The sequence below is a fragment of the Lampetra planeri genome, chromosome 20, assembly GCF_965212315.1.
Source record: "Lampetra planeri chromosome 20, kcLamPlan1.2.h2, whole genome shotgun sequence".
Lineage (NCBI taxonomy): Eukaryota > Metazoa > Chordata > Hyperoartia > Petromyzontiformes > Petromyzontidae > Lampetra > Lampetra planeri.
The window spans coordinates 135,663-206,399 of record NC_136126.1 but is presented as its reverse complement, the minus strand read 5'-3'; the positions used below and the strand labels follow the sequence as shown (position 1 = coordinate 206,399).

Genomic DNA, 70,737 nt, shown 5'->3' with positions numbered 1-70,737 from the left:
ATTTCCGTCCTTGTGTCGGCGAGTTCCTGTATCCAGTGATGTGTTGTGCTGCTGTGTTGCTGCTATTGAGGTTGTGTCGCTATGATGTCGGGTTGTATGATATTATATTGTTGTTGTGGTGGTTATGTCGTTGTCGCGGTGTTGTGCTCTGTTGATGGTATTTGTGTAGTCGTGCTGTTGCTGTGGTGCTGTCATTTATCTGTTGATTTGCGTTCGCGTTCCCGCGACTGTTGAGCGTGAGCGCGAATGCGTGAACCTCACGCACACGTGAACCCAAACACACGTGTACACACTAACACACGTGTACACACTAACACACGTGTACACACTAACACACGTGTACACACTAACACACGTGTACACTAACACACGTGAACCCTAACACATGAAGACTAACACACGTGTACACTAACACACATGTACACTAACACACGTGTACACACTAACACACGTGTAAACACTGACACACACGTGTACACTAAACACATGAAGACTAACACACACGTGAGCCCTAACACACGTGTACACTTGTGTGTACTAACACGCATTACACAAGTCGAATTACACAGTATAGACTCGATCGGGTACGTGTGTGTGTATATTGGCTAAACACAACGCATAACTCTAAGCAACAACACATTGTACGATTGATATTTGATAAAACATAACTCCAGCATCAATCTAAACCACACGAACTCCAGCACTAACTCCAGCACGCTAACCTGTTATTATCATCGACCGATTCCAGCGCACGGGATTGAGGTTTATGGTTAGGGTGGCGGTAAGTCCGTTTTGCGCTTTGTGTAAAGGTCGTGGTCAAGGGTTGGTGTAGGATCTGGGATAAGGTATCGTGTCGGATTTCTGGTGAGTGTGTACGAGCTGGACTTGGCTTTGAGATGTGTCGCTCCGCACAGATCCTCACGTCTCGCGAACCCCCCAACCCTGTAACTCGAACCCTCACCCCGTGACACCAACCGCAGCCCACCTCCCTGACCGCTCTCGTCTCCCGCAGCCACCGACCCCCGTGTCTCCTCCCGCCGCGTCTCCCCCGTGTCTCCCTCACCTGTCTCGGGCTGTCCCCGCCCGCGGCCCGGCCCGCGAGTCTCTCGCTCTTCCAGTACATGGTGGTACACAATCACCGCGCCGCGCGGCTGCTGATGCTGCTGATGCTGCTGCTGATGGTAATGACCGTGGTAATTACGGCGCCGGTGTGGGAGATTACCATGGTACTCTTCTCGCAGCGGGTGGTGATGTGGTAGCCGTGTTCCCGTGGCACCCTCACGCCGTGGTAATGCCGCTCATGGTCAACGCGCTCTGGCGCTGAGCGAGGAGTTGGCTCCGCTTCGTGCAGCGAGCGACTCCGCGCGCCGCGCTCCGTGCCCCGACTCGGCGACTCCCGCGCCAGCGCCGAGACCCCCCCACGCGGCCGCCCCCCCCGCCTCCCCCGCCCGGATCCCCGCTCGCTTCCCCGCCGCCGCCGCCGCCACTCCCCGCCCATCGTCGCTGTTACCTGATCCGGGCAGAGTGAGGATGGGGGAGGGAGGAGGAAGGGGGAGGGAGGAGGAAGGGGGGGGAGGAGGAAGGGGGGGGGAGGGCCCTGGGTTGCGAGTCCTCAAGAAAACAGCGGCGCCCACCTCCCCCGCATCTCCCATTGCCCCCCCCCTCCATCCCCGGCCCGGATCCGTGGGTCCTCACGCCACGGGGCCGCATTAGCGCGGGCGGCATGGGGGAGAGAAAAGAGAGAAAAGTGAGAGCGGCCAGAGAGCAATAACAGGGAGAAAGGATGGGAGATGGGAGAGTGGAGCGGAGAGGGAGTGGAGATGGAGACATGAGCTACCGAACTCTGCCCCGAGGTCCGCGAGCGTGGGGATTGGGGTGAGTGGGGTGAGGTGAGCGGGGTGAGTTGGGGTGGGGGTAGATGGGCGGGGGGGGGCGCTCTCTCCTCTTTTGGAGGTGATGGGGATCCAGGGTCTCGGGTCTCCGCGCCGCGAATTGTATCCCTGATGATGAAGCGTCAACACGCAGCAGCGACTGCGGCCACCACTCCGCGGCAGTCTCCGTGACCACTCCGCGGCAGTCTCCGTGACCACTCCGCGCCAGTCTCCGTGACCACTCCGCGGCAGTCTCCGTGACCACTCCGCCTGATTGGAGTCGTTAATGAGCGCTCCTCATCAGCGCCGCGACCATCACGGAGAGCTAATGAGGCGTGACGCGACGACTCTTTCCGTGTCTCCCGCTCTGCCCGCTTCTCCATCTCCACCCTCTCTCTCCTCCCCCTCTCTCTCCTCCCCCTCTCCACGTGCCAACACGCGTCGCCCTCTCTCCCCGTGTCTCCTGCATCTCTCCTCGCCCTCTCTCTCTCTCCCCCCCCGTGTCTCCTCCATCTCCTCTCGCCGTCTGTCTCCCTCCGCATCTCCGACTCCGGCCGTTTCTCAGCGTCTCTCCCCTGTTGGTGTGCACCGATAAATGCCGCCAGCACCACGCCTGGCCGCCTTTGTCTCCCCGGTGCTGATGTTGACACTACATACGCAGGTACTTATTTTAAGGCCGAGTAGTCGCTGATGTTGAAAGTGAGCGGGGATCGAACTCAGGTCGCCGGGTTCGTAGCACAGTGCGCCAACCACTACGCCACTGCTCAACTCTCGTATACTCGACACGAACCATGGCACGCGACACAGCCTCGTGGCTCGCATTGCGCTGCACTGCGAGCCACGAGGCGACGCGAGTTCGACTCCCGCTCACGGCCAATATCAGTGACGAATATCTGAAGCACTCACGGGCTTCCCCGAGGTGGACTGGGCTTCAAGCCAATACCTGGTGCGGCGTGTCGGCATCACCACCCTCTCGTGGGTGCGCCGTGCCGGCCTCGACGAGCCGCTCGCAGTCCTTGCGCGAACAGTACACGGGTGGCCTGTCTCTATTTGTGTCATGTATGTGTGCTTGGTAACATTAACAATTGTATTTCCATACTTGATCCAGATGCGTTGATAATGTCCACGGCTCTTCCATCTGGTCCAGAGGCTTCCCCTCTTCATACTGGCCACCTCGTCACATCTGTACCTTCCTCATCGTCATCCAGAGAAGAACTCGGCGAACTTTCACGGCCGCTGACCCTGTGCCTCACTGCTGCACTCGAGGGAAGTAGCCAGGTCAATTGATGGCCGTGGGCACTCGCCGATTCGCCCTGGCCACGCGCTCACCGGCGGTCAGGCACCTCCTCGTCACTCTTCTATTGCTACGACCTGTGACCTCCTGTGACCTCCCCTCGACCTCCACCCGTGTTGAGGACTCTGGTCTACCAGACACTGACTGGAATTTCGTCTTATCCACCACAATGTGTTCAATCGCCACACTGGAACAACCCACCCACTCGCCCATCCACCCACTCACCCACTCAACTCACCTACCCACCCACAGACCCACTCAACTCACCTACTCACCCACAGACCTACCCACCCTCTCTATTCTGATTGATATCTGTTTGTATCTGCTCTGATTGCTATCTAGGTGTATCTGCTCTAATAGATATATGGGTGTATCTGCTATAATAGATATATGGGTGTATCTGCTATAATTGATATATGGGTGTATCTGCTCTAATAGATATATGGGTGTATCTGCTATAATAGATATATGGGTGTATCTGCTATAATAGATATATGGGTGTATCTGCTCTAATAGATATATGGGTGTATCTGCTATAATTGATATCCGGTTGTATCTGCTCTGATTGCCATCTGGTTGTATCTGCTCTCATTTATATTGGCCGTATTGCTGTACTTGTTTTTACGTTATATTTTGTCATTTTGGTGATTAAGGTCACTCCTGCAAATGATATTTATATCCTGGGCGCTTGAATAGTTCTCACCTGTTTGAAGGAAATCAACTTAAAAGCAATAGACACTCATCCTTGCTCTGCCAATTCTGTAACTTCACAGCAAGACTTGCGTTGTGATGCCGCGCGGTTCGGGCTCTCGTGGACGCTGCTCGCTCCACGGTCGGTCCACGGCTCCTCGCAGGGGCAGCAAACTCTCGCAGGGGCAACAAACTCTCCCAGGGGCAGCAAACTCTCCCAGGGGCAGCAAACTCTCCCAGGGGCAGCAAACTCTCCCAGGGGCAGCAAACTCTCCCAGGGGCAGCAAACTCTCCCAGGGGCAGCAAACTCTCCCAGGGGCAGCAAACTCTCCCAGGGGCAGCAAACTCTCCCAGGGGCAGCAAACTCTCCCAGGGGCAGCAAACTCTCCCAGGGGCAGCAGACTCTCCCAGGGGCAGCAGACTCTCCCAGGGGCAACAGACTCTCCCAGGGGCAGCAAACTCTCCCGTTGCCTTCGTCGCTTGCAAGTCGCTGCTTGGGGCGGCAGAGCGAGCGGCTACCGATTGGAAGTTTGCAAGTTCAGCTCATGGTGGGGGGGGGGGGGGCTGAAGTTCCGTTTTGTGGTTGTTGAACGCTGCAGACGAGAGTGGTGCACCGCCTCGATGTATATTTTATCGACCCCTGATGGATGATGGGCTAAGTCAGCCGCCAGCCATTATTTGACACAAACATACTCCCAAGTAAATACGTAAACTACAATAGACAGATTCACAGTGCACATACACACGTGGTATATACAGTGAGGGAAAAAAGTATTTGATCCACTGCTGATTTTGTACGTTTGCCCACTGACAAAGAAATGATCAGTCTATAACTTTAATGGTAGGTTTATTTGAACAGTGAGAGACAGAATAGCAACAACAAAATCCAGAAAAACGCATGCCAACAATGTTATAAATTGATTTGCATTTTAATGAGGGAAATAAGTATTTGACCCCTTTGCAAAACATGACTTAGTACCCTTGTTGGCAATCACAGAGGTCAGACGTGTCTTGTAGTTGGCCACCAGGTGTGCACACATCTCAGGAGGGATTTTGTCCCACTCCTCTTTGCAGATCTTCTCCAAGTCATTAAGGTTTCGAGGCTGACGTTTGGCAACTCGAACCTTCAGCTCCCTCCACATATTTTCTATGGGATTAAGGTCTGGAGACTGGCTAGGCCACTCCAGGACCTTAATGTGCTTCTTCTTGAGCCACTTTTTTGTTGCCTTGGCCGTGTGTTTTGGGTCATTGTTATGCTTGAATACCCATCCACGACCCATTTTCAATGCCCTGGCTGAGGGGGAAGGAGGTTCTCACCCAAGATTTGACGGTACATGGCCCCGTCCATCGTCCCTTTGATGCGGTGAGGTTAGCAGAAAAAACACCCCCAAAGCATAATGTTTCCACCTCCATGTTTGACGGTGGGGATGATATTCTTGGAGTCATAGGCAGCATTCCTCCTCCTCCAAACACGGCGAGTTGAGATGATGCCAAAGAGCTCCATTTTGGTCTCATCGTACCACAACACTTTCACCCAGTTGTCCTCTGAATCATTCAGATGTTCATTGGCAAACTTCAGACGGGCATGTATATGTGCTTTCTTGAGCAGGGGGACCTTTCGGGCGCTGCAGGATTTCAGTACTTCACGGCGTAGTGTGTTACCAATTGTTTTCTTGGTGACTATGGTCCCAGCTGCCTTGAGATAATTGACAAGATCCTCCCGTGTAGTTCTGGGCTGATTCCTCACCATTCTCATGATCATTGCAACTCCACGAGGTGAGATCTTGCATGGAGCCCCAGGCCGAGGGAGATTGACAGTTTTTTTGTGTTTCTTCCATTTGCGAATAATCGCACCAACTGTTGTCACCTTCTCACCAAGCTGCTTGGCGATGGTCTTGTAGCCCATCCCAGCCTTGTGTAGGTCTACAATCTTGTCCCTGACATCCTTGGAGAGCTCTTTGGTCTTGGCCATGGTGGAGAGTTTGGAATCTGATTGATTGATTTCTTCTGTGAACAGGTGTCTTTTATACAGGTAACAAGATGAGATTAGGAGCCATTCCTTTAAGAGTGTGCTCCTAATCTCAGCTCGTTACCTGTATAAAAGACACATGGGAGCCATAAATCTTTCTAATTGAGAGGGGATCAAATACTTATTTCCCTCATTAACATGCAAATCAATTTATAACATTTTTGACATGCGTTTTCTGGATTTTGTTGTTGTTATTCTGTCTCTCACTGTTCAAATAAACCTACCATTAAAATTATTGACTGATCATTTCTTTGTCAGTGGGCAAACGTACAAAATCAGCAAGGGATCAAATACTTTTTTCCCTCGCTGTATATAGATTGCACGAACGTATATACACGACGGTACATATACACCCTAAACACGCCACACATACACCACACGTATACATGTACACTACACACACGATCGGTACATGCAATGCACACTACACACACACAAACTCTACACGCCACATATACACACCACGCACTCCCGACATAGCACACCATGTATATACATTGTACTGGAGTTTTCAGAATAGTAACCACTTGAAAAAAACGGTTACCGGTTTGCGGCACACACGTGAATGTCGAGAGCCATCATTGCCACGCGTTTCGTCGCTTTCACTGAGACATGAAGAGGCAATTGCCACAGCGGGGAGGTCTCCTGTCGTGCGGCTGCTGAAGTTGCAAAGCAACAACTCCGATTGCACGTGCAGCTGGGCAGGTCAGGAGCAGCGGATTGGAATCGCTGTGACGATGTCTCCTTCGTCTTTGTGGATCGGGCATCGCGTCGTCGTGGGTCGTACGGTCTCTGCTCTGGGTGACCGCAGTCACAGTGCGGTGATGGCTGCACACTCCACTTGCAACCCGGAGGTTCGAGTCCATCCTGCCGGGGCAGTCGGAGCAGTGGGGTCGGTTTCAATCGGTGCATGTGTCACTCGCATTCTACTGGAATCGGTAACCGTTTTAGAAGACGGTTACCGGTTATCGTTTAACAAACCCGGACTACACGCACTACCAGCACGTATACACGAAACATACATTGCACAATACCACCGCAGATACACACATACACCCCACAGATACACACACACACCCCACAGACACACATACACCCCGCAGATACACACACACCCCACAAATACACCCACACACCCCACAGATACACACATACACCCCGCAGATACACACACACACACCCCACAGATACACACACATACACCCCACAGATACACACACATACACCCCACAGATACACACATACACCCCACAGATACACACATACACCCCGCAGATACACACACACACCCCGCAGATACAGACACCCCGCAGACACACACACACACACACCCCACAGATACACACACATACACCCCACAGATACACAAAATACGCGCAGACAACACAGAACACAACAGTTCACCGTTGCACTCGGCAATTGCGCGGATTTACGGGGAGGGGAGCGTAGGAATGGAGTTTTAAATCGCCTGTAAGTCTGATGCTGAACGTAATTCTACAACCATACAGCATCAGTGGACCGAGGAGTTCGCCTGCTGTTGAGTGTGACGCTGAAGCAGATATAAAGCGAGTTGCTCGTACAAAGCCAAAGATCCTCCGTACAGCTCCTAATAGACAAGCGCTGTTAGCGAACACCTATTAAGACGGGGATGGATGGCCAGCACCACGCCCAGCCGACACATCTATCCAATGATGATGTTTATACACCGCATAATTCGAGGCAGTCGCCCTCCAGCAACAACGGAGCGCCGAGTGGCTACATCGCAGAAAGTTGGAACAGTGGGGAGCACAGTTGGCGCATCTTCCAGTCATCTGAGTAAGTCAACCGATGCCACCAGGGTCTGTTTCGCGACCTCATCCCAGTGGGCATTCAACATTTCCACATGGCCTCACAGTGCACCTAGCATGGCACACGCGCCGTGGTGATGTCACCACCACTTAGTGGTGAACGGCGGTTGTTTGTTTGGTGGTAGTGGTGTAGTAACGGTGAGTGGCACTGCACTTGTAACCCAGAGGGCGCGGGTTGTGCACCATCTCCCAGGGCGGCAAGTGAAACAAACAATGGTGCACATTTCAATCGGTAGCATTCATGACCAAGTTTAACTAGAGATGAGTTACCAACTCTGAAATCTAATTTCTTTAGAACTGATTTTTGTATTTAGTTTGTCCTTCCCCCGATTCATCAGGGTTGGCTACGTACGGTGCAAAAGAAGTTCAATATACAACCTGTTTTTAGATTCTAAATGGTAACAGGTTTACGGGTTACCATTTTAACGACCCGAATTCACACAAACACAATATACACAACATACACAATATACACAACATACACAATATGTATACAGTATATACAATATACACTATATATACGGAAGGAACGACACGTACTGTACACACTGCACATTTATAAACAAAACAAAAACACCTTGGCATATCATTCTTCCGGGGTCAATAAAATAAGTACCTCTTTGTGGGGGAAGTCAACAGCGCTTGTCCTAAAGATAAGCTAGATCCCGCCATAGGAATGTGGAATGTCTACCACTGGCTCTGGAGGGCTGTAAATGGCGGATGAGCACCAACGATGCAATGCTCGGAAAGCAGAAAATAACTTTGTGTACACACACGTGATAAACTACGAAGACACACACACACGTGATTAAACGACACACTGCACGCACTGTGTGTTTCATTTTGTCCAGACACCTTGAGTCGTCTTGTTGCTACGATTCTGTTGCTCGTCCGTGCGATGTTGGAGAAGGCCGCGTTGTGAACGGTCTGAGACTTTATCGTATCATTGCGAGCCGTGGTTGTGAGAATTGTATTTAAACTCGCCGGTTGAGTGAGTAAAACTATCATAATTTGTTTTGGCTATGTCGGGTGGTGGAGGTTCTTGCCGGCACAAATTTGACCCGATTTCATTATTTGGCGCAATCTTAAGTAACCTAACATCCATCATTACGACCTGGGGCTCTCGGGCACGATATTTTATCTTGCAGGTTTTGTCACAGATGGTATACAGATGTAGTGGGTTCTATGGAGACACACACTTGAACTTGGAGGCAACACGTTTAGTCTCACACCCAAACAGGGTAACTACATACACGTACTACAGGTTAACTAGACCACAACGGGGTAACTACATGATCGGGTCAGTCTGTAACACACTGCCTGACCCACGATGCCGAGCGCAAAGACCGAAGACCGAGGATCGAACAGACGAAGCACCGACGGGTTCCATTCCAACAGACAGCCTCGATCGGCTCTCGGGACCTCCCTTTCATGCCCCTGAGAATGGCCTGGCTCCGCCCTCGGCCACGCCCCCTTCTCGATCTTACTAGAAGGTTCTGGGCTATACATCACGCGTCCCTCTCGCCACCTTTTGGCCCTCCTCATTATCCTGTCCTGGTCACGTGTCGTCTCGGGTTCACCCAGACTGTCACGTCCTCAACTGCCCTCTCTCTGACAGTCACCAGAACCATGCCCCCTAGTGCCCCCTTCTATGCCACACGTACCCTGGTGCCAGAGAGGGGCTCTAACACGCACAGTTCCACTCTTCTCTCAGCCGGCGATAAACGCCGTAGTGACTCAATATACGTCACTCCACATATAATTTGGATCGCAGATGCCCGCGCCCTTGCACAGCTGCACATGAGCAGAACAACAACGGTGGTGGTGATGGTAGTGGTGAGTGATGGGCTGAGTTGACACACGAGAAGTAGTGATTTTGGCTATGTTGCAAGTGGTTGTGGTGGTGATGGTGGTGTGATGTGATGCTAAATTAGAAGTCAGTGATCGGAAACTGTGATTTTGGCGATGTTGGTAATGTAAGTAGTTGTGGTGGTGGTGGTGGTGATGGTGGGGTTCATGGTGGTGAGTGATGTGATACTGAATTGGCAGTAAGCGATGGGAAGCTGCCTTCTAATTGCGTCGCTCATTTTCTCATCTCGTGAAACGCGACCCGCGCCGGCGAGACGCGTGCACAGGAAGTGTGTGCGCGTGTGTGTACGTCATTGTGTATGTGTGTGTATGTGTATGTATGTGTGTGAGTGTGTTTGAGTGTGTGTGTGTGAGTGTGCGTGAGTGTGCGTGATTGTGAATTAGTGTGTGGGCGCCGCAGAGTGTGTCCTGGCTTATGGGGAGTGGTGGTGCAGCAGTTAGCACGCTGCGCTACGAACCCGGAGGAGACTCCCGTTCGATTCGAACCCGTTCATGGTCACCACCGGTGGCGATGTTCTGAACCAGTCCTGGGCCTCCCCTTCTACTAGAGCGACAAAGGCGGCCGGGCGTGGGGCTGGCCGCCTACCCCCTCGGGTTCCGTGCCGGCCTTCAGAGGTGCTCGCTAACAGCACTTGATCATCCAGTCTCTCAAAGCATTAGGGGGGTGATCTTTGTTGTAAGAGAGCGGGTGTGCGCGAGTGTGTGTCTGTCTGTGGGGAGCGGTAGTGCAGTGGTTACCGCACTGACAACAAAACACATACCAGCATAACACATGCTAGCACAACAGCATCACACATGCCAATGCATTACAAATGCTAATATATAACACCAGCATAAACATGCAAATACATAATACATTACAGCACAACACATTCCAATATACAACACGCGCCAATAACACGCTCCAACACAACGGCACACAGCACATTCCAATACATAACACTTAATACAGAACACATGCCAAAGCATACCACATACGAGTACAACACACGTACCAACAACACATGCCATTACATAACACCACATAGCAATCCATGCCAACACATAACAAGACAGCACTTGCGGACACATACCAACATGACGCAACACGTGACAAGACGTGGCAGCACAAGACACGAGGTGACATCTACGCATGGCAAGACATCACCACACAGCAATAACACACGTGGCAACACGTAACACATGCCAAAAGATAGCCTACGCCAACACAAGGCAGCGCTACCCCTGGAGTTAGCCTTGTGCGTGTAGCCCTGATGGGGTTAACCTGTGGCGTTAACCCTGCGTGTTAAAGCAGTTAACCCCTTCTCTGTGGGGGCTGTGTTGGGTTAACCCGGCCCGGGTTCTTCTGTCGCGCTGCCGGGTCTGGGTTTAAACAAACACGCGACTCGAGAAGGGGGCGGGCAGGAGAGAGCCAAACTTCGCGTGCCAGTCCACGTCGACATACGCACACACGGAGGGGGGGGGGGAAATCAAGGTTTGTTGAGCACAGACCCTAAGACCCCCCCCCACCCAAAAACGCCAAGCGTCCCGCAACAAACGGCACTGTTACATTGTAATGAAGACGCGTTCACGTGTTTCTTAAGTTGAGCAAGATTGTGTAAGCAATTGGGGGGGGCAGAACGATCATAGGAGATCGGAATTCCAGAGTGGAGCAGTGCGAGGGAAGGAGCAAAAAGAGGAGTGAGAGGTGACCTGCAGAGTGGTGGTGAATAGATCAGCAGGTGAGTGTGTTGTGACCTGCAGAGTGGTGGTGAATAGATCAGCAGGTGAGTGTGTTGTGACCTGCAGAGTGGTGGTGAATAGATCAGCAGGTGAGTGTGTTGTGACCTGCAGAGTGGTGGTGAATAGATCAGCAGGTGAGTGTGTTGTGACCTGCAGAGTGGTGGTGAATAGATCAGCAGGTGAGTGTGTTGTGACCTGCAGAGTGGTGGTGAATAGATCAGCAGGTGAGTGTGTTGTGACCTGCAGTGTGGTGGTGAATAGATCAGCAGGTGAGTGTGTTGTGACCTGCAGAGTGGTGGTGAATAGATCAGCAGGTGAGTGTGTTGTGACCTGCAGAGTGGTGGTGAATAGATCAGCAGGTGAGTGTGTTGTGACCTGCAGTGTGGTGGTGAATAGATCAGCAGGTGAGTGTGTTGTGACCTGCAGAGTGGTGGTGAATAGATCAGCAGGTGAGTGTGTTGTGACCTGCAGAGTGGTGGTGAATAGATCAGCAGGTGAGTGTGTTGTGACCTGCAGAGTGGTGGTGAATAGATCAGCAGGTGAGTGTGTTGTGACCTGCAGAGTGGTGGTGAATAGATCAGTAGGTGAGTGTGTTGTGACCTGCAGGGTGGTGGTGAATAGATCAGCAGGTGAGTGTGTTGTGACCTGCAGAGTGGTGGTGAATAGATCAGCAGGTGAGTGTGTTGTGACCTGCAGAGTGGTGGTGAATAGATCAGCAGGTGAGTGTGTTGTGACCTGCAGAGTGGTGGTGAATAGATCAGCAGGTGAGTGTGTTGTGACCTGCAGTGTGGTGGTGAATAGATCAGCAGGTGAGTGTGTTGTGACCTGCAGTGTGGTGGTGAATAGATCAGTAGGGGAGTGTGTTGTGACCTGCAGTGTGGTGGTGAATAGATCAGTAGGTGAGTGTGTTGTGACCTGCAGTGTGGTGGTGAATAGATCAGCAGGTGAGTGTGTTGTGACCTGCAGTGTGGTGGTGAATAGATCAGCAGGTGAGTGTGTTGTGACCTGCAGTGTGGTGGTGAATAGATCAGTAGGTGAGTGTGTTGTGACCTGCAGAGTGGTGGTGAATAGATCAGCAGGTGAGTGTGTTGTGACCTGCAGAGTGGTGGTGAATAGATCAGCAGGTGAGTGTGCTGTGACCTGCAGTGTGGTGGTGAATAGATCAGCAGGTGAGTGTGCTGTGACCTGCAGTGTGGTGGGTGAATAGATCAGCAGGTGAGTGTGTTGTGACCTGCAGTGTGGTGGTGAATAGATCAGCAGGTGAGTGTGTTGTGACCTGCAGTGTGGTGGTGAATAGATCAGCAGGTGAGTGTGTTGTGACCTGCAGTGTGGTGGTGAATAGATCAGCAGGTGAGTGTGTTGTGACCTGCAGTGTGGTGGTGAATAGATCAGTAGGTGAGTGTGTTGTGACCTGCAGTGTGGTGGTGAATAGATCAGTAGGTGAGTGTGTTGTGACCTGCAGTGTGGTGGTGAATAGATCAGTAGGTGAGTGTGTTGTGACCTGCAGAGTGGTGGTGAATAGATCAGTAGGTGAGTGTGTTGTGACCTGCAGAGTGGTGGTGAATAGATCAGTAGGTGAGTGTGTTGTGACCTGCAGAGTGGTGGTGAATAGATCAGCAGGTGAGTGTGTTGTGACCTGCAGTGTGGTGGTGAATAGATCAGTAGGTGAGTGTGTTGTGACCTGCAGTGTGGTGGTGAATAGATCAGCAGGTGAGTGTGTTGTGACCTGCAGAGTGGTGGTGAATAGATCAGCAGGTGAGTGTGTTGTGACCTGCAGTGTGGTGGTGAATAGATCAGTAGGTGAGTGTGTTGTGACCTGCAGAGTGGTGGTGAATAGATCAGCAGGTGAGTGTGTTGTGACCTGCAGTGTGGTGGTGAATAGATCAATAGGTGAGTGTGTTGTGACCTGCAGTGTGGTGGTGAATAGATCAGCAGGTGAGTGTGTTGTGACCTGCAGAGTGGTGGTGAATAGATCAGCAGGTGAGTGTGTTGTGACCTGCAGTGTGGTGGTGAATAGATCAGTAGGTGAGTGTGTTGTGACCTGCAGTGTGGTGGTGAATAGATCAGCAGGTGAGTGTGTTGTGACCTGCAGTGTGGTGGTGAATAGATCAGCAGGTGAGTGTGTTGTGACCTGCAGTGTGGTGGTGGTGAATAGATCAGTAGGTGAGTGTGTTGTGACCTGCAGTGTGGTGGTGGTGAATAGATCAGTAGGTGAGTGTGTTGTGACCTGCAGTGTGGTGGTGAATAGATCAGCAGGTGAGTGTGTTGTGACCTGCAGTGTGGTGGTGAATAGATCAGTAGGTGAGTGTGTTGTGACCTGCAGTGTGGTGGTGAATAGATCAGCAGGTGAGTGTGTTGTGACCTGCAGAGTGGTGGTGAAAAGATCAGTAGGTGAGTGTGTTGTGACCTGCAGTGTGGTGGTGAATAGATCAGCAGGTGAGTGTGTTGTGACCTGCAGAGTGGTGGTGAATAGATCAGCAGGTGAGTGTGTTGTGACCTGCAGTGTGGTGGTGAATAGATCAGCAGGTGAGTGTGTTGTGACCTGCAGTGTGGTGGTGAATAGATCAGCAGGTGAGTGTGTTGTGACCTGCAGTGTGGTGGTGAATAGATCAGTAGGTGAGTGTGTTGTGACCTGCAGTGTGGTGGTGAATAGATCAGTATGTGAGTGTGTTGTGACCTGCAGTGTGGTGGTGAATAGATCAGTAGGTGAGTGTGTTGTGACCTGCAGTGTGGTGGTGAATAGATCAGCAGGTGAGTGTGTTGTGACCTGCAGTGTGGTGGTGAATAGATCAGCAGGTGAGTGTGTTGTGACCTGCAGTGTGGTGGTGGTGAATAGATCAGTAGGTGAGTGTGTTGTGACCTGCAGTGTGGTGGTGGTGAATAGATCAGTAGGTGAGTGTGTTGTGACCTGCAGTGTGGTGGTGAATAGATCAGCAGGTGAGTGTGTTGTGACCTGCAGTGTGGTGGTGAATAGATCAGTAGGTGAGTGTGTTGTGACCTGCAGTGTGGTGGTGGTGAATAGATCAGTAGGTGAGTGTGTTGTGACCTGCAGTGTGGTGGTGAATAGATCAGCAGGTGAGTGTGTTGTGACCTGCAGAGTGGTGGTGAATAGATCAGCAGGTGAGTGTGTTGTGACCTGCAGTGTGGTGGTGAATAGATCAGTAGGTGAGTGTGTTGTGACCTGCAGTGTGGTGGTGAATAGATCAGCAGGTGAGTGTGTTGTGACCTGCAGTGTGGTGGTGAATAGATCAGTAGGTGAGTGTGTTGTGACCTGCAGTGTGGTGGTGCGTGAATAGATCAGCAGGTGAGTGTGTTGTGACCTGCAGTGTGGTGGGTGAATAGATCAGCAGGTGAGTGTGTTGTGACCTGCAGTGTGGTGGTGGGTGAATAGATCAGTAGGTGAGTGTGTTGTGACCTGCAGTGTGGTGGGTGAATAGATCAGCAGGTGAGTGTGTTGTGACCTGCAGTGTGGTGGTGGGTGAATAGATCAGCAGGTGAGTGTGTTGTGACCTGCAGTGTGGTGGGTGAATAGATCAGCAGGTGAGTGTGTTGTGACCTGCAGTGTGGTGGTGGGTGAATAGATCAGTAGGTGAGTGTGTTGTGACCTGCAGTGTGGTGGGTGAATAGATCAGCAGGTGAGTGTGTTGTGACCTGCAGTGTGGTGGTGAATAGATCAGCAGGTGAGTGTGTTGTGACCTGCAGTGTGGTGGTGAATAGATCAGTAGGTGAGTGTGTTGTGACCTGCAGTGTGGTGGTGCGTGAATAGATCAGCAGGTGAGTGTGTTGTGACCTGCAGTGTGGTGGGTGAATAGATCAGCAGGTGAGTGTGTTGTGACCTGCAGTGTGGTGGTGGGTGAATAGATCAGTAGGTGAGTGTGTTGTGACCTGCAGTGTGGTGGTGGGTGAATAGATCAGTAGGTGAGTGTGTTGTGACCTGCAGTGTGGTGGTGAATAGATCAGCAGGTGAGTGTGTTGTGACCTGCAGTGTGGTGGTGAATAGATCAGTAGGTGAGTGTGTTGTGACCTGCAGTGTGGTGGGTGAATAGATCAGCAGGTGAGTGTGTTGTGACCTGCAGTGTGGTGGTGGGTGAATAGATCAGTAGGTGAGTGTGTTGTGACCTGCAGTGTGGTGGGTGAATAGTTCAGCAGGTGAGTGTGTTGTGACCTGCAGTGTGGTGGTGGGTGAATAGATCAGCAGGTGAGTGTGTTGTGACCTGCAGTGTGGTGGGTGAATAGATCAGCATGTGAGTGTGTTGTGACCTGCAGTGTGGTGGTGGGTGAATAGATCAGTAGGTGAGTGTGTTGTGACCTGCAGTGTGGTGGGTGAATAGATCAGCAGGTGAGTGTGTTGTGACCTGCAGTGTGGTGGTGAATAGATCAGCAGGTGAGTGTGTTGTGACCTGCAGTGTGGTGGTGAATAGATCAGTAGGTGAGTGTGTTGTGACCTGCAGTGTGGTGGTGGGTGAATTGATCAGCAGGTGAGTGTGTTGTGACCTGCAGTGTGGTGGTGGGTGAATAGATCAGCAGGTGAGTGTGTTGTGACATGCAGTGTGGTGGGTGAATAGATCAGCAGGTGAGTGTGTTGTGACCTGCAGTGTGGTGGGTGAATAGATCAGCAGGTGAGTGTGTTGTGACCTGCAGTGTGGTGGGTGAATAGATCAGCAGGTGAGTGTGTTGTGACCTGCAGTGTGGTGGGTGGATAGATCAGCAGGTGAGTGTGTTGTGACCTGCAGTGTGGTGGGTGAATAGATCAGCAGGTGAGTGTGTTGTGACCTGCAGTGTGGTGGGTGAATAGATCAGCAGGTGAGTATGTTGTGACCTGCAGTGTGGTGGGTGAATAGATCAGCAGGTGAGTGTGTTGTGACCTGCAGTGTGGTGGTGAATAGATCAGCAGGTGAGTGTGTTGTGACCTGCAGTGTGGTGGGTGAATAGATCAGCAGGTGAGTGTGCTGTGACCTGCAGTGTGGTGGGTGAATAGATCAGCAGGTGAGTGTGTTGTGACCTGCAGTGTGGTGGTGAATAGATCAGCAGGTGAGTGTGTTGTGACCTGCAGTGTGGTGGGTGAATAGACCAGTAGGTGAGTGTGTTGTGACCTGCAGTGTGGTGGTGGGTGAATAGACCAGTAGGTGAGTGTGTTGTGACCTGCAGTGTGGTGGTGGGTGAATAGACCAGCAGGTGAGTGTGTTGTGACCTGCAGTGTGGTGGGTGAATAGACCAGCAGGTGAGTGTGTTGTGACCTGCAGTGTGGTGGGTGAATAGATCAGCAGGTGAGTGTGTTGTGACCTGCAGTGTGGTGGTGAATAGATCAGTAGGTGAGTGTGTTGTGACCTGCAGTGTGGTGGTGCGTGAATAGATCAGCAGGTGAGTGTGTTGTGACCTGCAGTGTGGTGGGTGAATAGATCAGCAGGTGAGTGTGTTGTGACCTGCAGTGTGGTGGTGGGTGAATAGATCAGCAGGTGAGTGTGTTGTGACCTGCAGTGTGGTGGGTGAATAGATCAGCAGGTGAGTGTGTTGTGACCTGCAGTGTGGTGGTGGGTGAATAGATCAGCAGGTGAGTGTGTTGTGACCTGCTGTGTGGTGGTGGGTGAATAGATCAGTAGGTGAGTGTGTTGTGACCTGCAGTGTGGTGGGTGAATAGATCAGCAGGTGAGTGTGTTGTGACCTGCAGTGTGGTGGGTGAATAGACCAGCAGGTGAGTGTGTTGTGACCTGCAGTGTGGTGGGTGAATAGATCAGCAGGTGAGTGTGTTGTGACCTGCAGTGTGGTGGGTGAATAGATCAGCAGGTGAGTGTGTTGTGACCTGCAGTGTGGTGGTGGGTGAATAGATCAGTAGGTGAGTGTGTTGTGACCTGCAGAGTGGTGGTGGGTGAATAGATCAGCAGGTGAGTGTGTTGTGACCTGCTGTGTGTTGGTGGGTGAATAGATCAGTAGGTGAGTGTGTTGTGACCTGCAGTGTGGTGGGTGAATAGATCAGCAGGTGAGTGTGTTGTGACCTGTAGTGTGGTGGTGGGTGAATAGATCAGTAGGTGAGTGTGTTGTGACCTGCAGTGTGGTGGGTGAATAGATCAGCAGGTGAGTGTGTTGTGACCTGTAGTGTGGTGGTGGGTGAATAGATCAGTAGGTGAGTGTGTTGTGACCTGCAGTGTGGTGGGTGAATAGATCAGTAGGTGAGTGTGTTGTGACCTGCAGTGTGGTGGGTGAATAGACCAGCAGGTGAGTGTGTTGTGACCTGCAGTTTTGTGTTGGTGGGTGAATAGATCAACAGGTGAGTGTGTTGTGACCTGCAGTGTGGTGGTGGGTGAATAGATCAGCAGGTGAGTGTGTTGTGACCTGCAGTGTGGTGGTGGGTGAATAGATCAGCAGGTGAGTGTGTTGTGACCTGCAGTGTGGTGGTGGGTGAATAGATCAGCAGGTGAGTGTGTTGTGACCTGCAGTGTGGTGGTGGGTGAATAGATCAGTAGGTGAGTGTGTTGTGACCTGCAGTGTGGTGGGTGAATAGACCAGCAGGTGAGTGTGTTGTGACCTGCAGTGTGGTGGTGGGTGAATAGATCAGCAGGTGAGTGTGTTGTGACCTGCAGTGTGGTGGGTGAATAGATCAGCAGGTGAGTGTGTTGTGACCTGCAGTGTGGTGGGTGAATAGATCAGCAGGTGAGTGTGTTGTGACCTGCAGTGTGGTGGTGGGTGAATAGACCAGTAGGTGAGTGTGTTGTGACCTGCAGTGTGGTGGTGGGTGAATAGACCAGTAGGTGAGTGTGTTGTGACCTGCAGTGTGGTGGTGGGTGAATAGATCAGTAGGTGAGTGTGTTGTGACCTGCAGTGTGGTCGGTGAATAGATCAGTAGGTGAGTGTGTTGTGACCTGCAGTGTGGTGGTGGGTGAATAGATCAGTAGGTGAGTGTGTTGTGACCTGCAGTGTGGTGGTGGGTGAATAGACCAGTAGGTGAGTGTGTTGTGACCTGCAGTGTGGTGGTGGGTGAATAGATCAGTAGGTGAGTGTGTTGTGACCTGCAGTGTGGTGGTGGGTGAATAGACCAGTAGGTGAGTGTGTTGTGACCTGCAGTGTGGTGGTGGGTGAATAGACCAGCAGGTGAGTGTGTTGTGACCTGCAGTGTGGTGGTGGGTGAATAGACCAGCAGGTGAGTGTGTTGTGACCTGCAGTGTGGTGGTGGGTGAATAGATCAGCAGGTGAGTGTGTTGTGACCTGCAGTGTGGTGGTGGGTGAATAGACCAGCAGGTGAGTGTGTTGTGACCTGCAGTGTGGTGGTGGGTGAATAGATCAGCAGGTGAGTGTGTTGTGACCTGCAGTGTGGTGGTGGGTGAATAGATCAGCAGGTGAGTGTGTTGTGACCTGCAGTGTGGTGGTGGGTGAATAGACCAGCAGGTGAGTGTGTTGTGACCTGCAGAGTGGTGGTGGGTGAATAGATCAGCAGGTGAGTGTGTTGTGACCTGCAGTGTGGTGGGTGAATAGATCAGCAGGTGAGTGTGTTGTGACCTGCAGTGTGGTGGTGGGTGAATAGATCAGTAGGTGAGTGTGTTGTGACCTGCAGTGTGGTGGGTGAATAGATCAGCAGGTGAGTGTGTTGTGACCTGCAGTGTGGTGGTGGGTGAATAGATCAGCAGGTGAGTGTGTTGTGACCTGCAGTGTGGTGGGTGAATAGATCAGCAGGTGAGTGTGTTGTGACCTGCAGTGTGGTGGTGGGTGAATAGACCAGTAGGTGAGTGTGTTGTGACCTGCAGTGTGGTGGGTGAATAGATCAACAGGTGAGTGTGTTGTGACCTGCAGTGTGGTGGTGGGTGAATAGATCAGTAGGTGAGTGTGTTGTGACCTGCAGTGTGGTGGGTGAATAGATCAGCAGGTGAGTGTGTTGTGACCTGCAGTGTGGTGGGTGAATAGATCAGTAGGTGAGTGTGTTGTGACCTGCAGTGTGGTGGTGGGTGAATTGATCAGTAGGTGAGTGTGTTGTGACCTGCAGTGTGGTCGGTGAATAGATCAGTAGGTGAGTGTGTTGTGACCTGCAGTGTGGTGGTGGGTGAATAGACCAGCAGGTGAGTGTGTTGTGACCTGCAGTGTGGTGGTGGGTGAATAGATCAGCAGGTGAGTGTGTTGTGACCTGCAGTGTGGTGGTGGTTGAATAGACCAGCAGGTGAGTGTGTTGTGACCTGCAGTGTGGTGGTGGGTGAATAGATCAGCAGGTGAGTGTGTTGTGACCTGCAGTGTGGTGGTGGGTGAATAGACCAGCAGGTGAGTGTGTTGTGACCTGCAGTGTGGTGGTGGGTGAATAGATCAGCAGGTGAGTGTGTTGTGACCTGCAGTGTGGTGGTGGGTGAATAGATCAGCAGGTGAGTGTGTTGTGACCTGCAGTGTGGTGGTGGGTGAATAGACCAGCAGGTGACTGTGTTGTGACCTGCAGTGTGGTGGTGGGTGAATAGATCAGCAGGTGAGTGTGTTGTGACCTGCAGTGTGGTGGTGGGTGAATAGATCAGTAGGTGAGTGTGTTGTGACCTGCAGTGTGGTGGTGGGTGAATAGACCAGTAGGTGAGTGTGTTGTGACCTGCAGTGTGGTGGTGGGTGAATAGACCAGCAGGTGAGTGTGTTGTGACCTGCAGTGTGGTGGTTAACGGTGTTGATGAGACTGAGCAGTCAGTCTGATGTTCTAGAAGGGCGGCAGAGCTGACATCTTGCACAAACGTAAGAGTCTTCACTTCGATAAACTTTCCTCCTCCTCCGAGGTGTGACATTCAGCGTCTCACGAGCAGCCAGTTTCGCTTGCACCATCCTGGTGAGTCGGCAGCAGGCGGTGACAGGCAGGACCTTCTGTTCGACTTGGGCCTGGTTCGACACAAACCCCTAATGCACAAGACACAATGACCATCTTTTTGAGAATATAAGTAACTAGCTTGTTTGCCCATCCTAGGGCGGAAGCTGTAATGTTTACGAAAAAATTAGCAGAGTATAATTGTATCTTGTGTAAATTTAATGGCAGTGAATATTTCACAAAACGAAGTCATAAAACACCTCACTTCATGTCACTGTAGCGCTGTATATAACTGTTTGTCTTGGTGTGTGTCTCGCTCCGTGTGTCTTTGTGTGTGTCTCTCTCTGCATGTGTGTCTGCCTATGATGTTCATTCATTCTTACCTGATGATGGAAAGAACCAAAGAGTTATTCCTGCAGTCACGAAAGCTTCGAATCTAGTTTGTATATAACTGACCTTCAATTTGTTCAAATTCACTGCTCTGATACTTTATTCTCTTCTGCTTTCGGTCGCTGGGGTTGAAATAAATTGGAATTCGATACAATATCTGGAAAATGACCGAGAAATGTTTATTTTACCGTAATGTAGAATCATAAATTAGACTTAGCTTTCGTCTGAAGAAATAAAAAAGAGACCAAATCCACTTTGTTGCTGCGTATAATTATTTATTACATTTACTTTCAATAAATAAACGTGAAACTTAAAGCGAATTTGCAAAAAAAAATATTTATATGCGCTCGACCTTCTGCGTAAGTGTAAAAATCCACCCGCTCATGAATATTAATGACGGGGGAGGGGTGCGGCATGTGGAGTGACGTCACGCGCGTTACACACAAACATACTTTCTTGGCTCATTATAGTAGTAATACACTTAACAGATAATGGCACTGTGTGTATGTGGATCTAAAGCTGAAATGGTCTATCCCTTTAAGAACTTGATCAGAATTTACATCACTGAGGATCGTCTGTGTGTGTGTATATGACAAAGAGAAAAATCAGTCGCACATACACTCACGTCTAGATATCACGATCAGCCATGGCCAATCCGCCGGATGGAGGCCTTTCCAAGCGCCACTACCTCACAATCCTTCGACGAAACAATCCACCCAGCACACGAGCTGGTTCACGGCTCCACTTCCTCAGTGAGCGTCCTTTGGGACGCGTTCCATCTCATGGCTGCCACCTCCGTTATTAGTCTCGACCATTGCATCTAACATACGCATGCATTTGTGTCAGTGATTGTTGGTGTGCACACTTTACACTCCTCTCGTGTTTTTGTATTGTTTATTGTAACGTTCTGACCCGCCCCGACTGGACATCTGTGAAATAGACCTTTTATAGCTCATCGGATTCCTCCAGTATAAATAAATAGGCTGGTGTGTCAACAAGCGTTTGTGCTACTAATTTAGTGAATACACGTGTCTGTGTTACTGCTTATGTCAACACGGGTTTGTGTTCCTGTTTGTGAACACGTTTTGTGTTTGTGATTGTGAACACGCGTTTGTGTTTCTGATTGTGTGAACATTGCGTTTTTATTTCGGAGTGTACACGTGTTTGTAGGGGCACACGAAGTGTATGCACATTGAGTCATTCGTGGTTTAATTGGTAGTTGATAGTAATTGGTCATGAAGCGGAACGCGTCTGGGGGGGGGGGGGTGAGAATTGGTGGTGGGGGCCACCTCACATTAAGCACTGCTCCAGCACACACAGGCCACGCGGACTGAAGATTCGCTGATTCGCTGATTTGCAAATGGTTTGTGGGTTAGGCCATGTGTCGTGTCTTCAAAAATGATTCACACCGACACATTGTAACAAGTCGCCTGCTTCCACTTTATTCACCTATTCTTACACTAGTTGTAGGCACTCCTGTAACTATCTATACGGTCACTTATGTTGAACTTCTCCCCACTCTTATCTACCTTCCACCTCACTTATCCTGCACTCGACAGCTCTGCCCTCAGCTTTTCTGCACACAGCATCTCCACACACAGCAACTCTACATCTCCTCCGCTGCCCAACTCCCCCTCCCGCACACACCCTTATATCCCTCTGATATTTATCCGAGACCTCTTGTGCATCTCTTAAGCTCTCGCCAGGCCGGCGCCTGTCAGCCCATCGATCAACCCTTGTCTCCCTGGCAACACCTCCGGTCTCAACGTGCACAAGCGGTCGACCCCGTTTGCACCTGCTTTTCCCCTTAACATCTGGCGGTCTGCCCGTACAAACCTCACGTTGCACATGCTCGCACCTGTTTGCCCTCAGTTCCCGTCGGTTAACTGTGTGCACCGCGTATTTCACTCCTCTACATCCCCCCCCCCAACGAATAAAAACGCAGCCGTCCCGGCTGTCAAATCTATGCAAGCGTGCATGTATGTGTTGTGACCGACCCATGAACTAACATAATCGTAAGCAGTGACCGTGGAAGCGCAACGAACAACAACAAGAAACAGTAACAAGGGGAATGTGACGGCGTGAACAAACCGTCCTATTAACGAAAAGTGACGCGTCGCGAGAACATAACAATATAACACCACCAACAACCCAAAAATGAAAACAAAACAAGGAGGGAAGACCGTCTGCCAGGAAAACACAAGACCGGACGGCCAACGTCGAAAAGTCCCTCCAAGCAGTGTCCCGTTGCGCCCGTCACACCATCGGTGCCGGCTGCTCCCCCCGCAAGCAGCAGGCCCCCCGTTCAGTGGTGGTGTGCTTGGATGCCGAGGGTTACCCGCAGAGAAGCCAGGTCGTCTTCCTCTGCCACCGCGAGAGTGACCCCCAAGTCCCGAGCCAAGGAGAGAAGCCGTTCCAAGGCGACTCTGTCCATGCTAGGGAAGGCCGCATGCCCCAAGGCGAGGGGAGCACTGCGATATGCCAGCGGCGTCTCGTTCTCGCCCCGTCACCGCAGGCTGAATCTTCTCCGAACATTAGACAGGGGATCAAAAATAGCGGCCATCACGGTGTAGGCGAAGGTCGCTCTAGCCGACTCGGGGATGGAAAAAAAAGCGGCTAACGAGTCGTCGTCGAGGGCCGTGGGAAGAGTTTGAAGCGCCTCCTGGGATGTCCATCCCACCGAGATCTAGGCGGCCTCGAATCGACGACGAAAAGCCGTCCAATCTGCTCCTGCAGCAGTGAACTGATGCACCGGCGGCAGCCGTCGGAACTTGGGAACGACTTCCTCCGTGGAAGCCAGCGGCTGCTGCTGTGGCGCGGGACAATCGCCCGAAATGGCAGACGAGTGGAGCATGGCTCCAGCCCCCGAAATGGCGGGAAGGTCCAGCGCTCCAGTCGCCTCGGGAAAGCCGAAGAGGTAGCTGAGAATAGGGCTCGAAGAAGTCTGTGAGAATCGGCTGAGAGTGAGTGGGGTTCGTCTCTCCTCGGCCGAGCGGTGTTGGATTAACCCCCGTCCCGGCCCGAGTGAGAGAGGCCAGGGTTAGGACGAGTAGAGCTTGGGGGTCCACGGGAAGGACCGAATATAGAGAACACCTACCCCTGGTGTGAGCCGAGTGTTTAAACTGTGTTAATAAACGGCGAAAGCCCTTACAAGAAGTTACATCTCCGCGTGGTTCTACGACACAACACATGTATTGATCTGCCCATTTTTTTGTCTTACTCTCCACCACTAAACACAGCCAAACAAATGAATGTGTCACGTGTGCAAGGGTCGAACACTCGTTCGCATTGTTGGTGTTGTCAGGTCACTGCTGAGTTGGAATACCGTTTAGGCCAGATCATTCAATACGTGGTCAATCCCAAAAATCAATCATGAATCTTATAACACTAGCAGTTTGCCTGTCCAAGGACGGGTGTATTGCAATAAATCTGAAACTTGCAAGCGAAAAGCAGAGCGCGACGTGATAGTCATTGCATCAATTAGTGTGCAATTTGTAAGGGCGCGGTGACACAGACCTATTCCATTTTAAAGTTATAATCCCTTGTTCATCACGACGTCCTTTTTACTTAGATGTCTCAACAACAGCGTGACGGAGATCACGTGACGCGAGGGTTCTGCCTCTGTAGTGAGGGTTGTAAGTTGACGCCGAGGAAAGGGGGGAGGCGCCTCGGCCCCCCATGTGGAGTGACGTCAGCCGCTAATTATTATGAATGTGGGGGAGAAGGTGTCCATTTGGAGGACGTCACCTGCTCATGATTATTAATGAGGGGGGCTGTTCGATGTGGAGTGACGTCACGAGCGTTAAGGACATTACTGGGTGATTATCGTCGGCATTGCTTGCGCATCCCCGCGTCGCGCCTGTGCGTGTGTGCCGCACGGACAGCAACAACAACGCGCATCGATCGCTGGCTCTTTGCCACATTCATCATTTGTTACACCGCAGCTGGTGAAATATATGTGCAGTATACTGTATATTCGTATATCATGTATACATATTCATATGTACAATATATCATACTTTATATATTGAATTGGACACGAAAAGACTACATTTATATACAGTATATATTCATGTGTAGAGTGAATGATTTCATTGCCTGCGCCGTGTGCCCGCATTGTTCCTGTAACTCCGTTACCGCGCGCCGCTTTTCGCCTGGACGACGAAAGGGGCCACCCGAGTTCTATCCCGAGTTCTATTCCCAGTTCTATTCCCAGTTCTATTCCCAGTTCTATCCCGAGTTCTATTCCCAGTTCTATTCCCAGTTCTATCCCGAGTTCTATTCCCAGTTCTATTCCCAGTTCTATTCCCAGTTCTATCCCGAGTTCTATTCCCAGTTCTATTCCCAGTTCTATTCCCAGTTCTATTCCCAGTTCTATCCCGAGTTCTATTCCCAGTTCTATTCCCAGTTCTATTCCCAGTTCTATTCCCAGTTCTATTCCCAGTTATATTCCCAGTTCTATTCCCAGTTCTATCCCGAGTTCTATCCCGAGTTCTATTCCCAGTTCTATTCCCAGTTCTATTCCCAGTTCTATCCCGAGTTCTATTCCCAGTTCTATTCCCAGTTCTATTCCCAGTTCTATTCCCAGTTCTATCCCGAGTTCTATTCCCAGTTCTATTCCCAGTTCTATTCCCAGTTCTATTCCCAGTTATATTCCCAGTTCTATTCCCAGTTCTATCCCGAGTTCTATCCCGAGTTCTATTCCCAGTTCTATTCCCAGTTCTATTCCCAGTTCTATTCCCAGTTCTATTCCCAGTTCTATCCCGAGTTCTATTCCCAGTTCTATTCCCAGTTCTATTCCCAGTTCTATTCCCAGTTCTATTCCCAGTTCTATTCCCAGTTCTATTCCCAGTTCTATCCCGAGTTCTATTCCCAGTTCTATTCCCAGTTCTATTCCCAGTTCTATTCCCAGTTCTATTCCCAGTTCTATTCCCAGTTATATTCCGAGTTATATTCCGAGTTCTCTCCCGAGTTCTCTCCCGAGTGAGTTCTATTCCCAGTTCTATTCCCAGTTCTATCCCGAGTTCTATCCCGAGTTCTATTCCCAGTTCTATTCCCAGTTCTATTCCCAGTTCTATTCCCAGTTCTATCCCGAGTTCTATTCCCAGTTCTATTCCCAGTTCTATTCCCAGTTCTATTCCCAGTTATATTCCGAGTTATATTCCGAGTTCTCTCCCGAGTTCTCTCACGAGTGAGTTCTATTCCCAGTTCTATTCCCAGTTCTATTCCGTGCCACGGCCATCATCGGTGGCGAACGACATCTGAGCTGGTCCCGGGCGCACCCTCGTCACCAACCCGCACAGAGCCGCGTGGTGACGTTAAACAGCGCCAACAAGCACCAATGACTGACAGGGCTTGCGGGGAGATCTTTATCCAGCAGTGGATTGAGAAAGACCTCTAAATATAATACAATACTGTCATCTGTCGAGTATACGTAAATGTATAACCATAGGTCATTTATCTTCTACACAGTTTATAATCTACGTTTGATATGACTCTGCAGCATGAGTTGATGCAATCCTGACTGCTAATCACCTCCGATTAAAACGGTTGGCTACGTACGAAGCGAAATAAGTTCAACATACATGCGGACGCAACGCCGAAAGTCGAACCTGGTACAGAGTTTGCTTCTGTCGAACCAATGCTGCTGAAAGTATTCACTCCCCGAAGGTCACGTGGCTGGTGGGATTGTGTAAAATATAAATATATTGTTTGTGGAGGGGCAGACACGGGGAGGAGGCGGATAGTCTCTTTGTCTATTCTCTTTTATCCTCTACAAGGACGCAAATTATCATTTCACATTCTATATCTGGAACCGGCAAAATTGATACCGGCTATAATGGGCACGAGCGTCACTCTATTTAATTTAAGAACCCTAACATTTTAGTTTTTAAATATTTGGTTGTAAATTTTACCACCATTTAAAACCTTAAGTTACCGATTTTCCCAAACAAAAAGTTGAACGAGCATTATCCACAGTATGGGAGTGTGCAGAGCATGTACTGTGTGTGCGTGAACCCGGTGTGTTGCGACTGCGTAATGTGTCGCATGCCTCTTATTAATTCCTTGCTGGGGGCAGGTAATCCTTCACCGATGAATATGTAGTTATGAATGTGTATTGACATATACTGGACTTGCTTTATCTACTTAAAATGCGACCCGAGTTCGATTCCCACTCACGGTGACAATTATCTGAACCAGTCCTAGGCATTCGTCTAGGTCGATTCGACCTAAAATGAGTACTGTATCTGGTGTGGTGTGTAAACATCGCCACTGGGGAGACAAAGGCGACCGAGTGTGGTCTTGCTAGCGACGCCACCCCCTCGTGTGCTGTGCCGGCTTTTATAGGTGCTCACTAACAACACTTGCCCCAACAGTCTGTTAAGGCTATACGGGAGACCTTTATCATTGCTTCATACACTTACCCACACTCACCCCGTGACGAGTGAGTGTCCTCCCTTCTTCACCCTCCCCCACTGGCCTCCCCCCGCCCCTCCCCCCGCCCCTCACTAATGTTACCGGGCGGACCCGTGATTCCTAATTTAGCGCCGGGCGATGATGACTTCCATTAGGCGACCAAACCTCGAACCCCGCGGACCCCGCCACACCCCCCTGTTACCCCCCCCTCCACCCACCCCCCTGTTACCCCCCCTCCACCCACCCCCCTGTTACCCCCCTCCACCCACCCCCCTGTTGCCCCCTTCCACCCACCCCCCTGTTACCCCCCTCCACCCACCCGCGGGGTCTATTGAGAGGTGAGGACCCGGGCAGCTTGGGGCAGCCTCCTGCCCTCACCTCGTCCCACTCCTGGACGCGCCAACAGAGATTCCCAGCTACTGGAAGGTAAAGTCGCAGCCCTGCAATGGTCGCTCCTGGTGGAAAGGCCTCCCAATAGAGACATCTCTCGAGTCTAACTTGTACACGCTGGCCAGACGAATTGGAATGAGAAGTGGGAGTTACTCGCACCTCGCCCCACCACACACCACTTGCTTCATTGTTTCAGCTGCCGCTCCGGGAGATGGAATCGAACGAGCGGTCTCTCGATTGCAAGTCCAACGCTCTGGCCATAGCTACGAATATATGTTCCTTGGGTGTACACGGTCCACTATCCATGCACTATTACACATATAATCACGTCTACAAATTCTCCTATACAGTATATAGTTCCCGAGAATACTGTGTAATTTATTATAATCTTAGGCGATGAAATGTGCAGGTGCTGTGTGGATCATGAATAACGTCGCTCGATTGTTAGAGGTGTCGGCGACTTGGCGTGGCCTTCATTCAGCGGTGGATTGACCATGGCTGATGATGCACGCTCAATATAGACCGCTAAAGATAGACTCGCCTACATTTACATTCCCGTTGACGTACTCCTAAAAATAGCTCGATCTATACGGAGACTCAACTATAAACGCTTAAAAATAGACTGTCGATGCGCTTTCCACAACCACATTGTGTGTATGTGTATCTTTAGCGATTCCTCGCTGTTTTAATCTTGACACGTGTCCGCAGTCGGGGGGAGTGGTGGCGCAGTGGTTAGCGCACTGCGCTTTGAATCCAACCGCTTGAGATGGACTTCGGGCCACGGCGAACACCGGCGGCGGCGGCGAGTAATCTCGAGATCAACTTCATCAACCCGCACTCACCAGCGTGGTGAAGTCGGGTCAAACAACCCCCACGTTGTGGGGAGGAGGCCTTCATCCAGAAGCGGGATGACAAAGAACTGAACGTTAGTGGTATTACATGACATGGAGGGCACGTGCACATCTACAGACGCGAATGCTGTACAAGTAGGTCGGGCAACATGTATGTTCGGGTTCTTAAAACCGTTTTTTTGCATTACCGGTAACCACGTGAACAAACCCGGTAAAACCGGTTAGCAGCTTGCCGCACACGCGCACACGCGCGTGTTGATAACTGAGACATGAGAAAGTGGAATCAGCAGGTGCTGGGTGATTGTTGCGTCGCATGATCGGCAGCGGCTTGGCAAGGTCTTCATGCAGCAGTGGATTGACCATGGTGGATGATGACTTACACGATGTAACACCGTTCTTGCTCCTCGGTACTAAGTGTTAGTTTTTTATGCCTAAAAAGTATAGAAAATGGATATTATTACCCACAAACTTTGATTTTGTGACACTTAATACACAGGATTTGTTTTTTGTTCCACAGTGTTAGTATGTATTATAAGTGTGTGTGTATTCAACTTGTAGTTAGTGTTTAATATAAGCACCAGGCACACCCCGTTGTGTTAAGAAACTAACTTGTTGCCTCCAAGATCGAGTGTGCGCGTCTGTGCGACCCACGACAAGTCGGTGCTCGCGAATGGCACGTGCCTGGTGGGGTTTAAAGTGCACGGCGGCGGCGAGAAAGAGGAGCAGGAGAACGAATGAATCCTGTGTGTGAAAGAATTGTCGACTGAGAATGAATTAATGGAATAAGGGATTGAATGAAAAGTATATGAGCGCTGGCGAGTGAGTACTTGTGAGTGCGTGTGCCATGTGGACATAGACACGGAGCCTCTCTGTTCGATATGGTTCGACGCAAAACCCTGTAATACAGAACAACAACAACAACAACAATAATTAATTAGCGTTCTCTGGTTCGCGTCTCTCTCCTGCACGGAGCATGACCACTTAACCCCCCCCCCCCCTGACACCCCCCCCCCCCCTGACACCCCCCCCCCCTGACACCCCCCCCTGACACCCCCCAGTTTTTACCCCCCCCGTCTCCCCCGCCGCCCCCCCTGACACCCCCCAGTTTATACCCCCCCTCCCCCCCCCCGGTTTGCCCCCCCCCGCCTCCCCCTTCCTGTGCGTCAGGCTCAGCCCCAGCCAGGAGCCTTGGACCACGGCCCGCGGTGTCTAAATGCGCGCATTGTTAGAGGGCCCAGGGGGGCCACTCACTCGCAGGGGACACTCACTACCAGATGCACGAGACACTAGCTCAGGGGCAATGCTTCACGCGTGTTCATTAGCCCGTCCCTGGCTGGTGAGATGCACGGCACGACGGGGCTACGATTCTCTCGGCGTTGGCAGTGGTCGTGCGTCAACGCATTTGCTCGTGCACTGTGGCCATGATTGGAAAATAAAGAGAACAAGCGACGTTTCGGGCAATGGCCCTTCTGTGAAGGACGTTCCAGAAACGTCCATATCCTTTTAGAGAAATTCCATTTACGACATTGAAGTGTTGTAACTGTCACTGTGTCCGACTGTTTCGTTACTTACAAACACACTTCAACCTCCACACTCAATGTCACAAAAACTCACCCAACCCACTCAGCCACCACACTGCAGGCCACCTCTCTTCTGCTCCTTCCCTCGCACTTAGCTCCCCTGTGGCATTCCCTCCTCCCAACATCATCGTCTCCTTTACCCCTAGGGTCTTACAAAAATTACCTTGCTTAATGAAATAAATATATTAACTCGTATCGATTGCAACTTTGATAATGCTGTTTGTTTCTGGCCGCTTGACATGTTGGGCTATTGTGCCCTATATTCAGCAATATTTCGATGTAAAGCTTCTTTCGTGACTGCAGGAGTCATCTTCTTGGTTCTTTCGATAAAGTCACGTAGAAGGAAAATTAAAAATTAAAAAATAATAAAATACAATTCTCACGACGCTTCGGCCACAACGCAAGCAGCCGTCCTCAGGTGAAGAACAGGGCTGTCGGAAAGACAGCGTCTGAATGAACACCACCAAGCTGGACAGCGTATATTTAAGCTGGGTTAGAGGAGAGAGCCTTGACAAAGGAATTTGCATATCAAGAGAGGAATTTTGCATGTTTATGGAAAATGCAGATATGCGATTAGTCACTACTTGTGGAATGTGTGTGGGGGGGGGGGTCAAAGTCCTATTATGCTCGTGTATTATGTAGGATTAGCAGTAATAAAGGAAGGAAGTAGAATTAGCAGTAATAAAGGGAAGGAATTTTTATAGTAAATAGTAGTGTATAGCAGATTGTATAATAATACATAGTATAAAAGTGTAATGTTTGTATAAGGTAATATATAGTATCGTAATATTACAATGTATAGTCTAAGGTATAGGGTGGTGTATAGTAATGCAGTGTATAGTTTAATGTTGGGTTTGTCTATTGCAGTGTATAGTACGGGGTAGATCCATGTGATGTAAAAAAAAAGTTTAGCTGGGGGCATATTATATTTTTTGCGACAGAATTGTAATGTATGACGTACTGTTAGTAGCTCAGCTTATTGGAGAGTATATTTAGTATATTGATGATATTGATGTAGTTTATATTTTAGTTTTTTACGTGGTGGTTTGGCTGCTGCAGCTCCTTACTATAAAATTCCTTCCCTTTATTACTGCTAATTCTACATAATACACGAGCATAATATGACTTTGAGACCCCCCCCCCCACACATTCCACAAGTAGTGACTAATCCCATATCTGCATTTTCCATATGTTAAATTCCTCTGTTGATATGCAAATTCATTTGTCAAGGCTCTCTCCTCCTCTAACCCAGCTTAAATATAGTGAGGGAAAAAAGTATTTGATCCCCTGCTGATTTTGTACGTTTGCCCACTGACAAAGAAATTATCAGTCTATAATTTTAATGGTAGGTTTATTTGAACAGTGAGAGACAGAATAACAACAACAAAATCCAGAAAAACGCACGTCAAAAATGTTATATATTTGATTTGCATTTTAATGAGGGAAATAAGTATTTGACCCTCTGCAAAACATGACTTAGTACTTGGTGGTAAAACCCTTGTTGGCAATCACAGAGGTCAGACGTTTCTTGTAGTTGGTCACCAGGTTTGCACACATCTCAGGAGGGATTTTGTCCCACTCCTCTTTGCAGATCTTCTCCAAGTCATTAAGGTTTCGAGGCTGACGTTTGGCAACTCGAACCTTCAACTCCCTCCACAGATTTTCTATGGGATGAAGGTGTGGAGACTGGCTAGGCCACTCCAGGACCTTAATGTGCTTCTTCTTGAGCCAGTCCTTTGTTGCCTTGGCCGTGTGTTTTGGGTCATTGTCATGCTGGAATACCCATCCACGACCCATTTTCAATGCCCTGGCTGAGGGAAGGAGGTTCTCACCAAAGATTTGACGGTACATGGCCCCGTCCCTTTGATGCGGTGAAGTTGTCCTGTCCCCTTAGCAGAAAAACACCCCCAAAGCATAATGTTTCCACCTCCTTGTTTGACGGTGGAGATGGTGTTCTTGGGGTCATAGGCAGCATTCCTCCTCCTCCAAACACGGCGAGTTGAGTTGATGCCAAAGAGCTCCATTTTGGTCTCATCTGACCACAACACTTTCACCCAGTTGTCCTCTGAATCATTCAGATGTTCATTGGCAAACTTCAGACGGGCATGTATATGTGCTTTCTTGAGCAGGGGGACCTTGCGGGCGCTGCAGGATTTCAGTCCTTCACGGCATAGTGTGTTACCAACTGTTTTCTTGGTGACTATGGTCCCAGCTGCCTTGAGATCATTGACAAGATCCTCCCGTGTAGTTCTGTGCTGATTCCTCACCGTTCTCATGATCATTGCAACTCCACGAGGTGAGATCTTGCATGGAGCCCCAGGCTGAGGCAGATTGACAGTTCTTTTGTGTTTCTTTCATTTGCGAATAATCGCACCAATTGTTGTCACACTCACACTACACTACACACTTTATACACATTATACACTATACACTCACACTACACACACTACACTACACACTTTATACACACTATACACTATACACTCACACTACACACACTACACTACACACTTTATACACACTACACACTATACACACATTATACATTATACACACACTATACACTACACACTCACACTACACTACACACTTTATACACATTATACACTACACACTCACACTACACACTTTATACGCACCAATTGTTGTCACCTTCTCACCAAGCTGCTTGGCGATGGTCTTGTAGCCCATCCCAGCCTTGTGTAAATCTACAACCTTGTCCCTGACATCCTCGGAGAGCTCTTTGGTCTTGGCCATGGTGGAGAGTTTGTAATCTGATTGATTGATTGCTTCTGTTAACAGGTGTCTTTTACACAGGTAACAAGCTGAAATTAGGAGCACTCCCTTTAAGAGTGTGCTCCTAATCTCAGCTCGTTACCTATATTAAAGACACCTGGGAGCCAGAAATCTTTCTGATTGAGAGGGGGTCAAATACTTATTTCCCTCATTAAAATGCAAATCAATTTATAACATTTTTGACATGCGTTTTCTGGATTTTGTTGTTGTTATTCTGTCTCTCACTGTTCAAATAAACCTACCATTAAAATTATAGACTGATCATATCTTTGTCAGTGGGCAAACGTACAAAATCAGCAGGGGATGAAATACTTTTTTCCCTCACTGTACGCTGCCAAGCTTGGTGGTGTTCATTCAGACGATGTCTTTCCGACAGCCCTGTTCTTCACCTGTGGACGGCTGCTTGCGTTGTGGCCGAAACGTCGTGAGAATTTTATTTAATTATGTTTTATTTTTATTATTTTATTATTTCCCTTCTACGTGACTTTACCTTCAGCAATATTGTTTAAAACAAACACATTATACACGCACTATATACACACGTGTGTATATAGTGTGTGTGTGTTTAAAACAAACACACACACACATTATACACACACACACTATACACACGTGTGTGTATAGTGTGTGTGTGTAGTGTGTGTATAGTGTATAGTGCGTGTAGTGTGTGTAGTGTGTAATGTGTGTGTAGTGTGTAGTGTGTGTATAGTGTATAATGTGTGTATAGTGTATGTGTATAGTGTGTGTGTAGCGTGAGTGTATAGTGTATAGTGCGTGTAGTGTGTGTAGTGTGTGTATAGTGTGTGTAGTGTGTGTATAGTGTATAATGTGTGTATAGTGTATGTGTATAGTGTGTATAATGTGTGTGTGTATATAATGTATAATGTGTGTATAGTGTATAGTGTGTATAAAGTGTGTAGTGTAGTGTGAATGTGTAGTGTATAGTGTGTGTGTGTATAATGTGTGTATAGTGTATAGTGTGTATAAAGTGTGTAGTGTAGTGTGAGTGTATAGTGTGTGTAGTGTGTGTAGTGTGAGTGTATAGTGTGTATAATGTGTGTATAGTGTATAATGTGTATAGAGTGTGTAGTGTAGTGTGAGTGTATAGTGTGTATAAAGTGTGTAGTGTAGTGTGAGTGTGTAGTGTATAGTATGTGTATAATGTATAATGTGTGTATAGTGTATAGTGTGTATAAAGTGTGTAGTGTAGTGTGTGTAGTGTGAGTGTATAGTGTATAGTGTGTATAAAGTGTGTAGTGTAGTGTGTGTATAATGTACAATGTGTGTATAGTGTATAATGTGTATAAAGTGTGTAGTGTAGTGTGAGTGTATAGTGTATAGTGTGTATAAAGTGTGTAGTGTGTGTATAGTGTATGTGTGTATAGTGTATAGTGTGTATAAAGTGTGTAGTGTAGTGTGAGTGTATAGTGTATAATGTGTATAAAGTGTGTAGTGTGAGTGTGTAGTGTATAATGTGTATAAAGTGTGTAGTATAGTGTGAGTGTGTAGTGTATAGTGTGTGTATAATGTATAATGTGTGTATAGTGTGTAGTGTGTATAAAGTGTGTAGTGTAGTGTGTGTAGTGTGAGTGTATAGTGTGTATAAAGTGTGTAGTGTAGTGTGAGTGTGTAGTGTATAGTGTGTGTATGATGTATAATGTGTGTATAGTGTGTAGTGTGTATAAAGTGTGTAGTGTAGTGTGTGTAGTGTGAGTGTATAGTGTGTAGTGTGTATAAAGTGTGTAGTGTAGTGTGTGTATAATGTATAATGTGTGTATAGTGTGTAGTGTGTATAAAGTGTGTAGTGTAGTGTGAGTGTATAGTGTATAGTGTGTATAAAGTGTGTAGTGTAGTGTGAGTGTGTAGTGTATAGTGTGTATAATGTGTGTATAGTGTGTAATGTGTATAAAGTGTGTAGTGTAGTGTGAGTGTATAGTGTGTATAAAGTGTGTAGTGTAGTGTGTGTATAATGTATAATGTGTGTATAGTGTGTATAAAGTGTGTAGTGTAGTGTGAGTGTGTAGTGTATAGTGTGTGTATAATGTATAATGTGTGTATAGTGTGTAGTGTGTGTGAGTGTGTAGTGTGTATAATGTGTGTAGTGTAGTGTGAGTGTGTAGTGTATAGTGTGTGTATAATGTATAATGTGTGTATAGTGTGTAGTGTGTATAAAGTGTGTAGTGTAGTGTGAGTGTATAGTGTATAGTGTGTATAAAGTGTGTAATGTGTGTATAGTGTATAATGTGTGTCTAGTGTGTATAAAGTGTGTAGTGTAGTGTGAGTGTATAGTGTATAAAGTGTGTAGTGTGAGTGTGTAGTGTATAATGTGTATAAAGTGTGTAGTGTAGTGTGAGTGTGTAGTGTATAGTGTGTGTATAATGTATGTGGTTATAGTGTGTAGTGTGTATAAAGTGTGTAGTGTAGTGTGTGTAGTGTGAGTGTATAGTGTATAATGTGTATAACGTGTGTAGTGTAGTGTGAGTGTGTAGTGTATAGTGTGTGTATAATGTATAATGTGTGTATAGTGTGTAGTGTGTATAAAGTGTGTAGTGTAGTGTGAGTGTGTAGTGTATAGTGTGTGTATAATGTATAATGTGTGTATAGTGTGTAATGTGTATAAAGTGTGTAGTGTAGTGTGAGTGTATAGTGTGTATAAAGTGTGTAGTGTAGTGTGTATAATGTATAATGTGTGTATAGTGTGTATAAAGTGTGTAGTGTAGTGTGAGTGTGTAGTGTATAGTGTGTGTATAATGTATAATGTGTGTATAGTGTGTAGTGTATATAAAGTGTGTAGTGTAGTGTGTGTAGTGTATAGTGTGTATATAATGTATAATGTGTGTATAGTGTGTATAAAGTGTGTAGTGTGTGTGAGTGTGTAGTGTATAGTGTGTATAAAGTGTGTAGTGTGAGTGTGTAGTGTATAGTGTGTGTATAATGTATAATGTGTGTATAGTGTGTAGTGTGTGTGTAGTGTAGTGTGTGTATAATGTATAATGTGTGTGTAGTGTATAATGTATAAAGTGTGTAGTGTGTGTGAGTGTGTAGTGTATAGTGTGTATAAAGTGTGTAGTGTAGTGTGAGTGTGTAGTGTATAGTGTGTGTATAATGTATAATGTGTGTATAGTGTGTAGTGTGTATAAAGTGTGTCGTGTAGTGTGTGTATAATGTATAATGTGTGTGTAGTGTATAATGTATAAAGTGTGTAGTGTGTGTATAATGTATAATGTGTGTGTAGTGTATAATGTATAAAGTGTGTAGTGTGTGTATAATGTATAATGTGTGTGTAGTGTATAATGTATAAAGTGTGTAGTGTGTGTATAATGTGTGTGTAGTGTATAATGTATAAAGTGTGTAGTGTGTGTATAATGCATAATGTGTGTGTAGTGTATAATGCATAAAGTGTGTAGTGTGTGTATAATGTATAATGTGTGTGTAGTGTATAATGTATAAAGTGTGTAGTGTGTGTATAATGTATAATGTGTGTGTAGTGTATAATGTATAAAGTGTGTAGTGTGTGTATAATGTATAATGTGTGTGTAGTGTATAATGTATAAAGTGTGTAGTGTAGTGTGAATGTATAATGTGTGTGTAGTGTATAATGTATAAAGTGTGTAGTGTAGTGTGTGTAGTGTATAGTGTGTATATAATGTATAATGTGTGTATAGTGTGTATAAAGTGTGTAGTGTGTGTGAGTGTGTAGTGTATAGTGTGTATAAAGTGTGTAGTGTGAGTGTGTAGTGTATAGTGTGTGTATAATGTATAATGTGTGTATAGTGTGTAGTGTGTGTGTAGTGTAGTGTGTGTATAATGTATAATGTGTGTGTAGTGTATAATGTATAAAGTGTGTAGTGTGTGTGAGTGTGTAGTGTATAGTGTATAGTGTGTATAAAGTGTGTAGTGTAGTGTGAGTGTGTAGTGTATAGTGTGTGTATAATGTATAATGTGTGTATAGTGTGTAGTGTGTATAAAGTGTGTCGTGTAGTGTGTGTATAATGTATAATGTGTGTGTAGTGTATAATATATAAAGTGTGTAGTGTGTGTATAATGTATAATGTGTGTGTAGTGTATAATGTATAAAGTGTGTAGTGTGTGTATAATGTATAATGTGTGTGTAGTGTATAATGTATAAAGTGTGTAGTGTGTGTATAATGTGTGTGTAGTGTATAATGTATAAAGTGTGTAGTGTGTGTATAATGCATAATGTGTGTGTAGTGTATAATGCATAAAGTGTGTAGTGTGTGTATAATGTATAATGTGTGTGTAGTGTATAATGTATAAAGTGTGTAGTGTGTGTATAATGTATAATGTGTGTGTAGTGTATAATGTATAAAGTGTGTAGTGTGTGTATAATGTATAATGTGTGTGTAGTGTATAATGTATAAAGTGTGTAGTGTGTGTATAATGTATAATGTGTGTGTAGTGTATAATGTATAAAGTGTGTAGTGTAGTGTGAATGTATAATGTGTGTGTAGTGTATAATGTATAAAGTGTGTAGTGTGAATGTATAATGTATAATGTGTGTGTAGTGTATAATGTATAAAGTGTGTAGTGTGTGTATAATGTATAATGTGTGTGTAGTGTATAATGTATAAAGTGTGTAGTGTGTGTATAATGTATAATGTGTGTGTAGTGTATAATGTATAACGTGTGTAGTGTGTGTATAATGTATAATGTGTGTGTAGTGTATAATGTATAAAGTGTGTAGTGTAGTGTGAATGTATAATGTATAATGTGTGTGTAGTGTATAATGTATAAAGTGTGTAGCGTAGTGTGAATGTATAATGTGTGTGTAGTGTATAATGTATAAAGTGTGTAGTGTGAATGTATAATGTATAATGTGTGTGTAGTGTATAATGTATAAAGTGTGTAGTGTAGTGTGAATGTATAATGTGTGTGTAGTGTATAATGTATAAAGTGTGTAGTGTAGTGTGAATGTATAATGTGTGTGTAGTGTATAATGTATAAAGTGTGTAGTGTAGTGTATAATGTATAAAGTGTGTAGTGTATAATGTATAAAGTGTGTAGTGTAGTGTGAATGTATAATGTGTGTGTAGTGTATAATGTATAAAGTGTGTAGTGTAGTGTGAATGTATAATGTGTGTGTAGTGTATAATGTATAAAGTGTGTAGTGTAGTGTGAATGTATAATGTGTGTGTAGTGTATAATGTATAAAGTGTGTAGTGTAGTGTGAATGTATAATGTGTGTGTAGTGTATAATGTATAAAGTGTGTAGTGTAGTGTATAATGTATAAAGTGTGTAGTGTATAATGTATAAAGTGTGTAGTGTAGTGTGAATGTATAATGTGTGTGTAGTGTATAATGTATAAAGTGTGTAGTGTAGTGTGAATGTATAATGTGTGTGTAGTGTATAATGTATAAAGTGTGTAGTGTAGTGTATAATGTATAAAGTGTGTAGTGTATAATGTATAAAGTGTGTAGTGTAGTGTGAATGTATAATGTGTGTGTAGTGTATAATGTATAAAGTGTGTAGTGTAGTGTATAATGTATAAAGTGTGTAGTGTATAATGTATAAAGTGTGTAGTGTAGTGTGAATGTATAATGTGTGTGTAGTGTATAATGTATAAAGTGTGTAGTGTAGTGTGAATGTATAATGTGTGTGTAGTGTATAATGTATAAAGTGTGTAGTGTAGTGTGAATGTATAATGTGTGTGTAGTGTATAATGTATAAAGTGTGTAGTGTAGTGTATAATGTATAAAGTGTGTAGTGTATAATGTATAAAGTGTGTAGTGTAGTGTGAATGTATAATGTGTGTGTAGTGTATAATGTATAAAGTGTGTAGTGTAGTGTGAATGTATAATGTGTGTGTAGTGTATAATGTATAAAGTGTGTAGTGTAGTGTGAATGTATAATGTGTGTGTAGTGTATAATGTATAAAGTGTGTAGTGTAGTGTATAATGTATAAAGTGTGTAGTGTATAATGTATAAAGTGTGTAGTGTAGTGTATAATGTATAAAGTGTGTAGTGTATAATGTATAAAGTGTGTAGTGTATAATGTATAAAGTGTGTAGTGTATAATGTATAAAGTGTGTAGTGTATAATGTATAAAGTGTGTAGTGTAGTGTATAATGTATAAAGTGTGTAGTGTAGTGTGAATGTATAATGTGTGTGTAGTGTATAATGTATAAAGTGTGTAGTGTAGTGTATAATGTATAAAGTGTGTAGTGTATAATGTATAAAGTGTGTAGTGTAGTGTATAATGTATAAAGTGTGTAGTGTATAATGTATAAAGTGTGTAGTGTATAATGTATAAAGTGTGTAGTGTATAATGTATAAAGTGTGTAGTGTATAATGTATAAAGTGTGTAGTGTAGTGTATAATGTATAAAGTGCGTAGTGTATAATGTATAAAGTGTGTAGTGTAGTGTATAATGTATAAAGTGTGTAGTGTATAATGTATAAAGTGTGTAGTGTAGTGTATAATGTATAAAGTGTGTAGTGTAGTGTGAATGTATAATGTGTGTGTAGTGTATAATGTATAAAGTGTGTAGTGTAGTGTATAATGTATAAAGTGTGTAGTGTATAATGTATAAAGTGTGTAGTGTAGTGTATAATGTATAAAGTGTGTAGTGTATAATGTATAAAGTGTGTAGTGTATAATGTATAAAGTGTGTAGTGTATAATGTATAAAGTGTGTAGTGTATAATGTATAAAGTGTGTAGTGTAGTGTATAATGTATAAAGTGTGTAGTGTAGTGTGAATGTATAATGTGTGTGTAGTGTATAATGTATAAAGTGTGTAGTGTAGTGTATAATGTATAAAGTGTGTAGTGTATAATCTATAAAGTGTGTAGTGTAGTGTATAATGTATAAAGTGTGTAGTGTATAATGTATAAAGTGTGTAGTGTATAATGTATAAAGTGTGTAGTGTATAATGTATAAAGTGTGTAGTGTATAATGTATAAAGTGTGTAGTGTAGTGTATAATGTATAAAGTGTGTAGTGTATAATGTATAAAGTGTGTAGTGTAGTGTATAATGTATAAAGTGTGTAGTGTATAATGTATAAAGTGTGTAGTGTATAATGTATAAAGTGTGTAGTGTATAATGTATAAAGTGTGTAGTGCAGTGTATAATGTATAAAGTGTGTAGTGTAGTGTGAATGTATAATGTGTGTGTAGTGTATAATGTATAAAGTGTGTAGTGTAGTGTATAATGTATAAAGTGTGTAGTGTATAATGTATAAAGTGTGTAGTGTAGTGTATAATGTATAAAGTGTGTAGTGTATAATGTATAAAGTGTGTAGTGTATAATGTATAAAGTGTGTAGTGTATAATGTATAAAGTGTGTAGTGTATAATGTATAAAGTGTGTAGTGTAGTGTATAATGTATAAAGTGTGTAGTGTATAATGTATAAAGTGTGTAGTGTAGTGTATAATGTATAAAGTGTGTAGTGTATAATGTATAAAGTGTGTAGTGTATAATGTATAAAGTGTGTAGTGTATAATGTATAAAGTGTGTAGTGTATAATGTATAAAGTGTGTAGTGTAGTGTATAATGTATAAAGTGTGTAGTGTATAATGTATAAAGTGTGTAGTGTAGTGTATAATGTATAAAGTGTGTAGTGTATAATGTATAAAGTGTGTAGTGTAGTGTATAATGTATAAAGTGTGTAGTGTAGTGTGAATGTATAATGTGTGTGTAGTGTATAATGTATAAAGTGTGTAGTGTAGTGTATAATGTATAAAGTGTGTAGTGTATAATGTATAAAGTGTGTAGTGTAGTGTATAATGTATAAAGTGTGTAGTGTATAATGTATAAAGTGTGTAGTGTATAATGTATAAAGTGTGTAGTGTATAATGTATAAAGTGTGTAGTGTATAATGTATAAAGTGTGTAGTGTAGTGTATAATGTATAAAGTGTGTAGTGTAGTGTGAATGTATAATGTGTGTGTAGTGTATAATGTATAAAGTGTGTAGTGTAGTGTATAATGTATAAAGTGTGTAGTGTATAATGTATAAAGTGTGTAGTGTAGTGTATAATGTATAAAGTGTGTAGTGTATAATGTATAAAGTGTGTAGTGTATAATGTATAAAGTGTGTAGTGTATAATGTATAAAGTGTGTAGTGTATAATGTATAAAGTGTGTAGTGTAGTGTATAATGTATAAAGTGTGTAGTGTATAATGTATAAAGTGTGTAGTGTAGTGTATAATGTATAAAGTGTGTAGTGTATAATGTATAAAGTGTGTAGTGTATAATGTATAAAGTGTGTAGTGTATAATGTATAAAGTGTGTAGTGTAGTGTATAATGTATAAAGTGTGTAGTGTAGTGTGAATGTATAATGTGTGTGTAGTGTATAATGTATAAAGTGTGTAGTGTAGTGTATAATGTATAAAGTGTGTAGTGTATAATGTATAAAGTGTGTAGTGTAGTGTATAATGTATAAAGTGTGTAGTGTATAATGTATAAAGTGTGTAGTGTATAATGTATAAAGTGTGTAGTGTATAATGTATAAAGTGTGTAGTGTATAATGTATAAAGTGTGTAGTGTAGTGTATAATGTATAAAGTGTGTAGTGTATAATGTATAAAGTGTGTAGTGTAGTGTATAATGTATAAAGTGTGTAGTGTATAATGTATAAAGTGTGTAGTGTATAATGTATAAAGTGTGTAGTGTATAATGTATAAAGTGTGTAGTGTAGTGTATAATGTATAAAGTGTGTAGTGTATAATGTATAAAGTGTGTAGTGTAGTGTATAATGTATAAAGTGTGTAGTGTAGTGTGAATGTATAATGTGTGTGTAGTGTATAATGTATAAAGTGTGTAGTGTAGTGTATAATGTATAAAGTGTGTAGTGTATAATGTATAAAGTGTGTAGTGTAGTGTATAATGTATAAAGTGTGTAGTGTATAATGTATAAAGTGTGTAGTGTATAATGTATAAAGTGTGTAGTGTATAATGTATAAAGTGTGTAGTGTATAATGTATAAAGTGTGTAGTGTAGTGTATAATGTATAAAGTGTGTAGTGTATAATGTATAAAGTGTGTAGTGTAGTGTATAATGTATAAAGTGTGTAGTGTATAATGTATAAAGTGTGTAGTGTATAATGTATAAAGTGTGTAGTGTATAATGTATAAAGTGTGTAGTGTAGTGTATAATGTATAAAGTGTGTAGTGTATAATGTATAAAGTGTGTAGTGTAGTGTATAATGTATAAAGTGTGTAGTGTAGTGTGAATGTATAATGTGTGTGTAGTGTATAATGTATAAAGTGTGTAGTGTAGTGTATAATGTATAAAGTGTGTAGTGTATAATGTATAAAGTGTGTAGTGTAGTGTATAATGTATAAAGTGTGTAGTGTATAATGTATAAAGTGTGTAGTGTATAATGTATAAAGTGTGTAGTGTATAATGTATAAAGTGTGTAGTGTATAATGTATAAAGTGTGTAGTGTAGTGTATAATGTATAAAGTGTGTAGTGTATAATGTATAAAGTGTGTAGTGTAGTGTATAATGTATAAAGTGTGTAGTGTATAATGTATAAAGTGTGTAGTGTATAATGTATAAAGTGTGTAGTGTATAATGTATAAAGTGTGTAGTGTAGTGTATAATGTATAAAGTGTGTAGTGTATAATGTATAAAGTGTGTAGTGTATAATGTATAAAGTGTGTAGTGTAGTGTATAATGTATAAAGTGTGTAGTGTATAATGTATAAAGTGTGTAGTGTATAATGTATAAAGTGTGTAGTGTATAATGTATAAAGTGTGTAGTGTATAATGTATAAAGTGTGTAGTGTAGTGTATAATGTATAAAATGTGTAGTGTATAATGTATAAAGTGTGTAGTGTATAATGTATAAAGTGTGTAGTGTAGTGTATAATGTATAAAGTGTGTAGTGTATAATGTATAAAGTGTGTAGTGTATAATGTATAAAGTGTGTAGTGTAGTGTATAATGTATAAAGTGTGTAGTGTAGTGTATAATGTATAAAGTGTGTAGTGTATAATGTATAAAGTGTGTAGTGTAGTGTGAATGTGTAATCGCCGTGTCGGCTCGCCGCCGCCGTGAGGAGCGGTCCGGGCGCAGACTGCAATGCCCGGTCGCCACGGCAACCGCGAGGCCGCGTGGAGTCGGACGTCATGACGCACAGTCGTAACGTCATGACGCACAGTCGCAACGTCATGACGCACAGTCGTAACGTCATGACGGACTGAGTCGTGACGTCACGACGCACGGGGAAATCACGTGGTGCGTCATGGCGGCCCCCTGAGTAACATTGAGACAGCGCGTTGACGGTGAGGCACAATCACCTGAACATCCTTCCTGTCACTACAATCATCACCGCCGCCGTCGTCATGACTACCACCATCATCACTGTCACAATCATCACCGCCGTCGTCATGACCACCACCGTGGTCACTGTCACGATATTCACCATCACCGTCGTAACCACCATCAACGTGAAAATCAACATCAGCATTGATGAACATCATCAGCGTCACCAACATCAACTCCGTCAGCGTTGATTATTTTAATGCGCTTGTTTACCCAAGAGGCTCAATTTGAGACGAGTGTTTCCAAGTTTTTGCAGCAGGGTGCGATGTTGCTGCTGTATGTGATCCCAATTGAGTAATTTGCTGGTGGTTTCTCAGCATTGGGATGTTTGGCCAATAGCAGTTGCATTGTGTGTTGGCTCTTTCTTTAGCTATGGGAGGACCCGGGAGTAAATCCGTGCAGAACAGGGGGATACCATATAAGCTCAACACATGCACTCATTCACGCTCAGCAGGGGGTAACATACAAACTACACAGTCACCCAGCCCGCGATCTAACCCAGGGGGTAACATACAAACTACACAGTCACCCAGCCCTTGATCTAACCCAGGGGGTAACATACAAACTACACAGTCACCCAGCCCTTGATCTAACCCAGGGGGTAACATACAAACTACACAGTCACCCAGCCCGCGATCTAACCCAGGGGGGTAACATACAAACTACACAGTCACCCAGCCCTTGATCTAACCCAGGGGGTAACATACAAACTACACAGTCACCCAGCCCACGATCTAACCCAGGGGGTAACATACAAACTACACAGTCACCCAGCCCACGATCTAATCCAGGGGGTAACATACAAACTACACAGTCACCCAGCCCGCGATCTAACCCAGGGGGTAACATACAAACTACACAGTCACCCAGCCCGCGATCTAACCCAGGGGGTAACATACAAACTACACAGTCACCCAGCCCACGATCTAATCCAGGGGGTAACATACAAACTACACAGTCACCCAGCCCTTGATCTAACCCAGGGGGTAACATACAAACTACACAGTCACCCAGCCCGCGATCTAACCCAGGGGGTAACATACAAACTACACAGTCACCCAGCCCGCGATCTAACCCAGGGGGTAACATACAAACTACACAGTCACCCAGCCCGCGATCTAACCCAGGGGGTAACATACAAACTACACAGTCACCCAGCCCGCGATCTAACCCAGGGGGTAGCATACAAACTACACAGTCACCCAGCCCGCGGTCTAACCCAGGGCTTACTGCTGGGAGGCACCTCAAGTGTCACCGTCCTGCCGCACCCGAAACGTAAACAATAACATCGACAGAAATGTCAACAACATCACCATCAGCGTGACTCATAACATGAAAATCATCGTTACATCCACATCCCAATCAACAATTCAACATCCTCGTCAACTTCAACAACATCAAAATAAACATCACCACCATCATCAATGTGAACATCATGGACATCACCATCAACGTGAACGTCACCCCAAGCCCCCGTGGGTCTCGCTTGCCCACGACGTCTCACAGTGAGCGCGGTCGAGTCGCGGTGTCCGCTGGGATAGGGGATGGGGGGTGCGCGCTCTGGGGGGGCCCGTGTTGGGGTTAATTGGTTCACGATGGGGGTTAATGAGCCGCACGTGCGGACTCCCCCCCCTCCCCGAGCCCCTCCCGGCGCCTCGCGGTGTAAAGTTGCGGAAAATGACAATGATTGCAGCACAGGGGAGGGGAGATGGGGGGGGGGCAGAGTTACCGGGGTCTGGGAAGGGGACCCCCCACGACGCCTCCCCCACCCACCCACCCTGGGGCTCAGGAGCCCGTGGACTGCTTGTGGATACCGTCTGATAGATTTAGTACTGCATTGACATTGTGCAATGCGTGTGTATACTGTCAATGACACTATGCATTGCTTATGTATACGGTACTGTCTTACACGATAGTACGTTATACTGTCAATGGCACGGTATTATACTTGTATATACCGTCAGTGACCGTTATGATTCGGGCTGCTGAAATTGGTTATTCCGCGATACCGGTAACTCCATGAAAAAAAGGTTTCGGCTTACCGCAAGTATAGCGACGTCTGGAGCAACGAACACGCCGCGTCAAGCTGTTAGACTGATCAATGAAAGGAGCCACCATCCATGGTGGTGGTGGTGGAGTGGTCGCACACTGGACTCGCGCTCCACGGGGTGGTAGTTGGTTCGATTTCATCTCCCGGGGTGGGATTTGAAGGTTTTTTTTCAACTTTAACTGAGAAACACGGACGACCAGCGCATTCATTTCTCGCATTCCACTGGAATCGGTTACTGGTTTCTGATATTCGTAACTGGTAACCTATTCTGAAAACGTTTACCGTAGCCCTAGCACTGGCTATGGGAGGCTGTCAAGCGTAGAGCGTTGTGCACAAAGGGGAATTGTCGAATTTACGTCTGACTTTTGGAACATGACACAGGAATTTGAGGCACGTTTAAACTGCCATGGTTGGTTGGCCTGTGTAGTCGGTAAATTGAGAGAAGGTTGCAAGCAAGGTATTTGTAAATGTCCAAAAGATAAACTAAGACAAATGACAACACCTTGAGCAATTCCCATTCCTGTAAACTTGAATTTCCAAACAGAAAAAAATCAGTGAGGCACTTTATGCAGCCTGTCTCAGGGTGAGTGTAGTGAGGGGTGATGGCTGAGGTGTCTGAGAGAGGAGGGGGGTGATGGGTGAGGTGTCTGAGAGTGGAGGGGGAGTGGGGGGGGGAGTGGATGAGGTGTCTGAGAGTGGAGGGGGAGTGGGGGGGGAGTGGGTGAGGTGTCTTGAGAGTGGAGGGGGAGTGGGGGGGTAGTGGGTGAGGTGTCTGAGAGTGGAGGGGGAGTGGGGGGGGGAGTGGGTGAGGTGTCTGAGAGTGGAGGGGGGAGTGGGGGGCGGAGTGGGTGAGGTGTCTGAGAGAGGGGGGGGGGGAGTGGGGGGGGAGTGGGTGAGATGTCTGAGAGAAGAGGGGGGGTGATGGGTGAGGTGTCTGAGAGTGGACGGGGAGTGGGGGGGGGAGTGGGTGAGGTGTCTGAGAGAGGGGGGGAGTGGGGGGGAGTGGGTGAGGTGTCTTAGAGTGGAGGGGGGAGTGGGGGGGGAGTGGGTGAGGTGTCTGAGAGAGGGGGGGGGAGTGGGGGGGTAGTGGGTGAGGTGTCTGAGAGTGGAGGGGGAGTGGGGGGGGTAGTGGGTGAGGTGTCTGAGAGTGGAGGGGGAGTGGGGGGGGAGTGGGTGAGGTGTCTGAGAGTGGAGGGGGAGTGGGGGGGTAGTGGGTGAGGTGTCTGAGAGTGGAGGGGGAGTGGGGGGGGGGAGTGGGTGAGGTGTCTGAGAGTGGAGGGGGGGAGTGGGGGGCGGAGTGGGTGAGGTGTCTGAGAGAGGGGGGGGGGAGTGGGGGGGGAGTGGGTGAGATGTCTGAGAGAAGAGGGGGGGGTGATGGGTGAGGTGTCTGAGAGTGGGGGGGGAGTGGGTGAGGTGTCTGAGAGAGGGGGGGGAGTGGGGGGGGAGTGGGTGAGGTGTCTGAGAGTGGAGGGGGAGTAAGGGGGGGAGTGGGTGAGGTGTCTGAGAGTGGAGGGGGAGTGGGGGGGGTAGTGGGTGAGGTGTCTGAGAGTGGAGGGGGAGTGGGGGGGGGGAGTGGGTGAGGTGTCTGAGAGTGGAGGGGGGAGTGGGGGGCGGAGTGGGTGAGGTGTCTGAGAGAGGGGGGGGGAGTGGGGGGGGGAGTGGGTGAGATGTCTGAGAGAAGAGGGGGGGTGATGGGTGAGGTGTCTGAGAGTGGACGGGGAGTGGGGGGGAAGTGGGTGAGGTGTCTGAGAGTGGAGGGGGAGTGGGGGGGGGAGTGGGTGAGGTGTCTGAGAGTGGAGGGGGAGTGGGGGGGGGGGAGTGGGTGAGGTGTCTGAGAGGGGGGGGGGAGTGGGTGAGGTGTCTGAGAGTGGGGGGGGAGTGGGGGGGGAGTGGGTGAGATGTCTGAGAGAAGAGGGGGGGTGATGGGTGAGGTGTCTGAGAGTGGACGGGGAGTGGGGGGGGAGTGGGTGAGGTGTCTGAGAGAGGGGGGGAGTGGGGGGGAGTGGGTGAGGTGTCTGAGAGTGGAGGGGGAGTGGGGGGGGGGAGTGGGTGAGGTGTCTGAGAGTGGAGGGGGAGTGGGGGGGGGGAGTGGGTGAGGTGTCTGAGAGGGGGGGGGAGTGGGTGAGGTGTCTGAGAGAGGGGGGGAGTGGGTGAGGTGTCTGAGAGTGGGGGGGGAGTGGGGGGGGAGTGGGTGAGGTGTCTGAGAGAGGAGGGGGAGTGGGGGGGGGGTGAGGTGTCTGAGAGTTGAGGGGGGAGTGGGGGGGGAGTGGGTGAGGTGTCTGAGAGAGGGGGGGGGAGTGGGGGGGGTAGTGGGTGAGGTGTCTGAGAGTGGAGGGGGGAGTGGGGGGGGAGTGGGTGAGGTGTCTGAGAGTGGAGGGGGAGTGGGGGGGGTAGTGGGTGAGGTGTCTGAGAGTGGAGGGGGGAGTGGGTGAGGTGTCTGAGAGAGGGGGGGAGTGGGGGGGGGAGTGGGTGAGGTGTCTGAGAGTGGAGGGGGGAGTGGGGGGGTAGTGGGTGAGGTGTCTGAGAGTGGAGGGGGAGTGGGGGGGGGAGTGGGTGAGGTGTCTGAGAGTGGAGGGGGAGTGGGGGGGGGGGGAGTGGGTGAGGTGTCTGAGAGAGGGGGGGGAGTGGGGGGGAGTGGGTGAGGTGTCTGAGAGTGGAGGGGGAGTGGGGGGGGGGGGTAGTGGGTGAGGTGTCTGAGAGTGGAGGGGGGAGTGGGGGGGGGAGTGGGTGAGGTGTCTGAGAGAGGGGGGGGGAGTGGGGGGGGAGTGGGTGAGGTGTCTGAGAGTGGAGGGGGAGTGGGGGGGGGTAGTGGGTGAGGTGTCTGAGAGTGGAGGGGGAGTGGGGGGGGGAGTGGGTGAGGTGTCTGAGAGTGGAGGGGGGAGTGGGGGGGGGGAGTGGGTGAGGTGTCTGAGAGAGGGGGGGGAGTGGGGGGGGGTGGGTGAGGTGTCTGAGAGAGGGGGGGGGGGGAGTGGGGGGGGAGTGGGTGAGGTGTTTGAGAGAAGAGGGGGGGAGTGGGTGAGGTGTCTGAGAGTGGAGGGGGGAGTGGGGGGCGGAGTGGGTGAGGTGTCTGAGAGAGGGGGGGGGGGAGTGGGGGGGGAGTGGGTGAGATGTCTGAGAGAAGAGGGGGGGGTGATGGGTGAGGTGTCTGAGAGTGGACGGGGAGTGGGGGGGGGAGTGGGTGAGGTGTCTGAGAGAGGGGGGGGAGTGGGGGGGAGTGGGTGAGGTGTCTTAGAGTGGAGGGGGGGAGTGGGGGGGGGAGTGGGTGAGGTGTCTGAGAGAGGGGGGGGAGTGGGGGGGTAGTGGGTGAGGTGTCTGAGAGTGGAGGGGGAGTGGGGGGGGTAGTGGGTGAGGTGTCTGAGAGTGGAGGGGGAGTGGGGGGGGGAGTGGGTGAGGTGTCTGAGAGTGGAGGGGGAGTGGGGGGGGTAGTGGGTGAGGTGTCTGAGAGTGGAGGGGGAGTGGGGGGGGGAGTGGGTGAGGTGTCTGAGAGTGGAGGGGGGGAGTGGGGGGCGGAGTGGGTGAGGTGTCTGAGAGAGGGGGGGGGGGAGTGGGGGGGGGAGTGGGTGAGATGTCTGAGAGAAGAGGGGGGGTGATGGGTGAGGTGTCTGAGAGTGGGGGGGGGAGTGGGTGAGGTGTCTGAGAGAGGGGGGGGAGTGGGGGGGAGTGGGTGAGGTGTCTGAGAGTGGAGGGGGAGTAAGGGGGGGGAGTGGGTGAGGTGTCTGAGAGTGGAGGGGGAGTGGGGGGGGTAGTGGGTGAGGTGTCTGAGAGTGGAGGGGGAGTGGGGGGGGGAGTGGGTGAGGTGTCTGAGAGTGGAGGGGGGAGTGGGGGGCGGAGTGGGTGAGGTGTCTGAGAGAGGGGGGGGGAGTGGGGGGGGAGTGGGTGAGATGTCTGAGAGAAGAGGGGGGGTGATGGGTGAGGTGTCTGAGAGTGGACGGGGAGTGGGGGGGAAGTGGGTGAGGTGTCTGAGAGTGGAGGGGGAGTGGGGGGGGAGTGGGTGAGGTGTCTGAGAGTGGAGGGGGAGTGGGGGGGGGGAGTGGGTGAGGTGTCTGAGAGGGGGGGGGAGTGGGTGAGGTGTCTGAGAGTGGGGGGGGGGAGTGGGGGGGGGAGTGGGTGAGATGTCTGAGAGAAGAGGGGGGGTGATGGGTGAGGTGTCTGAGAGTGGACGGGGAGTGGGGGGGGGAGTGGGTGAGGTGTCTGAGAGAGGGGGGGGAGTGGGGGGGGAGTGGGTGAGGTGTCTGAGAGTGGAGGGGGAGTGGGGGGGGGAGTGGGTGAGGTGTCTGAGAGTGGAGGGGGAGTGGGGGGGGGGAGTGGGTGAGGTGTCTGAGAGGGGGGGGGGAGTGGGTGAGGTGTCTGAGAGAGGGGGGGAGTGGGTGAGGTGTCTGAGAGTGGGGGGGGGAGTGGGGGGGGGAGTGGGTGAGGTGTCTGAGAGAGGAGGGGGAGTGGGGGGGGGGGTGAGGTGTCTGAGAGTTGAGGGGGGAGTGGGGGGGGAGTGGGTGAGGTGTCTGAGAGAGGGGGGGGGAGTGGGGGGGTAGTGGGTGAGGTGTCTGAGAGTGGAGGGGGGGAGTGGGGGGGGAGTGGGTGAGGTGTCTGAGAGTGGAGGGGGAGTGGGGGGGTAGTGGGTGAGGTGTCTGAGAGTGGAGGGGGGAGTGGGTGAGGTGTCTGAGAGAGGGGGGGAGTGGGGGGGGGAGTGGGTGAGGTGTCTGAGAGTGGAGGGGGAGTGGGGGGGTAGTGGGTGAGGTGTCTGAGAGTGGAGGGGGAGTGGGGGGGGAGTGGGTGAGGTGTCTGAGAGTGGAGGGGGAGTGGGGGGGGGGAGTGGGTGAGGTGTCTGAGAGAGGGGGGGAGTGGGGGGGAGTGGGTGAGGTGTCTGAGAGTGGAGGGGGAGTGGGGGGGGGGGGGTAGTGGGTGAGGTGTCTGAGAGTGGAGGGGGAGTGGGGGGGGAGTGGGTGAGGTGTCTGAGAGAGGGGGGGGGGAGTGGGGGGGGGAGTGGGTGAGGTGTCTGAGAGTGGAGGGGGAGTGGGGGGGGGGTAGTGGGTGAGGTGTCTGAGAGTGGAGGGGGGAGTGGGGGGGGGAGTGGGTGAGGTGTCTGAGAGTGGAGGGGGGGAGTGGGGGGGGGAGTGGGTGAGGTGTCTGAGAGAGGGGGGGGAGTGGGGGGGGGTGGGTGAGGTGTCTGAGAGAGGGGGGGGGGGGGAGTGGGGGGGAGTGGGTGAGGTGTTTGAGAGAAGAGGGGGGGAGTGGGTGAGGTGTCTGAGAGTGGAGGGGGAGTGGGGGGGTAGTGGGTGAGGTGTCTGAGAGTGGAGGGGGAGTGGGGGGGGAGTGGGTGAGGTGTCTGAGAGTGGAGGGGGAGTGGGGGGGGGGAGTGGGTGAGGTGTCTGAGAGAGGGGGGGGAGTGGGGGGGAGTGGGTGAGGTGTCTGAGAGTGGAGGGGGAGTGGGGGGGGGGGTAGTGGGTGAGGTGTCTGAGAGTGGAGTGGGGAGTGGGGGGGGGTAGTGGGTGAGGTGTCTGAGAGTGGAGGGGGAGTGGGGGGGGGGAGTAGGTGAGGTGTCTGAGAGTGGGGGGGGGGGAGTGGGTGAGGTGTCTGAGAGAGGAGGGGGAGTGGGGGGGGGGTGAGGTGTCTGAGAGTGGGGGGGGGTGATGGGTGAGGTGTCTGAGAGTGGAGGGGGAGTAGGGGGGGGAGTGCGTGAGGTGTCTGAGAGAGGGGGGGGAGTGGGGGGGGAGTGGGTGAGGTGTCTGAGAGTGGAGGGGGAGTGGGGGGGTAGTGGGTGAGGTGTCTGAGAGTGGAGGGGGAGTGGGGGGGGAGTGAGTGAGGTGTCTGAGAGTGGAGGGGTGAGTGGGGGGGGGGAGTGGGTGAGGTGTCTGAGAGTGGAGGGGGAGTGGGGGGGGGAGTGGGTGAGGTGTCTGAGAGTGGAGGGGGGAGTGGGGGGGGGAGTGGGTGAGGTGTCTGAGAGTGGAGGGGGAGTGGGGGGGGGAGTGGGTGAGGTGTCTGAGAGTGGAGGGGGGAGTGGGGGGGGGGAGTGGGTGAGGTGTCTGAGAGAGGGGGGGGGGGGAGTGGGTGAGGTGTCTGAGAGAGGGGGGGGGGGAGTGGGGGGGGAGTGGGTGAGGTGTCTGAGAGAGTGGAGGGGGGAGTGGGGGGGGGAGTGGGTGAGGTGTCTGAGAGAGGGGGGGGAGTGGGGGGGGGTGGGTGAGGTGTCTGAGAGTGGAGGGGGAGTGGGGGGGGGGGTAGTGGGTGAGGTGTCTGAGAGAGGGGGGTAGTGGGTGAGGTGTCTGAGAGTGGAGGGGGAGTGGGGGGGGGGAGTAGGTGAGGTGTCTGAGAGAGGGGGGGAGTGGGTGAGGTGTCTGAGAGTGGGGGGGGGGGGGGGGGTGGGTGAGGTGTCTGAGAGAGGAGGGGGAGTGGGGGGGGGTGAGGTGTCTGAGAGTGGGGGGGGGAGTGGGTGAGGTGTCTGAGAGAGGGGGGGGGAGTGGGGGGGGGAGTGGGTGAGGTGTCTGAGAGTGGGGGGGGGGAGTGGGTGAGGTGTCTGAGAGAGGAGGGGGAGTGGGGGGGGGGTGAGGTGTCTGAGAGTGGGGGGGGAGTGGGTGAGGTGTCTGAGAGAGGGGGGGGAGTGGGGGGGGGAGTGGGTGAGGTGTCTGAGAGGAGTGAGTGATGATGGGGTAAGTCGTCTGAAGAGGAAGTGGCAGAGGGATGAGTGGATGAGGAATCTGAGAGCGGAGCAATTGTTGAGTGAGGAATCTGTAAGAGGGGTAAGTTGGTGAGTAGTCTGTAAAAGGCAAATGGTGAGTGGTTGTTGCGTCCATTTGAGGAGCTGGCGGTGAGCGAACTTGTCCCATCACCGCCACTGCTCCTGGCTGCACCGTTGCCACAAGTGGCCAAATAATCAGACGCTTGGTTCATTCTGTGGCTCTTTAAGAATTAAGATAATTTGTGCTCAAACGCAACCCGCTATTTCTGCGTAGTTACACCATTTGTCCCATTACCCCGAGGCCAATGCTGGGTTCGGGTAGAACGCTGCCACACAACCCCATGAACCCCATGAACCGACGGTGCCCGAGAGCCCCAGAAGGGACCCGCGTGGCACGAGGCGTGGACGATGGTGCGGTGTTGTTTATTAAACAACATGAGCATCGAAGTTATGATAGTTAATGAGTGAACGCGTTCTTTTAATTTATTGAGCAAGGGTATTGTTGTAAGAGCTTTGGAAAAGAGGTGACAATGGGAGGGAATTCAAAAGTGGACCACTGCGTGGGAAAAAGCAGAAATCAAAGTGTTGTGACCTGCAGTGTTGTGAGTGGTTGGGTGAGTGGGGGAGTGTGTAAGTAGTTAAGTGAGTAGGTGGGTGGGTGGGTTTTTCTGTGACCTGCAATGTGATGGGTTAACGCAGTCTGGATGAGATGAAACCGTCAGGGAATCTGTTTGTTTAGCCAGTGAGAATTCGGTGGAGTCAGCGAGTGAAGTTAACGGAACAGTAACCATGTTTGTAGCTCTAAAAGAGTGCAAAGGAGGCGACTACCAGTGAGCGAGTGACTGCAGTGATGAATCAGTGAGTGTTGGGCCATCAATCAATGACTGCTGCTTCATTCTGTGAGGTTGGACCTGGTGCTGCACCCCAGATATGATCACAACCCATGCAGGAATCGTGTGACCCCCACGGGCTCCCTATATCACTCTCATCGCACTGCACTGCTCCGCGTTGGCACGTGCTCCTCCGCGTGCTCCTCCGCGTGCTCCTCCGCGTGCTCCTCCGCGTGCTCCTCCGCGTGCTCCTCCGCGTGCTCCTCCGCGTGCTCCTCCGCGTGCTCCTCCGCGTGCTCCTCCGCGTGCTCCTCCGCGTGCTCCTCCGCGTGCTCCTCCGCGTGCTCCTCCGCGTGCTCCTCCGCGTGCTCCTCCGCGTGCTCCTCCGCGTGCTCCTCCGCGTGCTCCTCCGCGTGCTCCTCCGCGTGCCGCCACACTTCATCCCCGACTGCCGCGGGTCGATGACAGTGGCCCCCCACCCCGAGCTGGGGGAGGTGCCCCCCCGCCCGCTCTCAGCCCGTGATTACCGTCCTGTAATTCCTGTGCAGGTGAAATCTTGAGCCCATTATGCCCATGTTTCCATTAGCTGCGTGCGTGTGTGCGTGTACGATTTTGTTCGCAGCAAATAACTGGTTTCATCAGCTGTGCTTCCGAAAAAAATATTTTTGAGTTTTAAAATGAACTGCAGACCCCGCGGGTGGCTCTGCTCCCCCATGCCCCCCATTACCTGGTTTGGACAATTGCCTGTGTGGTGTGTGTGCGCATGTGTGTTTCTGCATGTGTGCCTGCCAGTCATCACAGACAATCAACCCATAATGCCTGAGTCTGTCCTGTGACCTTCTGCCAGCAGTGATAGTCTTCCACACTTGACACGACGGCCTTAAAGTACACCTAGCATGGCACAAGCACTGTAGTGACGTCACTACCACTTAGTGGCGAATGGAGGCTGTTGTGCATGTGTTTGTCTTATGTGAGTGCATGTATGTACTTTCCCAAACAGTCTGTTGGCTGCTACAAAAGAAGGAAAGGTTTTAACCTTTCTGGAAATATTACAGGAGGTGTTAAGATGTTCAAACATGAAATGGACACCTAATGCAAGGCATCAAATCTGCATTAACCACACATTCTTGTGGTAAAAATATGCAAACAAATATGCTTTGATAATGTATGTTTTGTCCTTGAAACTGAATGGTCTACACCAGCCTCCTTTATGGCTTTGTTTCACCGGTACTATAGACCAATGAACGGCAAAATGTGAAAAGAGCACAAGGACGATGCATTCATAGCTCGGGTTAAGCAGTTTTATCTTTGTGACCCCTTTTTGAGCATGTGCGTGTGTGCTTGCGCGTGTCACGACTGCGCGTGTCACGACTGCGCGTGTCACGACTGCGCGTGTCACGACTGCGCGTGTGTGCTTGCGCGTGTGTGCTTGCGCGTGTCACGACTGCGCGTGTCACGACTGCGCGTGTCACGACTGCGCGTGTCACGACTGCGCGTGTGTGCTTGCGCGTGTGTGCTTGCGCGTGTGTGCTTGCGTGTATCACGACTGTGCGTGTCACGACTGCGCGTGTGTGCTTGCGCGTGTGTGCTTGCGTGTATCACGACTGTGCGTGTCACGACTGTGCGTGTGTGCTTGCGCGTGTGTGCTTGCGCGTGTGTGCTTGCGCGTGTGTGCTTGCGCGTGTGTGCTTGCGCGTGTGTGCTTGCGTGTATCACGACTGTGCGTGTCACGACTGTGCGTGTGTGCTTGCGCGTGTGTGCTTGCGCGTGTGTGCTTGCGCGTGTGTGCTTGCGCGTGTGTGCTTGCGCGTGTGTGCTTGCGTGTATCACGACTGTGCGTGTCACGACTGTGCGTGTGTGCTTGCGCGTGTCACGACTGTGCATGTCACGACTGTGCGTGTGTGCTTGCGCGTGTGTGCTTGCGTGTATCACGACTGTGCGTGTCACGACTGCGCGTGTGTGCTTGCGCGTGTCACGACTGCGCGTGTCACGGGTGGCGAAGTGAGGCTGCGTGTCGTTTTGCACAAGGGGTGGCGGCGGCCGCCCCCCAATGTGGAAGCGATTGAGCGAGTCACCCAGCCATCAGCCTCAACCGCACTTAGCCGCGCCAATCTGAACTGCGCCACACCGGGCGGATGTGGAGTGTTGGGCAGGCCAAAAGCCCCAATACGCCAAGTGGCCAGTAACAAGCTGCACTGTCAAAATTGCAATCGATAAGATTTATGAACATGTTTCTTTAATTGAGCGAGGTTATTAATGTAAGAGCTTGGGGAACAGACTATGACGATGGGAGGAGGGAATTCCACAGTGCAGCAGTGCGAGGGAAGGAGCAGATAGAGGCGACCTGCAGTGTGATGAGTGTGTTGTTGTAGTGTGGTGGTATTTGAACATAGTGTGGATGAGATGCAACAGTCTGGTTGTCCACGTCCTCAAAATTGGTGGAGAAATCAACGAGTGAAGTTCACGGGAACGGTAACCATTATGGTGGTAGCGATAGAGGAGCTCGTGGCGGTGGGTGGGTGAATGAGTGGTTGGGTCGGTAGGTGAGCGAAAGCGTGATAACATTGGTGATGTTTGTGTACAGGCAGGAGCATTGCTGTCCTTAGCATCGGGGGAGTTGAGCGATCTGCATGGCGACCACGATGCGTCACGTGACACGTCTGGTCCGGCTCGTCACAGCAAGCAGGAGTGGGGCCTGGCGGCCTGCGCTCGAGCCTGCCTCGCCTAAGTGGCCTCCAGGGGCCATGTGCGGGTTTCCCGGGGTTGCAGAGCGATGGATGTCCACCAAGAAGAGCAAAGGTGGGGGTGATGGTGATGGCATGGAAGGGGTGGAGAGGGGGCGACGTGAGTTTGTGTGATACCATCGTGTGGTTTGTGTGTGCCTCCAGCAAAAAGTTACATCGGGTGGCAGTGGTGGAGCTAGGGGGAGTTGTTGAGGGAGCGTGTCGGTGTGTGTGGGTGTGTGGGGAGCGGTAGTGTCGTGGCTACCATGCGATGCAATGAACCTTTCTACCCGACTTCGATTTCCGCTCACGGCCAACACCAATGACGATGATCTAAATCGGTCCTGTGCCTCCCCTAGATCGACTCGGCCTCAAATGAGTACCTGGTGCAGTGTGTCAACATTGGCAATGAGACAAAGTTGGCCAGGCGTGGTGCTGGCCACACCACCCCCTCGTGTACCTTTTTCGGCCTTCATAGGCGCTACTCGCTAATCGCACTTGCCCCAACAGTCTATTCATGCTATATTGGGGATCTTTGTCTTTGGGTGAGTGTGGTGAGCGAGTGAGTGAATGAGTGAGCGTATGCGTGTTGGTGAATGATTGAGTGAGCGAGCGTGTGTGTGTGTGCCCCTAGCAAAGGCTAAGTCGGGTGGTGGAGGTGGAGCGGCGAGGGTGAGCATGCCGCCCGAGCTGGTGGACAACGTGATCGACCTTGAAGGCGTGCGCGGGGAGATGGACGCCGCCCTCGCCTCACTCCGTGAAGACCTCCTCAAGGGCGTGTCGTTGCGCACCGCCCCAGGTGCCACACTCACCCTCCCACCCGCCTAATCACTCATAACAAACTCACCCATCCGCCCGCTCACTCGTAACTCACCCGCTCACCCAGCCACTTACTGCGTATCTCCGTGTCTGCTTGTTCATGTCTTTGTGTCTGCGTGTCTGCGTGTCTCCGTGTCTCCGTGTCTGGCTTTAATTGGGAGGTAAATTAGACGCACATGTGCACAGTGCCCGTGTCTGCGCTGCCCGCGCCGCGCCACTTGGCACGCGTTTGCGTCGTTAATTAATGCTTAATTGCTGCGGTTATGCGGAGGGACATGGCTACGTGCGTATGTGTTTGGACGTGCGAGCGTGTGCGTGTGTCCGCTGTGAGTGTTCGTGTGCCCGCTGTGCATGTGTGCGTGTGTCTGTGTTCACCAACAGCTGCCTGTCAAAGGCTATACGGAGAATCTTCGTCTTTGTTGCGTGTCGTATTGTACTGTGCGTGTGCTTGGATGTGCTGCGAGCATGGGAGCCTTGCATAGTGTGCTGCGCTGGTTTATTGGCGTGTCGCATGCGTGTGCAGTGTGTCTGCCTCGTGCGTGCGTGGCACCACCGCGGCCGCTGCGCTCCCCGTTGGCGCTGCGCTGCGGCTGCGCTGCCGCGCGGTGTCTGTTACCTCCCTCTGGCTTTCCTGTCGCGCGCTGAAATCTTAACCTCATTTCCTCACGAGGAAATTCATCACTTCCACACCCCCCCCCCACCCCCCCGAGGGTGGAGGTGGTGGTGGTGGCCTCTCTGCCTGGATGTGCGCTGCGTGCGCACGTGTGTGTGTGTGGAATGGTGGCTCAGTGGTTGTCGCACTGCGCTACAAATCCAGTGAGCTGAGTTTGGCGTCGGTGGCGAGCGATGTTGGAACCAGTCCTAGTTTGAAGTAGTTTTAAATGAGTACCTGGCGCGGTGTGTAAACATTATCATTGGGGAGACAAAGGTGGCCAGGTGTGGTACTGGCCACCCAACCCCCTCAGAGGTGCACCGTGCTGGCCTTCAGAGGTGCTTGCTAATAACAGTTACCTCGACATTGTGTGCAGCCTCTGCAGGGGATCTTGATATGACCGATTTGTGTGTGCGAGTGTGTGCGAGTGTGTGCGAGTGTGTGCGAGTGTGTGCGAGTGTGTGCGAGTGTGTGCGAGTGTGTGCGAGTGTGTGCGATAGTGCAGCGGTTAATGCGCTGTGCTACGAATCTGACGACCCAGGTTCAGTTCCCGCTCACGGTCAACACCAGTGACGATTATCTGAACCGGTCCTGGGCCTCCCCTAGGTCGACTCAGCCTCAAATGAGTAGGTGCAGTGTGTAAACATTGTCACTGGGGAGACAAAGGCGGTCGGGCGTGGTGCTTGCCACCCACCCCCTCGTGCTGTCGGCCTTCATCGGTGCTCACTAACAGCACTTGCCTCAAACGTCTACTCAAGGCTATATGGGTGAGTGTGTTTAAGCATGTGAGTGTGTGTGAGTGAGCGTGTGTGAGTGAGCGAGCGTGCGTGCGTGCATGCGTGTGTGAGTGAGCGTGCGTGCGTGTGAGTGTTTGCTTGCGTGTGTGTGTGAGTGTGCCGAATCAAGGGCGGTAATCACAGCCCGGCACGCGAACGGATCGCTACACAGCCACCCGGCGCTCTCACTCCTCATCCTCCTCCTCCTCGCACGCAGCGCGCTCCCCCTCATCACTCCACTTTATAGAAACCAAAAGTCCCCGCCCCCGTTGTGTGACACGGTAATTGTAGTGGAGGCCGTCGCTTTGTCTCCACAGCTCGGTTTTGCCGTCTGAGCCCAAGGCATTTCCACCGACTCAAGCTCCGAACGATCCTCTCTCCCTCCCTCTCTCCCGCGCTGACCCTTCCACCTCCTCCCGCTCGCGTACGCACGCTCGCGCCCGGACGAGCGCGCGTACGCTTGCTCTCGCTGGTGGGAGCGTGCGTACCCGCTCGCGTACACGATGATTATCAGAATTAATCATTTTTACTTGTGGTATTGGCGCCATCATCGTTCTTGTAGCGCCAAGCTCTCATCGCGACGGAAGGGGCTGCTGTGTTCCAGACACAGCCACAATCGATTCGCAGCAGGGGCCGGTGGTATTGGCATGCGAGATCCCGGTTGGGTTGTGTGTACACATGGGGATGGTGTGCGCACACCAGGTGCAACCGTCAGTGCCCAGGCCACCACCGCTGAGGCCTCGGTTCGGATCCGGGTTTCAGCTGCAAGTTTGGCGATGCAGTTGATGCATACTCTCACATAGACTTGCACAGTGATCCGTATATTTACATAGAGGCCTGCAGAATCACAGAAAGACCCCGAGACTCACACCAACTGAGCCGTGATTAAACTGGGTATTCAAGTACAGTTGCAAGTTGATGGTCTCAGCCCGGTCGCCAATGATTGCACAAAAAAACCCATCATGTGAAATTTGTTTTCGTTAAATTGGCTGAATTCCATCTTTTATTGTTTACATACCAGGTTGAGTGCCATTGCTGTCATTGGCAGGGCAGGAGAGAATTGTTGCCCTGTACTTAGAGGTTTCTCTGTGATGTCCACATCCGCAGGCCGTTCCTTAACACAGGGCGGTGGCACTGCTCGGCGTGCGATGCGAGCAAAGCTCACGGTGGCCGTGCCCCGTATCACCTGATGCTCACTGGTGGTGGCGTGGTACAAAAATAGTACAGCCACAACTCGGCACCGTCCCCACCCAGCACCCTCCCCACCCAGCACCCTCCCCACCCACACCCTCCCCACCCAGCACCCTCCCCACCCACACCGTCCCCACCCAGCACCCTCCCCACCCAGCACCCTCCCCACCCACACCCTCCCCACCCAGCACCGTCCCCACCCAGCACCCTCCCCACCCACACCGTCTCCACCCAGCACCCTCCCCACCCAGCACCGTCTCCACCCAGCACCCTCCCCACCCACACCGTCCCCACCCAGCACCCTCCCCACCCACACCGTCCCCACCCAGCACCCTCCCCACCCAGCACCCTCCCCACCCAGCACCGTCTCCACCCAGCACCCTCCCCACCCACACGTCCCCACCCAGCACCCTCCCCACCCACACCGTTCCCACCCAGCACCCTCCCCACCCACACCGTCCCCACCCACACCCTCCCCACCCAGCACCCTCCCCACCCAGCACCGTCTCCACCCAGCAGCCTCCCCACCCAGCACCGTCCCCACCCAGCAGCGTCCCCACCCAGCACCGTCCCCACCCAGCAGCGTCCCCACCCAGCACCGTTTCCACCCAGCACCGTCTCCACCCAGCAGCGTCCCCACCCAGCAGCGTCCCCACCCAGCACCCTCCCCACCCACACCCTCCCCACCCAGCACCCTCCCCACCCACACCCTCCCCACCCAGCACCCTCCCCACCCAGCACCGTCTCCACCCAGCACCCTCCCCACCCAGCACCGTCCCCACCCAGCAGCGTCCCCACCCAGCACCGTCCCCACCCAGCACCGTCCCCACCCAGCAGCGTCCCCACCCAGCACCGTCTCCACCCAGCACCGTCTCCACCCAGCAGCGTCTCCACCCAGCAGCGTCCCCACCCAGCACCCTCCCCACCCAGCACCCTCCCCACCCAGCACCGTCTCCACCCAGCACCGTCTCCACCCAGCACCCTCCCCACCCAGCACCGTCTCCACCCAGCACCCTCCCCACCCAGCACCGTCCCCACCCAGCAGCGTCCCCACCCAGCACTGTCCCCACCCAGCACCGTCTCCACCCAGCACCCTCCCCACCCAGCACCGTCCCCACCCAGCAGCGTCCCCACCCAGCACCCTCCCCACCCAGCACCGTCCCCACCCAGCAGCGTCCCCACCCAGCAGCGTCCCCACCCAGCACCGTCTCCACCCAGCACCGTCCCCACCCAGCACCGTCCCCACCCAGCACCCTCCCCACCCAGCACCCTCCCCACCCAGCTGCGTCCCCACCCAGCACCCTCCCCACCCACACCGTCTCCACCCAGCACCCTCCCCACCCAGCACCGTCTCCACCCAGCACCGTCTCCACCCAGCACCCTCCCCACCCAGCACCCTCCCCACCCACACCGTCCCCACCCAGCACCCTCCCCACCCACACCGTCCCCACCCAGCACCCTCCCCACCCAGCACCCTCCCCACCCAGCACCCTCCCCACCCAGCACCCTCCCCACCCAGCACCGTCCCCACCCAGCACCCTCCCCACCCAGCACCCTCCCCACCCAGCACCCTCCCCACCCAGCACCGTCCCCACCCAGCACCGTCCCCACCCAGCACCCTCCCCACCCAGCACCCTCCCCACCCAGCACCGTCTCCACCCAGCACCCTCCCCACCCACACCGTCTCCACCCAGCACCCTCCCCACCCAGCACCCTCCCCACCCAGCACCGTCTCCACCCAGCACCCTCCCCACCCACACCGTCCCCACCCAGCACCCTCCCCACCCAGCACCCTCCCCACCCAGCACCGTCTCCACCCAGCACCCTCCCCACCCAGCACCGTCTCCACCCAGCACCCTCCCCACCCAGCACCGTCCCCACCCAGCACCCTCCCCATCCAGCACCCTCCCCACCCAGCACCCTCCCCACCCAGCACCCTCCCCACCCACACCGTCCCCACCCAGCACCCTCCCCACCCAGCACCCTCCCCACCCACACCGTCCCCACCCAGCACCCTCCCCACCCAGCACCGTCCCCACCCTGCACCGTCCCCACCCAGCACCCTCCCCACCCACACCGTCCCCACCCAGCACCCTCCCCACCCACACCGTTCCCACCCAGCACCCTCCCCACCCAGCACCGTCTCCACCCAGCACCCTCCCCACCCAGCACCGTCTCCACCCAGCACCCTCCCCACCCAGCACCGTCTCCACCCTGCACCGTCCCCACCCAGCACCCTCCCCACCCACACCGTCCCCACCCAGCACCCACCCCACCCACACCGTCCCCACCCAGCACCCTCCCCACCCACACCGTCCCCACCCAGCACCCTCCCCACCCACACCGTCCCCACCCAGCACCCTCCCCACCCAGCACCGTCTCCACCCAGCACCCTCCCCACCCACACCGTCCCCACCCAGCACCCTCCCCACCCACACCCTCCCCACCCAGTACCCTCCCCACCCAGCACCGTCTCCACCCAGCACCCTCCCCACCCAGCACCGTCTCCACCCAGCACCGTCTCCACCCAGCACCCTCCCCACCCAGCACCGTCTCCACCCAGCACCGTCTCCACCCAGCACCCTCCCCACCCACACCGTTCCCACCCAGCACCCTCCCCACCCACACCGTCCCCACCCACACCCTCCCCACCCAGCACCCTCCCCACCCAGCACCATCTCCACCCAGCACCCTCCCCACCCAGCAGGGTCCCCACCCAGCACCGTCCCCACCCAGCACCGTCTCCACCCAGCACCCTCCCCACCCAGCACCGTCTCCACCCAGCACCCTCCCCACCCAGCACCCTCCCCACCCACACCATCCCCACCCAGCACCCTCCCCACCCAGCACCCTCCCCACCCAGCACCCTCCCCACCCAGCACCGTCTCCACCCAGCACCCTCCCCACCCAGCACCGTCTCCACCCAGCACCCTCCCCACCCAGCTCCGTCTCCACCCAGCACCCTCCCCACCCAGCACCGTCTCCACCCAGCACCCTCCCCACCCACACCGTCCCCACCCAGCACCGTCCCCACCCAGCAGCGTCCCCACCCAGCACCGTCCCCACCCAGCAGGGTCCCCACCCTGCACCCTCCCCACCCAGCACCGTCCCCACCCAGCACCGTCCCCACCCAGCACCCTCCCCACCCACACCGTCCCCACCCAGCACCGTCCCCACCCAGCAGCGTCCCCACCCAGCACCGTCCCCACCCAGCAGGGTCCCCACCCAGCACCCTCCCCACCCAGCACTGTCCCCACCCAGCACCGTCTCCACCCAGCACCGTCCCCACCCAGCACCGTCCCCACCCAGCAGCGTCCCCACCCAGCACCGTCCCCACCCAGCAGGGTCCCCACCCAGCACCGTCCCCACCCAGCACCGTCCCCACCCAGCACCGTCCCCACCCAGCACCGTCCCCACCCAGCACCGTCCCCACCCAGCACCGTCCCCACCCAGCACCGTCCCCACCCAGCACCCTCCCCACCCAGCACCGTCCCCACCCAGCAGCGTCCCCACCCAGCACCGTCCCCACCCAGCACCGTCCCCACCCAGCACCGTCCCCACCCAGCACCCTCCCCACCCAGCACCCTCCCCACCCAGCACCGTCCCCACCCAGCACCCTCCCCACCCAGCACCGTCCTCACCCAGCAGCGTCCCCACCCAGCACCGTCCCCACCCAGCAGGGTCCCCACCCTGCACCCTCCCCACCCAGCACCCTCCCCACCCAGCACCGTCCCCACCCAGCACCATCCCCACCCAGCACCGTCCCCACCCAGCATCGTCCCCACCCTGCACCCTCCCCACCCAGCACCCTCCCCACCCAGCACCGTCCCCACCCAGCACCCTCCCCACCCAGCACCCTCCCCACCCAGCACCCTCCCCACCCAGCACCGTCCCCACCCAGCAGCGTCCCCACCCAGCACCATCCCCACCCAGCACCGTCCCCACCCAGCACCGTCCCCACCCAGCACCCTCCCCACCCAGCACCGTCCCCACCCAGCAGCGTCCCCACCCAGCACCGTCCCCACCCAGCACCGTCCCCACCCAGCACCATCCCCACCCAGCACCGTCCCCACCCAGCATCATCCCCACCCAGCACCGTCCCCACCCAGCACCGTCCCCACCCAGCACCGTCCCCACCCAGCACCGTCCCCACCCAGCACCGTCCCCACCCAGCACCGTCCCCACCCAGCAGCGTCCCCACCCAGCACCGTCCCCACCCAGCACCGTCCCCACCCAGCACCGTCCCCACCCAGCACCGTCCCCACCCAGCAGCGTCCCCACCCAGCACCGTCCCCACCCAGCAGGGTCCCCACCCTGCACCCTCCCCACCCAGCACCCTCCCCACCCAGCACCCTCCCCACCCAGCACCGTCCCCACCCAGCAGCGTCCCCACCCAGCACCCTCCCCACCCAGCACCCTCCCCACCCAGCACCCTCCCCACCCAGCACCGTCCCCACCCAGCACCGTCCCCACCCAGCAGCGTCCCCACCCAGCACCGTCCCCACCCAGCAGGGTCCCCACCCTGCACCCTCCCCACCCAGCACCGTCCCCACCCAGCACCCTCCCCACCCAGCACCGTCCCCACCCAGCAGCGTCCCCACCCAGCACCCTCCCCACCCAGCACCCTCCCCACCCAGCACCGTCCCCACCCAGCACCGTCCCCACCCAGCAGCGTCCCCACCCAGCACCGTCCCCACCCAGCAGGGTCCCCACCCTGCACCCTCCCCACCCAGCACCGTCCCCACCCAGCAGCGTCCCCACCCAGCACCGTCCCCACCCAGCAGGGTCCCCACCCAGCACCCTCCCCACCCAGCACCCTCCCCACCCAGCACCGTCCCCACCCAGCACCGTCCCCACCCTGCACCGTCCCCACCCAGCACCGTCCCCACCCAGCACCGTCCCCACCCAGCACCGTCCCCACCCAGGACCGTCCCCACCCAGCACCGTCCCCACCCAGCACCCTCCCCACCCAGCACCGTCCCCACCCAGCACCCTCCCCACCCAGCACCGTCCCCACCCAGCACCCTCCCCACCCAGCACCGTCCCCACCCAGCACCCTCCCCACCCAGCACCGTCCCCACCCAGCACCGTCCCCACCCAGCACCGTCCCCACCCAGCACCGTCCCCACCCAGCACCCTCCCCACCCAGCACCGTCCCCACCCAGCACCCTCTCCACCCAGCACCGTCCCCACCCAGCACCCTCCCCACCCAGCACCGTCCCCACCCAGCACCCTCCCCACCCAGCACCGTCCCCACCCAGCACCGTCCCCACCCAGCACCGTCCCCACCCAGCACCGTCCCCACCCAGCACCCTCCCCACCCAGCACCGTCCCCACCCAGCACCCTCCCCACCCAGCACCGTCCCCACCCAGCACCCTCCCCACCCAGCACCGTCCCCACCCAGCACCCTCCCCACCCAGCACCGTCCCCACCCAGCACCGTCCCCACCCAGCACCGTCCCCACCCAGCACCGTCCCCACCCTGCACAGGCTGAAATGGGGGTATGGGGGGGGGGATATGGGGGTGGGGGATGGGGGTGGGGGTGGGCGGCAGTGTCTGGCCGCTGCTGCGGCCGCCGCTGCGTTGACGCGGAGCACCTGGGCTGGTGTGGAGTGCGGCGTTTATTTGTGTGAGCAGCCCTGGGGGCTCGTGGTGAGTGTTGGTGAGGGGTGATGGTGGGTGATGGTATGTGTGTGGTGAGCAATGGCACACGGTGGTGAGTGAGGGTGGTGGGTGATGGTGTGAGATGGGAGATGGTGTATGATGATGTGTGTTTGGGTGATGGTGAGCGATGATGGTGATGATGATATGTGAGTGATAGTTAGGACTTAATTGCAGCTGGGTCTGTCTGGGTCAGTGACCCAGATAATAGTTCTGCATCCAGCACACCACATCCACTATATCTCCCCTCGCTATAACCGTGGCTACGACTAAGTCACGTGCCACCCACTCCAGTCTACCAGCCACCCTGAACATATTCGGTGAGAAACTAAGCTCTGCGTGTAGTGGTGAGAGATCGTGAGTATCCTGTGCCCTCACCAGGCGCGCTGGACCACATTGCCGTGGTGACCGCAGAGGGCAGAGTTCCGCTCAAGCAGATCGGTCATGTGACTGTGCGCTCACCCAGCCTGCTCGTGGTCAACATGGCTGCCTGCCCACAGGTGTGTACATGAGGTGTGTGTACGTGTGTGTACTCGTGGGGTGTGCGTGTACTCGGGGTGTGTGTACACAGGGGGCGTTTGTGTGTGTGGTTACATGTGCATGACTGTGATGTTTACATATGTGGTGTGTACATGGGGAGTGTAATTGTATACATGTGGCGTTTGTTTTTGCCAATGGTGTGTGACAGGGTTAGTGGGGTGTGTGATATGACCCTGTGTGTGGTGTGTGTACCTGGGAGGTGTGTACCTTGGGAGGTGTTTACACGTGTGCTGTATTCACTTGTGTGGTGTGTAAATGTGCGTGTGTATAAATTGGATGTGTACCTGGGGTGTGCGCACGGGATGTGTACACTTGCATCATCATCACTCACGGTCTGTGTGAGTGAGGCATCGTCACTCACTGCCACGTGCCAGTCCTCTATAAAGTCCCCTTTGCTGCGACGTGGGCTGCGGGGAGGGGGGCTGTGTCTAGACACGGTGAGCAGGTATCCCCTTGGGGAGGGGGCACTCTCCGTGAACCCCTTCCTCACCCCCTCTCTGCCCCACCCCCACCACGCTTCCGCACTCTGAGATGCCCGGTAATTTTCTACCAATTTGTGTGCTGTAACACAGCGTGCGCGTGTGTGTGGTGCGTGTGTGTGCTCGCGTGTGTGTGCGTGCTTGTGTGTGCTAGCGCGTGTGTGTGCAAGTGTGATTGTGTGTGCGTGTGTGTGTGCCTGTGTGTGTGTGCGTGCGTGTGTATTTTTCAGTGTGATTGTGTGTGTGTGTGTGCGTGCATGTGTATTTTTCAGTGTGATTGTGTGTGTGTATTTTTCAGTGTGATTGTGTGTGTGTGTGTGCGTGCATGTGTATTTTTCAGTGTGAATGTGTGTGTGTATTTTTCAGTGTGATTGTGTGTGTGTATTTTTCAGTGTGATTGTGTGTGTGTGTGTGCGTGCATCTGTATTTTTCAGTGTGAATGTGTGTGTGTATTTTTCAGTGTGATTGTGTATTCCCACGTTTAAGTGCGCGTATGCACGCGCATGTGCGTATACATGCATAGCAGTGAGCGGTGGCACAGTGCTTAGTGCACTGCACTTCAACCCAGCAACCCGAGTTTGATTCCCACTCACGACCATCATCACTGACAAATATCTGGACCAGTTATGGGCCTCCCCTAGGTCGACTCAGCCTCCAATGAGCACGTGGTGCGATGTGTAAACATAATCACTGGAGAGACGAATGTGGCTGGGTGTGGTGCTGGCCACATCAACACCTCGTGCACCGTGCCGGCCTTAATAGACGCTGTTCGCTAACAGCACTTGCCTCAAGAGTCTCCGTGCACGGCTTGAAGAAGTTTGAGTGAAACGTCGTCGAGCGTCGGTGTTGACTTGCGTCGTGAGACGTCTCGAGCCACCATCTGTGGGGCACAGCAGGAGCCTTATTGGTCGGCGTTTGATGAATACACAGGCCACGTACAAGTATTGTCTGTGTGAACGTGACAGTCGTGTCAGGTGGTGGAGGATTAATGGTAATAATTGTCACAAAACTACGATCCCGTGACCGAATCCAAACACAAATACGGATTGTAAACGGGTGATCTTTGTCTTTGTGTGTGAGCGCGTTCATGTTGTGTGTGCGTGAGTACACGTATTCGAGTGTGTGTCCTTGTGTGTGTTATGAGTAATCATGCGAATGTGCGTGCGTGCGCGTGCGTGTCTAGTGAGCGCACAAGTGTGCGCGTGTGTTTGTGTTGTGAGTAATGGTGTAAGTGTGCGAGCGGGTGTGTAAGCGTGCGAGCGGGTGTGTATTTGTGTTGGGGCTGTGTATGCGTGTCGCGTGACTGTGCTCGCGCGTGTTTGTTGGAGTTAGCCTTGGAGTCGTGGGGGCCGTGTGCCGATGATGGATGTAGTGGCTGGTGGGTGGCGGGCGGGGGGGCGGGCAGTGGGAGTCAGTGACTCCCAAAGCAATTCAGGGGAGTCATGGGTTAAGGGGAGCAAGGGGATGAATGGAGAGGTGCCCAACCTTGTGAGTGAAAGCCAGAGCAGCGTTGTGATCGCACTTTCATCTTCACCCAACTGAGGTCCCTGTGCTGCTGTCCCTGTGCTGCTGCCCCTGTGCTGCTGCGCCTGTGCTGCTGCCCATGTGCTGCTGCCCCGGTGTTGCAGGCAACGGAAGCCGCTGTGCAGGCGATCCGCACAAGTGGCATGAACCTTAACCCGGAAGTGGATGGCGACATTATCCGTGTGCCAGTGCCCAAGTGAGTGTCCATGCTGGGATGGGTTGAATGCATTAGTGAATGGGTGGTTGAATGAGTTGAGGGGTGAGTGTCTGTGTTTTGGGGGTGAGCGTGTGTTAGGCTGTTGGTGTGTTGGACTGTGAGTGTGCGCGTGTGCAAAGTGGTTAGCGCACTCCGCTTTGAACTTGACTAGTCTGATTCACGCTCGCGGCCAACATTGGTGGCCAATATCTGAACTGGTCCTTGGCCTTCATCTTAAATAAGTATTTGGTGCGGTGTATAAACTTCAGCATTGGGGAGACAAGTGGCTGGGGGTGGTGCTGACCAGCCAGCCCCTCGTGTGCCATGCCAGCCCTTAAAAGTTGCTCAGTACCGGCATTTGCCCCAACAGCCTGTTAGAGGCCGTACAGGGGGTGTGAATGCGTCAGGGCCATTCTACGTCCGTAGGAGTCGTGGCGGTCGTGTGGAGCGAGTGTGCGGGCAGTGCTCCCCGGTAACCTGCGGCCCCCTGTGCCTCCCAGGGTGACGCGCGAGCATCGTGAGAACCTGGCGCGTGTGGCCAAGCAGCTGGGCACGCGCTGCAAGGACGCACTGCGCTCCGTGCGGAACGCGGCCGTGACTCGCGCGCGTCGAGCACGTGATTCTGTCTCCGACGACGTCATCCGGCTCGTCGAGAAGCAGGTGGGGCCGGTGGGGCCGGAGGGGCCGGAGGGGCCGGAGGGGCCGGAGGGGCCGGAGGGGCTCTCGGGAGTTTCATGTAGTGGATTTTAGGAACATTTAGAATGATTGAATTGTGTAATAGTTTCACACGTCTTCGTGCCAACGCAAGTGATGTCACCTGTGACGCCACTTTTGGTGGAAAAAGTGCGGATGTGACACCACGTGAGTGACGTCACTTCCGGCACGTCTTATTTTTGGCTCAACCCAGACAAATGTCTTTTTGGATCGTCTGGAATTTCCTGTCTAGATCTTGAATTTCCATATTTTTCATAATCTAAAAATTGGGCCTAGATAGGAAATTTCGTACTCTCCGTGTGCCCCTAATTCCACCTCTCCCCACGTGCCAACATCTCCCCGTGCATCCCCAATATACCACCCGTGGCCCTACACATGCCCTCCCATGCCTCTGTTCCCCGCGCGTCCCTTTGCGCCCCCTCCGACCCCCTTCGTCCCCCCGTACCCCCTCATGCCTCCGGCCCCAGCGTGCGTGTGAAACAGTTCTCCCTCCCCGGGTCTGTAAACCATCTGCCTTGGCTGCCCCCCCCGCCCGCCCCCACCCCCGTGCCACGGAGCGACGGCCGCTCTGCCCGTAATTGTAAACCCGAGGAAGGAAATGTTTAAGTTTGAAAAACAATAGCGGCGTTTTGGGCCTCTCGGGCGAGCGAGCGAGCGGGGGTGTGAGAGGGGACGGGGGGCGGGGCACCCTGTTTGGGTTTTGAACGCACGCACATGCTGCCCCCGCCTCGCACGGACCCCCCGGGCCTTGCGCCCGTGGGCAGCGCCGGGGAAAGGGCAGAGGCAGTGGAAGGGGCAGCGGATGGAGAAGGGGCCAATGGCGTCGATTGGCTCGCCGCTGGTGTGGCCCAACATGGGTCAGTGCCTCGGTGCAGCGACATCATCGTTGCCATCACCATCACGACTAGCATCATAATCACCAAAGGTCCCCTGTATAGTCGACACAGGTTGTTCGGGCAAGTGCTGTTAGTGAGCCCCTATCAAGTCTGGCACGACTTAAAGTGGGTGGCCAGAACCATACCCAGCCGCCTTTGTCTCCCTAGTGGCAATGTTTAAACATTGCATCAAGTACTCCTTTGAGGCTGAATCGACCTTGTGGAGGCCCAGGACTGGTTCAAAGAACCGTCCCTGTTATTGGCCGTAAGCGGGATTCAAACTCAGGTTGTCAGGTTCATAGCACAGTGCGCTAACCACTGGACCACCACTCATCACCATTATCACTAGCATTGTCCTCAACATCGCTACCATCTTCACTATCACCATCATCGCCACCACCTTCACTGTCGTCACCACCATCATTGTCATCGCTGTCATCATTATCAGAATTGTCACATTGGGTTTGTGGATTTTATGGCATCCAGCCCTAGCCTTAACCTCATGCCCCATTTGATCCCCACCACCCCCAGATTCAGCAGATGGCGGACGAGACGAGCGACGAGGTGGATCGGCTTGTCGTCGCAAAAACCAAGGAGTTGCTGGGCTGAGCCACGTGGGGAGGGGGGCCGCTCATGCCTCCACCCCGGAGTGGAACGGGGGAGGGCAGGGGCCCTCCAGCCTGAGTCTACATGGCAAGACCTCTTACGTCGGGGCCCCCTGTAGCCTGCGCTCCCACGGCAGGGCCGGGGACCCCACAAACTAATCTTTCCTATGGACTTGCTCCAGGTGTGCCCCCCACTGCCCGTGTGCCAAGATTTTATTTGCCAGGACTCTACTAGTGTGCGTGCGCGTGTACGAGTGTGTGTGCGCGCACGTGTGCGTGCGTGTGCGTCTGCCCCCTGGGCCGTGTAACCGGAGTGCCTCGTGTGGTGACGGCTCGGAACGGAATCTTGCCGTCACCGCGCGTGGCGCTCGGCACGTGCCATGCGGAGACGGAGCCGTGTTTGGATTAATCAGGGCGGAATGCGGCGCGGGGAGACGTTTGCTCACCTGGTGAGCGCATGAGCCCCGTGCCTCCACATGGGGCCGAGGTTCCACCATGCTCACCCTGCGCGTGCAGCGCCGCGTGCACCACGCTACGAATCCAGCGATTTGTATTTGATCGCTGCACATGGCCAACGTCAGTGGTGGATGTCTGAACCGAGCCTCTACTAAGTAGACTTAAATGCGTATCTAGGGCAGGGTATAAACATCAGCACTGAGGACGTAAATGCGGCCAGGGGTGGTGTTGATCACACCACCCCCTCGTGCGCTGTGCCAGTCTTCATAGGTCCTTGTTAATTAGAACTTGCCCCAACAGTATGGTCGGGCTATAAGGGAGATCTTTGCAATTGTATAATTGTGGGTGTATGCCCACACTGTGTACACGTCTAGCACAAACACACATACACACGGTGCACACCACACAATGCAGGAGGGAGTTCGTGTGTGTATGATTGTGTGCGTGCGCGCTCAGCGTGGAGGTCTCGGAGTGGGCACCATTTCTATTTTTACTCGGACTTCCCGTACCCCCCCCCCCCCAGCCTTGACGTGACGTCACCCAAGGTTAATTAGCGGCGCTAATTGCTCTAAATGTGGACTCGAGATATAAATACCGCGAGCATGTGAACCCTGCGTCCGGCTCAATGTGTCATGTGGGTTGATTCAGGTGTGTTCACCTGGTGTGTGTGTGTGGGTCACGTGGGCTGATTCAGGTGTGTTCACCTGGTGTGTGTGTGGGTCACGTGGACTGGCTCAGGTGTGTTCACCTGGTGTGGGTCACGTGGGCTGATTTAGGGGTGTTCACCTGGTGTGTGTGTGTGGGTCACGTGGGCTGATTTAGGTGTGTTCACCTGGTGTGTGTGAGTCACGTGGGCTGGTTCAGGTGTGTTCACCTGGGGTGTGTGTTGTCACGTGGACTGGTTCAGGTGTGTTCACCTGGTGTGTGTGGGTCACGTGGGCTGATTTAGGCGTGTTCACCTGGTGTGTGTGTGTGGGTCACGTGGGCTGGGTCAGCTGGAGCCACTCGGCTCCACGTGGAGCGAGACGCGGCTCCCCGCGCCGCGTCTCTCACAATAAACGCGGCGCGCGGAGCCGCGATCTCGCTCCCCGCTGCGCTTATTGCTACAGCGCAGCGACGCGTGGCGGCGGGGGAGGGGATCCAGGGGGCGGGGGAGCGGGTGCCCCCCTCCTCCTCCCCCCTCGTCCC

General features: G+C 52.0%; 2 protein-coding genes across 4 annotated transcripts in view; one reads left to right on the top strand and one right to left on the bottom strand.

Moving 5' to 3' along the window:
* The window catches only part of LOC144724212 (LIM/homeobox protein Lhx8-like), a 192,452-nt gene extending 191,048 nt beyond the window's left edge, over positions 1-1,404 (bottom strand). Inside the window, exon 1 of one of the 2 annotated variants that reach the window (XM_078603139.1) lies at positions 1,223-1,404. The gene's annotated coding sequence lies outside the window, so the exon portion shown is untranslated. The remainder of the gene's footprint in view (positions 1-1,222) is intronic. The other variant, XM_078603141.1, reaches the window with a different exon arrangement.
* A 31,502-nt stretch (positions 1,405-32,906) lies between these two features.
* Positions 32,907-70,158, top strand: MRRF (mitochondrial ribosome recycling factor). Of its 2 annotated transcripts, none has more exons than XM_078603131.1 (7): positions 32,907-32,925; positions 54,922-55,136; positions 55,695-55,859; positions 64,542-64,660; positions 66,808-66,899; positions 67,400-67,559; positions 69,020-70,158. In XM_078603131.1, exons 2-7 carry the CDS (start codon positions 54,968-54,970, stop codon positions 69,095-69,097), a joined length of 783 nt encoding a protein of 260 aa, XP_078459257.1. In that variant the 5' UTR covers positions 32,907-32,925; positions 54,922-54,967; the 3' UTR covers positions 69,098-70,158. The 2 variants fall into 2 exon arrangements, with proteins under 2 accessions (XP_078459257.1, XP_078459256.1); XM_078603130.1 differs by lacking the exon at positions 32,907-32,925 and adding an exon at positions 42,590-42,747.
* Positions 70,159-70,737: the final 579 nt, after the last annotated feature.

Coding starts and splice junctions, on each gene's coding strand:
- MRRF (XM_078603131.1), top strand. CDS start 54,968: ATGGCGACCACGATGCGTCACGTGACACGTCTGGTCCGGCTCGTCACA. Junction 55,137..55,694: donor GTCCACCAAGAAGAGCAAAG/GTGGGGGTGATG, acceptor GTGTGCCCCTAG/CAAAGGCTAAGTCGGGTGGT. Junction 64,661..66,807: donor ACATGGCTGCCTGCCCACAG/GTGTGTACATGA, acceptor CCGGTGTTGCAG/GCAACGGAAGCCGCTGTGCA.